The sequence below is a fragment of the Glandiceps talaboti genome, chromosome 17 (assembly GCF_964340395.1).
Source record: "Glandiceps talaboti chromosome 17, keGlaTala1.1, whole genome shotgun sequence".
Classification (NCBI taxonomy): Eukaryota; Metazoa; Hemichordata; class Enteropneusta; family Spengelidae; genus Glandiceps; species Glandiceps talaboti.
Genome location: NC_135565.1, coordinates 20,798,227 through 20,870,315, shown reverse-complemented (window position 1 = coordinate 20,870,315; position 72,089 = coordinate 20,798,227). Strand labels below are relative to the sequence as shown.

Here is a 72,089-nt window from a genome sequence, read left to right as displayed (position 1 = left end):
CAACGTGCCTGGCAACGTATTTACAATAGGTAATAGTACACATGTGTAGCAGGCGAGGAGAAGATACTGGATACAAATAGAATAAATAAATTTGTGTCAAATCTTTTGATCTTGGACACTGACTTTAGACTTAACAGCAAAGACCAAGACTAATGTAGCCACTGAAACTCAACATACATCAATTTTCTTGTTGACACACAAATTATCAAATTACCAAACTGTGGAATTTAATATGTGTAATTAAATAAGCGATACGACAGCCTTTGTTAAAATATATAGCAGCGATGTCTTTTGTCAATTTAATATTAACCTTTAACCAAACTTCAAAATAAAAGGCCAAGGAAAATGTCGCTACATTCTGTGGAAATTGAGATATGGTCGCCACTTGTGAAATGTCCAGATGACCCAGTTTTAGAGCAGGAAGAAACAGGAGTAAAGGGGGAAATCCTGTATTATTCGATAAAAAAAATAAGCTTATGCTATACTTAGCATCACTATAGTTCACATCTGGTTAAGTTTTAAACAAACCCAGTCGGCACTGGACACAGTTTGAATTTAGACTGCAGTGCTAGTGATAAGATGCTCTATTATATATACGAGCTAACCACTGAAAACCAACAATCCAAACTGTCGTTAAGATTTGAAATTAGATCTCAATGTTCGATATCTCTATGAATGTCTGAACAATATATATATATATATATATATATATATATATATATATATATATATATATATATATATATATATATATATATATATATATATATATATATATATATATACACGTATCGAAACTGAAACTAATCCACGTGACTGGATAATATAACAGCAATTTAGAGGGGGCTTGATAAAAAAGAACGTTCATGACGACAACTTCGTGGACAGTCCGATATGCCGGAAATGTCGCTTATACCCTATGTATAATTAGACGTTATTCCCCGATATTTTTTCTTCATTCAGCAAAAGAAAATACGAGCGACCTAAGGGGCCTTTGTCACCACGAGTCGCTAGACGAGTAGTGACAACAATTAGGTCACAGTTATTTTCCGGATGAATGAGAATAACATAACTATACCAGCGCCAACAATATCAAAGAAATCACTATGTTAGATACAAATACTCTTTCGGTTGTAAAAAATATCCCTTATGCATCTTGTATGTTTGAAAACAAATTGCATGATTACGAGTGACCTCTCGATAACATTTTATCACGTACCATTCATTATTATTATTATTATTATTATTATTATTATTATTATTATTATTATTATTATTAAGCTTTATTTCAACATTTTTGGAAGAATGCGTAGATTTATGAGAATGCACCAGCAATTTGTAAATTGTAAGATGCAAACAATTGTGATAATGTAGTTTTTAAAAAGCAGTTAAGATTATGCAAATAGACAGTCGAATCACGAGACATCAGTTTAGAAAGTATTATCAATATCACTATAACAGGTCGTTGAATGATGCGATACCATCATATAAAATGACATGGTAAATGGGAGAAAAATCAACAAAACAAGTTAACATAATCGTTGTAAAGAAATACCATTTATTAATGTGAAAATCTTAAAAGTTTAAAGCTTGTAACATCACAGCTCGATGGACATAAGGGAGCCTTCTGTGTTTACAGGGGGGAGGGCCGGTGGAAATCACACATGATCTGTTAAGTAAAACATTACATGACCCCCCCCCATTCTCCATTTGTAAAAAGTGACCCTTCCATTTGTCCCATTTTGTAAAACATGACCCTCCCCATGACAATTGCATATACTGAACGTTAATCAATACATACACATTAAATGATTTTTAATCTGTATTAGAAAGCAATATTTCTACATATAAAGTGACAAATAGTAAAAGACTGGCTAGTTACCTTTCTCTTATAATCATATACAATCTAGTTAGTATCTAAAACGTGCTTTCCGTGTTGTGCATACTCTGCCTGATCTGGTCACTTGTAAAAATTCCCTGATATCATCATCATCATCATCATCATCATCATCATCATCATCATCATCATCATCATCACGTTCACCTTCAGTACTGACATTATCAGTGTCATTCTAATATGACTCACTGGTACTACTTGAGTCAGTACATGTAGCACTGGCCGTGTTCTCTATGACATTCAAAACTAAATTATCATCATGATCATCATCATCATCATCATCATGATCATCATCATCATCACTGCTATCATCACCATCATATTTTAACAACAACATTCACGTACAGTGTGAGTGATAACATTTTTTCGACGATATCTACCTAGATGCTGGGTTATACTTGTCTCTTCACAATGATTTTGTAAATATTTTAAAGTTGCTCGACATTGTGTGAGAAGAGCCTTTGGCTCAACAATTTATCGAGTTTAAATAAAGTCAAATAATAATAATAATAATAAATTTTTTTTAAACTCAAGCGACGAAATTAGTTCTTGTTGAAAATTCGTTAAAATAGAAAGAACTTATTTCGTCGTTCATGCAATAGAATATGTTGATGGCAAGATATTGTAATTCCTATTAACTAGTTACAACATGATGAAGAATATGAAGCACAAGTAAATAAATGTCTCGCAGACCAGGGCTGTTATTTCTTCCACGACAATGCCTCTTGGCAGTGCGTCTTGGACGGTGCAGTAAAAGAGGTTGTGGATTACGACGATGACAATACTGTGATCGTTGAGTAATCAGAAACTAACACGTGATATAACAAGACTACTAGTCCAGAAGATTAGACTTTTTACGTGACTCAATGCATCAGATATTAATCTAGTTTGGTTTCTCCACGATTTCAGGAACACATTGGTGGGTATAATTGATTCACTGTGACCTATAATTTTTATGTCGCATTTTAAAAATGTTTGTTTTCGTCCTCAAGACTTGTAATCGGCTCTGTGCGCCTCAAAATCCACCGAGATTTCATTGACCACTGGGTTATCACAATCGCCAATCTAAGTATAATTATATTGTTAGCCACGGTCTGTACTAATAATTTCACTGACCACTGGGTTATCACTATCACCACTCTGTAAGTTACTTGTAGGCCAGGTAGCCTATATTATAATACTTGACACCAAAACTTTTTGTCAATACTGTCCGAAATATAATTTTCGAGAAAAGGTTGATGGTATCAGGCTATTTTTAGACCGGTTCTCGGAATTAATGTATCTCGTGATACATTAACAATGAACACCTAGGTAAACAATACCTCAAACTTTGACGAAATTAGTTCGAATTCAGACGCCAACAGATACATATGGGTATGTAAGTGCTACTTGTTAATAATCCAAGTCGTACCATATTTCATATGTTATGATGAAAATAATGGTATCCTCCGAGAAGCGTACCTCGGCAATTTTGATAATACTAATATTTGTTGTAATTGTTGTTTATCCATTGATAGTCGTTACTCTACTTGTGCATTGTCAAACTAAAATCTCAGCTATCGAAAATTCTTTTAGCACGTTCACACTTTCGAGACCATTACTTGCTGACTATAAAGTATCGGGTAATGGATACGTTTCCATTCCGTGTGATAAGAAGAAAAGGGAATATCAAATATGGTGTGAAGAAAATAAGGGTGGAAAACAGAACAAGGCAAGTTATAGATATTGTTCTTTATGTTGGAATATCGATCGTATCGTGTATTTGCAATGTTTACTAGATACTGAACCATAAAGAAATATCGCATATGTTGTTTCACATTGATTTGTGAAGAAGGAAGTCTACAAAAACAAATATACAACCAATCCTCGTCCATATGGGTACTTTAAAATGGGTGTTCAGCTCTGACGCCCACATAAAAATTTTCTTTCCAGATATCAATTCTTGAAAACGACTTCAGAGATGATAGAAAAACGTCTGAACCGACAAATATGAAAACGGAATCCTTTGATTGCATATGTATACACAAGAAATTAAATAATGAAACTTCAGAAGCAATTACTAGCAGTGATGTCAATATTTTTGGTTGTTGCGGTAGCGATAATTCACTCTTAGAAAAGGTAAGCTAAATACAACAATTGTTTTGTATGAAGAGTTGTATTTCTGATATCAGTTGTATGTATGTATGTATGTATGTATGTATGTATGTATGTATGCATGTATGTATGTATGTATGTATGTATGTATGTATGTATGTATGTATGTAATGTAGATGATTCAGCACACTCTACATAGCTGCTTCATGCGATAATATTTGTATTAAGAATTACAGATACGTTCATTTTAGTTGTTCTAATTCCAACTACAATTGTATTCTTAAATCACACAGGTGGTTGGGGAACAGATTAACGAAGAGGTACAAAAACAGCTAAATAACTTGGAAACGGGTAAGTGACAATCATTTCCCAATATTTTTGTCCGGTCAGCTAAGGAAAATCCGAGTGACCTAATGGGGATTGTCAAGACGATTTGTTAGTCGAGTAGTGATAAACCTTTAGGTCACGCGTATGTTCCTGCTGAACGAAGAACAATATCTGGGGGTAATATCAGTATACCTATTGATGAAGCTTAATTTATGAAAAAGAAGAAAAATTATGGCGATTTGGCACGTTTTGACTCATATTTGAGCAACACAGAACAAACTGTTGTCGTGACATTAGAATGACCAGCAAGGAATATAAATATTGTCTACTTAATAAAGACTATATTCTTAAGGCTCAAATTTCTCCCCCTCCTTTCTCTGTCTGTCTGTCTGTCTGTCTGTCTGTCTGTCTGTCTGTCTGTCTGTCTGTCTGTCTGTCTGTCTGTCTGTCTGTCTGTCTGTCTGTCTGTCTGTCTGTGTCTGTCTGTCTGTCTGTCTTAATCTCTCTTTCTCTCTCTCTCTCTCTCAAAGGCAAAGTAAAAAATAATGTTATTGATAATTTTACCAATATTCGTCTTTATAATGTTAATAATTTGTTTAATACTTATTAACTTATATTCAGACCGTGATAAATACATTGTAAACGATGTCAAGGGATTTATCGAAAGAGAAATTACTCGCCAGTTATTAACGACTCAAACCAATATAGCAGAGAGAAACAATTCTCACAATTTGCCAGTTGCAGCGCACTTGACCGGAAGAAGTTCAGGTTTCACCGAAAGTATGTACGAAATAACATTATATACATACATTTACAAAATATGCATTGAGATAATTCGTATTCTTATTTTATTTGTCATATGTTGATTGGTCATGAGAACTATCTCAATGGTTCTTTAGCAGGGTGATTTGTTCTAAGTTTTTTGTATTAATGTCACCTCAGATCAATATCATTATTTATAGTCTTCTGAATTCTCACTGGTTTTATCGTGTATTTCTTTTCATTTTCTTATGGAATAAAAGTTTAAAGTGTTATCAATGGGATGACTATGTTGATGAATAGATTATGGGGTGATAACAATTATTGTGGTGGGAGCGACGGTGGAGGTGCTGGTGACAATTACAATCAGCTAGCAGCTGATACAATCATGGTAGCATACTGGATCCACCGGTGCACTTTGATATATTGTCGCATAGACTTACGCATTGGAATATTTATATTGAGTTACATATATTCTTGAACGTTCTTGAGATATGTAGAAATTAATAGGAAACACTAAAGACCGATAACTTTGGAAAATTTTACAAGGGGACAACGAACAGTTCAAACAACCGAAACTAAATCATATTGAAAATAGGTCACTGTGACGCAGATGCTATTTATAGTCTATGTTATCATTTTAAATAATACTCCCCTAGTGATACATGTCAATACTGTAGTGTAGTGTTTTATATATATTTGTATCTAAAATTGTTTTTGTTGTTTCTACATGCTGTTTTTTGACTCTAGATAATGTATTTTTTTTTACATTATTTCATGTCATATAAACAATACTATACAACGTTCCATATATTTACCAGAAACGTACATAGTAAATGGGTCAGCACCGGTGATGTGTCGCTCTTTATAAGTAGGTACGCAATACAAGTGTAAAGTACAATGTAGTTGTTGCACAGAGTACTAAGGGGCGTTATTTTCGTGATACCAATATTAACCATTACGGCAAATGGGAGGTGCATCACTCACCCAAAATATATCGTTTTCGACAGTTGTCTACATAAATCATTGTCATGTCATTGTTACCCATTATTGCTAAAACAAACCATATTGTAATAGATAAGTGTGTTTGGAAAATGTGTACCCGTTATTGGAAAAAAATACGAACGTTACATTAAAATCATACATGGCAGGCTGCCATTGGTTCAAACTGTTTGTTAAAAAGATAACTTGAGGGAACAAAGGCAATGGTTGATTTATCTTAGCTTATGAAGGGACTTAATAGAAAAGTAAACCTCGCTATTAAATGCTTCTTCGCGCTACCCCGAGCTCTCTGTAAAATAGTTTTTTTTAATCAAAATTGGCAAATATGGCTTATAAGAGGTCTTCTGTACAATGGGGTAGGCATTCTAGAAAGAAAGTGAGGAGTTTTAATGTTTTAATGCATTGTTTGAGCAACGGTTAAATATATTAGGCGCTCCTTTTCTCAGAATGCTTCACCGCAGTGTACAGCAGGCTTTTTCTAGGCGTTTGTATACGACACAGGTTTGGTGAAAAGTACTTTTCCGGGACCCCTAAACATAAGGAAATGCAGATAAGATAAAACCCAGTCTTGTTCCCTCTTTTTGATATAATGAGCATGAGCCTTGTGGGTTATCTACTATATCAAATGTAAGAGGGCCTTCAAATCGGTTCTTGGGCGAACATTGGGAGGGTGCCCATCTTGTCTTTGGGAGTTCTGACTTCAGTTCTGTCAATTTGATCCAGGTTATTTAATTAATGGCAATGCAGTGCCTTCACAAAAATGCACAGTCGTGGTAATTTAAGAAACTACAAAATTAATGCTTTTAAGGTTATCGAACATGGTGGCAACGCATGATCAGTTTTAAAATTATCCAATATGGTGGCAGCGGTGGGATCGCATACGTTACCATTGGTTCTGGGACTTTTCTGTCCCTTTTTTACGCCTGACAACATTTTAACCTATATTTTTAAAAATACTTATATGAATATAGGAGAGCCATGTTTTAGAAAACAATCAGGAGCGAGGGGTACGTATGATTTTCTCCATCCCTCTCCCCTTATAATTGCTACTAATCGCAGAGTGATTGTCAGTAAATTTCTGTGACGCGTACGTGACATTGTTTCAAAATTAAGTCATTTTTATTTATTTATTTATTTATTTATTTATTTATTTATTTATTTATTTATTTATTTATTCATGCTTTTGATTAGACAAACAAATTCCTAAAGAACCAGGTAAAGTAAAAGTCGGACCATGGGAATGGCGGTATGGTACTTCGTATTTAAACTATATTGATATTTCCGAGCACGACCTTATTATTCCTATTACTGGGTTATATTTTGTCTACAGTCAGGTATGTCAACATTATTCCTATATCTTTATTATGCAGAAAAAATTAAACATATCATTAATCTGAATATATTTGTTTGAAGTTTGGATTGTGGCCATATGGATGACAAATGGGCATTTTTGGGATTTTTAATTCTTTGGACAGGTTTGCTACTTGAAAAAAAAATGTGAAAGAACATTGGTCAAGTCCGTGCTTGTAACTCAATATCACAAACAGGTAAACAATGTATAAAAATGTTCTTATTGTAGGTACAGTAACACATAATTTACACATTTTTTATTTTCCGCAATTTCTTGAGTGACAAACAAGGACTTGGTCTATGTCATGTTGTCTCACATATTTTTTTCAAGTACAGAAACAGATAGTTGTCTTCAGAATTTGAAATCCAAAAATACCCATTTGTCATCCATATGGCCACTTCAAGTTAAGTGAGAGTGATTTAGACCAACAACAAACTTGCTCATTACTTTACGATAAACTCTGACACTAATCGAATTATGGGATAATATTTATATCAGTGTTATATATCTATATCTTTGTTATAATAGTAATAACAACAGTGTATCTATAACTGTATGACTGTCAACATTAATTAAAATTCATTGTTGATTAATTAATTAGTTAATTAATTATGATTAGTGTTTTAAATATTCCTAGTGTAAAAACGCACTTTGTACTTTGGAATGGGAATAGCCATGCAACTTACTCTACCGTAATTTGCGACCTTTTAAAATATATGATCAGTTTTTTTACACAAATTATGTGATTTGCTAAACTGCTGTATTACCCATGCCTGAACTTAAATATTTTCATGATATATTCTATTCTTCTCTTTCAGGCATATTTCAAAGACGAAAGCATAGACAATAGTCGAAGGCAGGATATGACGTATTACTTGCATTACACAGTCTTAGGTAAGACTGATTTGCAGATATAATAGAAAATAGCCCTCGCTTTTGTATGACGTGGGGATTACATTGGTAACCGTAGTATGACATGTGATGACAAACAAATTATACCTGTGACATCACTTGCTATTTTACAATATTGTATCGAGTCGTTCTACGATGTAATCCCATGTCAACATTTACGTACGTGTTACTTATGCCATTCAGTCATTAGCTTACATCTAGCTTTTCTGTAGTCTTGAACGACTATTGTTTCAACACCAATTTAGCTATCCTAAATGCCATTATGGGTTGTTGTTTTTTTAATTTCGCTGTCGTCCTCGAAAATTAAAATAATCAAAATGACAGTTAGTATAGCTGCAATAGTGTTGTCGCATTAGTCATTCACGAATGCAGGTAGGTTAGCTTATATTCGTTGTTTGGAACGCATATAATCTGTGAAACTTAGATCCAATGCGGGTTAGAACCAGTCTTTAAGATAGGAGTGTTGTTTTGCTCTTTGCTGAACGCCATGACGCATGTATAGTCCATGCTAGGACGTATTGGCCATTCGTGACCAAACTGACATATTTTATTTTATCCTTTGACATTTGGAGAAACTCGAATAACTAATTATTTCTTTCTTTTCCCCAGAAACGGATGCTTATCAAGATCCTATTACTTTACTGAAAAGCACTTATACAGAGAAAGAGTCGTTAATAGACTCCTATTATTCAGCTTATCATTCTGGAATCTTCAAATTTAGAGAGGGTGATAGAATATACATGAAGGTGTATCTACCGTATGAATCAATGACACTGGATAATCATCAAGAATCAACTTACTTTGGCCTCTTTCTATTGAACTCCAATGTATAACGTTTCAATAGTTTATATTGTACTAAGATAAAAATGAGAGAGAAGTTGTGACTTGTGAGCATTTTGCTCACGGTTTGCCGCACACACGAGCAAAAAGTCATTCGAGGCAAAAATTATCAAACACGCTAGATATTTGGCTCACAGCCCCGAACGTTTGAAATCTCATGAAAATTTACCCGCACACATGAGCTATCTGCTGAGCAAAATGGCACGAATGACTTTTTGCTCAGCACTTTGTTCGTGTGTGCGCCGGGGTTAATGTAACCTGATGATATACTCCAAAGTATTGGCAGCTTTACCACGGATAGAGAAAGGACAAATAATCAATTTTGTACTCGCGATTTTCCGCATTTCTGATATTATTTTCTGTATATTTCAAATAAAGTTTTAAATACTGTTTCATCTCTCGACTGAACAACTACGTACTCATTATTGTATATATCATGTTCACATGAAAATGCTTCTGTTCTGTTCTGTTCTGTTCTATTCTACTCTATTCTGTTCTATTCTATTCTACTCTATTCTATTCTTTTGAATTCTATTCTATTCTATTCTACTCTTCTATTCTTTTGAATTCTATTCTGTTCTATTCTGTTCTGTTCTGTTCTATTCTATTCTATTCTATTCTATTCTATTCTATTCTTTTGAATTCTATTCTATTCTGTTCTATTCTATTCTATACTGTTCTGTTCTGTTCTATTCTGTTCTGTTCTGTTCTGTTCTGTTCTGTTCTGTTCTGTTCTATTCTGTTCTATTCTATTCAATTCTATTCTATTCTATTCTATTCTATTCTATATGCCTTGAGGAATAGAAAGAGACAAATCAGGACGACACATGGAATCTGCCAGTTGCACTATAGCTAAGTTGGCTACTAGACCACTCTGGCTACTATTCAGGGGATGTGGGTTCAAATCCTACAGGTGTTATTTTTCTTTCCTTAATTTAATTTAATAAATTCATTATTTGGGTGAGTTTCATGTATCATATTACTAATAGTAATACTGTCCTATACGGATTGCTAGTTACAAGTAAACATTCATATATTTACACATTACCTGTATTTTTAAAATAAACTTTAAAATTAATATATTTTCCTTGAAAACGAAGCAACATCAAGTACAAGGAACATACATTTTTGCGCATTTTTTATTATTCAAAGTACGTCCACAGTTAGTTGTTAAAATGTAAATGACTTGTTTTGAAAACTTGTATATTGAGCATAATATGCTATGATCATCGGCGTAAATCATATACGGATAGTTATGGATGCCACACACCAATAAATGTTGAAATCAATATAGTAATTTTAATAACTTATAGTTAAGTATAAAATTTCATGATCTAATAAATACAACTTACTGTCACTGAAAGCTATGTTCGCTGTTTTGATTAATAATACGTATACTGTTCAGTGTTGTAGGGAACTCTGGTTAGTCGATCTTATCCAAATGTCAATGGCCTGTTTTATATTTACAACAATAACACTTGTCAGGTTGTACTCACCAACACGAAAACGTGGTTATCGACAGTCAGATGTAGGCCTATACTTTTTACAATCCACAGGCATACAGAACCAGTGATCCTCTATTCCAGCGTTACATCCGTGTGATAAGAATCGGGAATTATTGTTACGGAACAGCGTAATCTTTTGAAATCATACTTGAAGAACACGATATTGTCATGCAACCATGTTCACATCATTCAACAATGAGGGATGTGTCCAGACATGTATAAGCGCATGCGTGACTTCCTCTAGGAAAGCCCTACATGTGACGCAAGAATAAGAAACTGCGCATGTATATTAAAACTGCTACCTTTATCGCCATTTGGACAACACAACACATGTCAGTGTGGCCAGACGAATTTTTTGCGAAGCGTTAAGCAAACACCTGGACGTGATAGTTTGTATGATAAGAGGTATAGACTGCCGATAACGACAAAAACCTGTAATTTCGTACCAGTCTTTCGTTGAATAGTTCATAGTGCAGAGAATGCAGAGATAACCTTTCTGTTTGAATTTCTAGGTCACCTTAAGGTTGCCTTAAACTGTCTCCATTTACATGATGGCTGCTTATTTCTGCACTAAATTCAATACGTCTGACTTTGAGAATTTGTTACTAACAATGCTTGTCCCCTCCCTCGTTCACACATTACTTTTCATCTACTCATACGTTTAAATGAGAAGGATTCATGATGCCTTAAGGCCAATATGTATTCAACAAATGACTGTTAATTTGTGGAAAATGACCACGTTGCAATGGTAATGCTTGGTGAATATGTCATGACAGGTTGATACTTAGTCCTTGTATACATTTTCAATTTATTGACCAGACACTAGAGATTGTGTAGTCTGACACACGAGTATATGCTTGGGGTAAAGGTCGACTGTGGCATATCATCTGTTTATTGAAACTTCTTTAATTCTACTGCTTTTCGAGCCAAGACCGACTCTTCATCAGCCGCTTAATTCATCAAAATAATTAATAAAAAGAACTTTGTTGGTAGCACAGCCCTTGACATAGTGCATATTATAATTTAATAATGGAATATTAATAATACTAATTAATATCAATAATAAAAACCTCGTCGTAATATTATTGACCTGACAACCTACCATGTGCGCAAGCGTAAAATAGCTGCCTCTAGATGATGGAAGGCAACGTGCAAATTGAATGGAAACGTCACGTTGATGAAAACACTTATAATTAAATGTGTACGTACGTATACACGCTGTTGGAAATCATTAACAGAACGTGTGACAGTAGAAATACCCCTTGGCACGTTACATTTCCTACTAATACCATAGCACCCTTTTGTTGCGATGACGTGATGATGTTCATTGTACCATTGCTTCCCCATTTCTCACTTACACAGTCTACACTCGGATTCACAGTCAAACCAGGTCAAATTGATCTGAACGTCACGTGGTATTTTATTCGAATTAGTTATCTTGCACTTATGTCCAACATTACCATTTCTACTGTTTAAGACGGAATGCATCGTTTTGTAGGTCGAATTTCAAATAGGGGTCAATAGGGCACCTTTATGTGATAAGAACATTCCAAAATTTCCAGGGTATACCAGGCCTTCATCACGCGATGAGCAGTCGTAAAACACAGTCAGTTGATCTAGTTCAAATGAAGGCAAATACTAGAATATTGTTCTCGTCACGACAACATGCGTCTACATCACTGGTCCTCCATTACTCAAAATATGAACCAGAATCATCCACGTTGCTTTCTTAAAACCAGTTTATATGCAGGTAAAATGTATTACTTTCCAATATTTAGTGTTGTCAAAACTCGTCTTTGACTAATAGCGACAAGCCCCCTTAAGTCACTCGTATTTTCCCGGGTAAACGAAGACACATGTTGGGAATAAATATTAAATTAAATGTGAATGCAATTCGTAAAATACTTATAGTACAGTAACTGAAATAAAAGTAAAAGTAATGAGAGTAATGAAATAAAGAAAATGAGACATTTGAAGGAGATAACATCTCGAAGACACATTATCAAGATGAATACCACTAATTGATATGAGAAGGCTTTAACTTACAAACACACAAACGTTGTTTTATCAAACTAGTTACAAATTTGCTTGACAACCACATTTTGAAACGCTGTGCCCTTCTCCAAATTGAATGGGATCGTAATTATAACAAGAACTGAAGTACTTCGCTATCTAGTCATTAGAATTTCTGTCAACACACTGTTATCCTCTGCTGTCATCAAATTTCAATCTACAACAAATATAATGATCATCCGATATTTTTATTTGTTAATAAAATGCAATTACTATCTTATCCAATGAACAGTTGGTATGGCATGTCCCATGTAAACTCTTATCATTCATTAATTTATGTCAATACTTCTTTTAAATACCATTTCGAGATATAGTAAACGATACTAATGACAGAAAGTGGGAGACGGCGTTTGAGAAAATAAATATGTAAATATTTTAATTATATTAATTTGTGCTTAGTAACTGGTATTGCTGATTTTGTCTTTTATCCATATACGTAGTAAATGGTACATGGTCAAACTTAGTAATTAAACTATATACATAAATGATAATAATATCGTATATAATCAGTCCAATGATCTGTTTTTGCTCTTTACAAACGCCATCCCTCTGATTACAGGTGATAAATCAATGATTACAAATTAAACATACAGTCGTGACAATGTTGTACCATATTTGATGACAATGCCTTTTTTCCTCGAAGAAACTACTATAATGCTATCTAAAGTCCATTTACCACCCACGCCCTTGTCTTTTTGAACAAAGGGGAAATATTTTACATACCATTCGGCGAATGATAAGTCATGCCGTGATCAATACCAGTACCTATAAATAGTAAGTTATCATGTGTGAGGGCAGGCAAGCCACAGTGCGTGCGGGCTTCGGCCCTCGACGTACAGCAACCCACCGCTTCGTACAGGTACCATTCTCACAAATCAGAGCTCTTATTTCTTCCGCGACGCTGCCTCTTGGTGCGTCTTGGACGGTGCCGTAAAAGAGGATGTGGTTTACGACGATGTACGGGTAAATGTTGCTGGTAAGTTGAAGGTTTTTGTCTTTTTAATGTTTTCATAGAATTACATTTAATGTATATAACTGAACATAGACGAACACGCCCGAGCATAAACGAACACGCCCGAGGAATACTGTTGAGAGACATGTACACGTGCACAGCTCACATATTATGAGCAGAAATTTATTCGATATAAGACTATATGTTCAAGTCGTAGTCAGCGTAATCACCGCTTTCTGCTGCATTCCCTATTACTCTCCCATCATATCTTCTCGATGTAACTATGTTTCTCAGATGTTTCAAAATATTATGTTCATTAACGTTTCTATATATCACAAAGATGAAAGAGTTCTCTGTACTTCGTGTGATAATTAATTCCGTAAATACACTGTTGAGGCATTTCTGAAAGACAATGGTGTTTAATCAAACCATTCTCAAACGTGAACTGAAATACTAATGTTATATGACTGCAGTGATTCATCAATTAAATTCTAGCTGATATATCACGATTATGTGGTCGAACAAAACGTATAATGCCGATATCAAACTTCTCATCACGTGTAGGGTAAAATCAATTATGATCTTACAGGTGATTCAAAATGTCCTATACCACAAATAATATACAGACTAGACTAATAACCTTTGAACTCATCATGCTAGAGTTACATGATTGGCTATCAATCACCAAAAAATACATTGACATGAATGTAGCCAAGAGTATACATGATGTACAATTTTTGGGATTATTTGTCTGCTGTTAGGTTTGAACATTTATTTTACTTTATTACAATTTCTTTCATCTGAGAAAAGGTTAAATATATGTTATCGTTACTCTATATGTATTGGTGCATGGCGCTATCGATATTTGATAGTCACCTATCTAAGGCACTGGTACATACAGTGTTAACAATTTGAACATGTGTGTCGTCCATATGTAGAAAAGAACGGGTGTACATGTTTGACTATCAAATGAAATCTTTCAAACCGTGCCCCTTTTTGTGTTATTGTTTCTCTTCATTTTTGTATATAAAACTATTATTCGTCTGTCACTACTTCCTGTTAGAATTAGTCAATCTTCAACAGCAATTTAATTAAAATCTGATGTATAAATACAGCCCGATTTATTTATTTACCTCAGTCGATTTCCTTCATATACAGTCGTTTATTTTCGAATTGTTTTGTTCCGCGACTGCGTGAGTGATCACCTTCTTTTTTGAATCACGTTCTGCTTAGAAGAAGTGCCATACATTTTATCAAATTTACATCTGATTATAATGAGATTAATTCACTATATAACTTCCTTGTTAAGACGTTCGCTTTAAGCTACAGTAAGCAAAGCTGCCTTGCCTTAGTCTGAGTATCAGTTTCTTACCTCTGTATCTAGCTAGATCGTGGGCATCATGGCACAATAAAGCTAAGATTGTGAATATATAAAATAACAAAATGAAAATAGAATTTAAAAACGAAACAAAGAACCCAGTCTTTTCCTATTGTAGAGCTAGAGGTAGATTTCTGATGTAATAATGCATGTGATGTGTGAGTTCGAGAAATATATCGTGTCAAAATGAACGTTGGTGGCTCACATCTGTAGCAAGCGTGTCGGTGATACATTGTTACAATTAGTTGCTAAGGGCGCGGACGCGCTCACTCATGTCACCTTCTCCGCACACTATAATACAGACAGGGTATGCAATCCAAATGTACATGAAGGTTTGAGTACTCCCAATACGAAATATAATGAAAAATAATAATTTAGGTTACCCTTTGAATTCTTTGTGATGCTGGGTCAAAAATGTCCCCCTGTCTCCCCCTTTCGGTAACGCAGGTCTCCAGACTTTTTGAGAGCGGTTCCATACCCTGTCTTCGTATGAATATGAGCACATGAGTGAGCGCTTCCCGCGTCCTTCCCAGCAATGCAACAAATATTGATCGATCGTCCAGTCTGCCCGCTTGCGCTTCGTTTTGAAAGTCCGCCACCAACGTCGATGTAAGGTAAACCAGGAAGCTGCTGTGTACCGGTGGTAGTGGGACATGGTGTTGTTTTACAGTGAGAAAGACTAGGTTTTCAGGGGTTTCAAGTGTTTGTATTGATATTCTCGTTGAGTCTAAAGATTATTACATCAAGGGAAGGAGGTGAACACTGAAAATACACATCATCAGTAAGCTTTATTGCAAAAATACAGTCACAATCGTCCGCTCACTTCATACCTGTCAGTTTCACGCACATACGTTGTTTACGCGTATTTGTATCACATATACTATTATTATTCGATTATAATTATCCATAATCTTAGCTTTATTGTTCCATGATGCCAATGGTTAGATTATCTTCTACATTTAAGGTGTTTTTTCATAGCGTCTCTCTGTGGCATGCTTCCACTTCTTTATTGAATTGAATTGAATTGAATTGAATTGAATTGAATTGAATTGAATTGTCACTTCTTTAGGAGTGTTACTTGGTTACAACTGAAGCAGGTATTGAAGTATTAAAATGAATTGCCATTAACTTGGACTACTTTACCGTTTCAGTCTGACCACACATATATTCTGTCTATGTCTACTCAAAGTCTACACACTAGTGGACCATGTGTACAATACCAATAACTGGTAAGACTTTGAATGTGTTACAATTAAAGTCTAAAGTACGCTATTTCAAAACAGAAAACATACATCAACATTTATCTAGATTATTCGAAAAAATTAAATTGATATTCCAAGATTATTCATCACTTTATGCAATATCTAATTGATTATTGATTTGCTTGCTTGCTTGCTTGCTTGATTGATTGATTGATTGATTGATTACTGACTGATTGATTTTGCGCATTCAGTTATATATATATATATATATATATATATATATATATATATATATATATATATATATATATATTCAAACATATAAATAGATTTTCGATTGATTGATTGACTCACTCACTCACTCACTCACTCACTCACTCACTCACTCACTCACTCACTCACTCACTCACTCACTCACCCACTCACTCACTCACTCACTCACTCACTGGTTGGTTGGTTGGTTGGTTGGTCGGTCGGTCGGTCGGTCGCTCGATCGATCGACTGACTAACTGACTGACTGACTGACTGACTGACTGACTGACTGACTGACTGACTGATTGATTGATTGATTGATTGAGTGAGTGATTGATTGATTGATTGATTGATTGATTGATTGATTGATTGACTGAATGACTGATTGCTATTATTTTAGTTTGATGATATATTTTAATGATAATTTATGCCAAGTATGAATGTTGTAACTAAGTGAATTGACATTCATACCATTTTATTTTGTTTTATCAAATCTTTAGACTAACGTCAACTTACAAGCCATGGACTGTATAATTATGAACAGCTAACGTCACGTGATGTATTTCATTCTTGTCATGAGGGTTAATATTGGACAACTACAGACATGTAGAGAACGTCACAATTTAGACGTCAATATGGAGAACGTCACAATTTAGACGTCAATATGGAGAACGTCATAATTTATAACAACAGCTGGTAGTGGTCATTGGATGAAGATTCCATGATGATGAACTGGACTTTAGTGGAATTTAGCGGAGTGCTCAAAATTTGTATTTAGGATAGAATTTCACGTCTGTGTCGTCAACTTGATATTATCGTTCAACGTCATCATACTGCTTAGTTACTCGTTGGATAATCATCAGTGTAATTGCAGACACATTAAAATTTTATTGTTCATAGTATAGTTCTAACACGTGACATAATTTTAACGTAGACAAGAATTCGAAGATAGATTTCTAGACTAGACTATGTAGGAAAACATTGGCACTACACAATGAATTATTGTTCACTGACACTAAGGTGATGAGATAGATAATTGTAAAAATCAAATCACAAGTCCTAATACATTTGTAGAAAGAAATGTCGACCTTCAATCAGTTAATGACGTGTATGTATAAACACCCTATATTGGCAGTGAAAGTTTTCCATCAATGTCTCGCAATGCCCTAATTAGAAGGGTATAATCAGTACGTTTTCTAGTGAACGGTACATCCAAAACGTGCCATAATACGCCCAGATTTGGATTTTTTGCTTTACAGGTTATTTCGTCCATTTGAGGCCATAAATATCAGAAATCTCAATTGACAGTTTAATTGTATATTTAATAGAGATGATAACAGAGCTTTTTAATTGGTACATTGATTTGGGACATGGTATGGATTTAATTTAGTCGCAGTGTCAACTCAGGGATAAAATATTTGTGTTTTTTACTTTAGTCCATTCGTGACCTGCAGATTATTAGATTTACTTCCAATATATGGGTTTTGTTTTTGGCTGTCAAATAACCATAAATTCACAAGCACGCCATCATCTTGAAATAACTGCTTTACTGAGTGTTATGTCCAAAAGATCTATAATTTCAATATACGACGGTCATTATAAATCGGTATGGCTTTGATTTGTCATTCGCGCAAGCCAAAGCCCATACTTAGATATGCTGACGTAACGACACACGAAGACTCGTTTTGGATGTATCGTAAAGATGTGTGGTTTACGACAACGTGATCTGTAAGCGATCTCTAAAGCCATTATGTTAATCATATGCTAATCAATTGCCTTTCAAAAATGACTAACTTAACAAACTACCATCTTATTACCTCTGTATGACCTGTTCTGTAATCACTAAATCACGCTCGCCTATTCCACAAGTGCTTTAAATCTTTGACGTTTTCAAGGTTAGCCTGCATGAAAGAAACTCTTCAAGCTGCACTAGCTGTAACTGCAGAAATACTTTTGCGATCAAACAATCTCAAATACATTCGCGGACAATTGTTAAAATACGAATAATTAGACATTGTACATGTCAATTAGAGGTCTATTTTATCTATCAAGAGGAAGTTAATAAAGTGAAATCGTGACTCATTGGGGCGCTGATTTTAGGGTGCGAACCAAAAGGGCAATTTGATTGGATATATTGCACAGTATTATATTCACTGCTACACAAATTATGCTTACCCACAGATGATTCAATTCTGTTCAGGATAAGCCGCTATATCTAACAAAACAGTTTCAAAAAATGTTCCATATGCAGGTAGTGCAGCTTTGTATTAAAACTATTGCATGTTTCACACCCTCTTGAGAGACCACAGTATTGGCTGTAAGTTAGACATAAAGTTAACCATGTTTTAATTCTTCATTGAATGCATGCATATGTACAATGAAGATTTCATGCATTCTATTTCAGTAAGAAATATATAATTCCTATAGGGATTATGTTTGTCTGGAAGTGCAATGTCTCGAGTAGAGTAGAGTAGAGTAGAGTAGAGTAGAGTAGAGTAGAATATGGTAGGGTAGGGTAGGGTAGAGTAGAGTAGAGTAGAGTAGAGTAGAGTAGAGTAGAGTAGAGTAGAGTAGAGTAGAGTAGAGTAGAGTAGAATAGGGTAGGGTAGGGTAGGGTAGAGTAGAGTAGAGTAGAGTAGAATAGGGTAGGGTAGGGTAGAGTAGAATAGAGTAGAGTAGAGTAGGGTAGAGTAGAATAAAGTAGAATAGGATAGTGTAGAGTAGAGTAGTAGTAGAATAGAGTAGAGTAGTGCAGAGATGGTGTACAGTAGAATAAAGTAAGGTAGCATAGAATAGAATACATATAGAATAGAGTTGCATAGAGTAGAGTAGAGTAGAGTAGAGTAGAGTAGAGAAGGGTAGAGTAGAATAAAGTAGAATAGGATAGTGTAGAGTAGAGTAGCAGTAGAATAGAGTAGAGTAGTGTAGAGATGGTGTACAGTAGAATAAAGTAAGGTAGCATAGAATAGAATACATATAGAATAGAGTTGCATAGAGTAGAGTAGTGTGGAGTAGAGTAGAGGAAAGTACAGTACGGTATGGCATGATGCAGTACAGTGTAGTTCAGTGGAATACAGTGTAGTGTAGCATAGTGTGGCATAGTGCAGCATAGCATAGCGCAGCGTAGCATAGCCTGCATAGCATAGCATCGCGTAGCATAGAGCAGCTTAGCGTAGCATTGATTATGGTAGAAAAGTGTAGAGTAGTACATTATATATACTTGGGTAGAGAAGAGTCATGTAAAGAATAGAATAGAATAGAATAGAATAGAATAGAATAGAATAGAATAGAATAGAATAGAATAGAATAGAATAGAATAGAATAGAATAGAATAGAATGAAATCAAACGCAATGAATTACACTACACATGAAGATACCATCTACTACTTTAAAAGGCTAACTTTTTTTTTTTCAAATGATGACACTAGTAATGTGGCATGATTAACACATCTATTAGTCATACTCTAACGATTCATAACATGACATTTTATATCAAATATAGAACATGGAAAACTACACCTATAGATAATTCTAGAAGACCTATTTATTTTGTGTTTCGATATTTCTTGAGAAATGTGATGAGTTAGAATAATAGTAAGACATTTGTGATAGTCAACACCATTCACAATTTATAACAATACAATTTCATTCCTTCATTTCTTGAAGGAGATTTGTATTTCAACCTTTGCCATTTACACATTTTAGGTCTATTTTCATTTAAGCAGATGTCATTAGTAACACCTAATAAATTACACACATTATAACCGGAAAAATATGTTTGTGTATTTCTTCGTCATCATAAGCAACACGCTTTTAATAATTAATTCAATCCATTCTCGCAAGTCAGAGCACACATTTCTGCTTAAGCAACGAGCTCTTGGACGGTGCCGTAAAAGAGACTGTGGTTTACGACGATGCGATGCGGCTTGGACGGTGCCGTAAAAGAGGCTGTAGTTTACGACGATGTTCTCAACCAGGAGTATTTGTTTGTGCACAAAAAAATTAAAAGTTGGGAACATCAGGTTTAATCACTGTGTGCTTGAGTCCATGTTGTAAATATATAGTGATGCTCTCCTTCCATCCCCTATGAGGGCGAGATACAGATCAAAGACTGTGTGCAGTTGAATCAAATTCCAATTTAGCGAAACAGCGCCCCCAAAGGCCAACATTATTGTAAAATCATAGTGACGCGCACTCAGTCACTCTAGCGGCCTGATTAGATCTGAAGTTCCTGCCTTCAAGATCAAAATTATTTTGAGGTCACATATTCAATCACTGATCAAAGAATATTTGAAATACATTTATTGGCCTTACAGTTATTTACTGGTTTACTAGAAATAAATGACGGAAATAACGCAAATTTGAGCAGTTTAAAGTCTACATTAATATTAACAGTTGTCTTGTAATTATTAAAGTGTCAAAAATTGTTTGTCGGAATTACACACACACATAACGTGAATTGGGAAAGTCTTGATATGTCATAATTTATATTACACACAACTAGCTTCAAATTTGGCTACTATTATTACATTTGCTTGACACTAAACGTAAATAATTATATTTTTTTTAAAATACCCAAACAAGCGTTATTAAATATTGTTTCAATAAAGTGTCGAGTTTATCCAATATTGAATAAGAACAGCTTGAGTGTCGGATTTCAAGTTTCTAGTATACATTGAACTGTTGATACCATTACACGTCTGACTCATTAGGTCGTTCGAATTTGTTATTTGCATGACGTCAGAAATGTATTTGTGTCATGATTATGAGTTGTCCGCCAGCCCACCCTATAGTACGACTGATCATGATTTACCCATTTTCCACCAGGAAAACATTCGTGCTTTCCACTATACCAACACTTTTTGAAAGAACATATTTCGTTGACTGCACCTGGAAAGCGTTAGAGATACAAAACTCCCGACTAAGATTATCCCTGTTCGAACTCTTAAATTCTTGAGAATACCTTAGGACACTTGCTACAATACAGACTATTTATAGGTGAGCCCGTATTGCCCAGCAACAGTGCACATTAAGATTAATGGGACTATTTTTGTTTTTTATTAATAAGAGCTGCCGTCATATGATTAAGCAATAACCCCCGCCGAAGGCGGGTATACACGAGATTTTGGTACAATTCGCGACATATAGCACGAGCCGAATGGCGAGTGCTATATGGAGCGAATTGTACCAAAATTCGAGTGTATACCCGCCTTCGGTGGGAGTTATTGCTATTATATTATATCAAAATGTGTGTATATTTCTTCTAAATGTGATTCTGTGGTTATTTATATGCCTGAAAAGGCAAATTCGCACGTACAGAAAAAGATCGTCGGTAATAGATCGTCGGGAACGAGCATATTTTGATGAGTGGATACGTTCATGTCGCCCAAACACACACACTGCATTAGTCCTGCTTGCATACGGAGGAATTCGGGACTCGATTCTGACAATTGTCCCTCCCCCAATGTTTAGAGTCAAGTCATGTAAGCAGGACTAACACTGCATGAACACAAACCATACACTACATTGCTTTGCATTGATTAATTACTTTATTTACATCATATAATGCATAACGAAAACGCGTTGAAAACTAGCAACGAAGAAAACGGGGCAAGGGGTCAAAGAAAGTAACAATTTTGTTTGGATATTTACATAAGAACAATACAATCTTGTACACTGCTAAAAATAGATGTCTCGGCATTGAATCAGTGGAATCGGAGAAAGCTCGAGACAGTAAATCAGAGACGCGACGTTACACAGTCTACTTTAATTTAATGGTTAACAAATTGAACATTGACTGAACCTGAAAATGTACAGTTTTGAAATAATCCTGACGCCCTTGACTGATGGTTAAAAGTTAAATTGGTGTTGCTTGATTCAACGAGAGCAGGACGCTGACGGCTCGTTGCTTGGGAGAACTTGTACCTTATCAGCCATGGCCAGTGATGTTGAAGCCACTGATCGATCGTTACTTTCGATCGCAAGGTCATCAGTGGAATTATTTGGACTACTGTAACCCAAACTATTGGACAGGATACTGACATACCTTTACTCTGAGGAAGTGTTAACTTATTGGTATAAGAACGAACACTAGTTTCATTTTTGTGAGTACTATTCATATGCTAATTTAGGGGCCCATTTTACCACTGCCAGCCGTGGTAAAATGGGATTTTACCACAGTTATTATCCAATCAGAATGGCGCATAGTAGCATGATATAATATAATGACATTTTTGTGATGTATTCTTACACATACCATACGCACTACACGACTCTGCATTACGTGTGGAGTGTATGCCCTTGATCAAATACATTGTATGTCAGTAATACAACAAACAAATGAATCATATTCTCCCTTTTCATTAAAGTAGACACACTGCAAACAACAACACTGCGATTGGCCCCTAACCTCTTGAACTAAATACAAACAGTTCGTTCAATGGCCATGCGTCATTCAGAAATAGAGTAAAAGTGAACACTGAGCCAGTTATACATCTCCAATCATATGGTGTATTTCTGGAGGACTAGTTTCTTTCCAATACCCAGTACTCAGTACACCTACTGTATAATGACTGTGGATGTGTTTTAGTGTCACCGTATCCATGACAACTAATTAATTAATTTGGTTGTCACGTGTTACGCCAGATTTGAGAGAACCACATAACCAGACATACCCATCGACGGCGGCAGTAAATCATCAACGACAAAAAACCGGACATTTCTGTTTCTAATGACCACCAAGGTGAACTGCATTGAAAGGTGAGTTGTTTGTTTTGTTTGTGCATGTTATATTCCCATATGTATCGCACCAGTATACAAATTACCCCATACAAAATAACAATAAATTGATTTAAAAGACTTTGTTAACGTTCATACATGAAACTTGAAAAAAAGTGGCATATTAGAAAAATAAAATTGTAACAATCAGATCAAAGTAAGTTTCATGTCGATTACGTTACAAATATAATCACCACATTGTATTTATCATGATCATTCAATCTTGATCTTGATCATGATCATAAGTATAATCATAATTACCTTTATTCATCCCAAGGCAAATTAAAATGACAGTTCATACAGACAAAAGACAAACTAGAATACACAAATACATTGCACAGTACAATGGTAAAAATAAGTTCACAACAAGATACGGCATAGGATGGCTTTGATTGCTGCTAAGAACAGAGATAGCTTATGGGACAAAGGACGATACAACGGGTTGGATGAGCTACCACAGTGCGGTATCTACCACTCCGGTTGTTGAACCGCATAGAGAGAATGGAAAGGGTCATTAGAATACTATGTACCTAAGCTTTGTCTTAATGTGGGGTTTTTGTAGATATAATGATACTTTCACTTTGTTTACCGATAATTTGGCCATGATGACCATTATGATCTTATTGAGCTTTCCAATCTCATGTTGGGATAAGTTACCTCCCCCAGGGTTCATGTGTGTTTAACCTTTGCATTCATGACGGTTCTAACCGTTAACCTTACCAGTGTTGACAAGATTCACAGACTCGTATGCCCCATTGAAACAAGATGGCATTATAAAAGCTGACCTTGAATGCATAGGGAGCTGTGCTAGATTACAACACCTGTCAGTGATATATGTGGTACATTGTACTGAGAGTGAAGATACTGCCATAAAGCAAATATAAAGCTTAAGCATACCGACATCACAGTGAAATTGAAAATCAACCCAGCTACACTTTCTGACTAGGCTTAGCATTGTTTTGCCATCACTACAGAGACGTAATAATCCGTTACCTTTCTGTCCGTATGTTTAGGTAAATGTGGAATGTCAAGAACACGTGAAATATTGGGATTTTAATAAATATTTGATTGTAAATAGATATTTCAAATACAAATAGACACCATTTCTCTTTAGCTGTCAAATTGTTGACTCAGTGTTTAACATGTGCACACTTAGGACAGACATTATTGTCATTAGGAGCCTGCGCTGCATATTAAAACTGCATATCTGCAACGTTATCCTATTTTGATTTCAAGAGTCTTTTTTCTTCTCGTTTTCTTTTCACTTTTATCTGTTTGTATTCTGTACATTTTCCTTATGATAATAAAAAATAAAAAAAAATAGAAAAAAGGAACAGTACATCATCACTTGTAGATAAACGTAAATGTGTAGCTGTATATGTAGAAGTAGAAGTAATAGTTTATTATAGTGACATGCAGATTTACAATAATTTACAATAAATATACGTATACAGATATACATCTGCCCAGCCCCTTCGGACTTATAAGTCACTTTTTTTCAAAACAAATTAAACAAAAAGAACATCTATAAACTTACATACAATGTCATAGGAGAAAAGTACAAAGAGCGTATCTATGGCGATATTTATCGAAACAAAAAATCTCCTTCTCTCAAAAGCATTATACACATATATAGCTAATTGACATGAACATTACTAATATCAGAAGTTTCAAAGTTGCGTGTCATAAACAATACTTTCAGGGTTTCATAGATGACAATGTAAATTTTTAGTATGGTCGTATTGTCACTTGCTGTTTGTATTTTGTCTGTTGGACGTTTTGTGCCGTTATTGCATGCAATTTGTATGTAGTCTCATTTTCTGTCATTGTATTTTAATTGTTCTTTTTTGTTCTCGGCCCTCATGAAAAAAGGCTGTTACCTATGAGGCTATCGAGTTTAAATAAAGTTTATTATTATTATTATTATTATTATTATTATTATTATTATTATTATTATTATTATTATTATTATTATTATTAACATCGTACATTATATAATAAATAAAATCAAATTGATGTTTGGCTTGGGTCCATGCCCGAAATCAGCGCCCTCAACGGCGATAACGATTTCAACCCGTTTCTGCACTGTTTATGGACAATATCCAATATTGACCTCTAGTTACTCCATGTACACTATCTAATTATTGGTATTTTAACAATTTTCAGTGAATACATTATGGTTAACCTTATAACGAATATCATGGTATTTCTAGTTCAAACATACATTACGAATTAACCAATACGATGTTTTGGTACATTGACATCCATTCAAAGATTGCTACGTCCAATCATTAATCTGAAGCTTAGCTTCCTTACTGCTGTTATAAATGATAAGTTCTGATTGGTCAAGTTGTAGATGAAGATATTTTGGCAATTTGGGGAAGCGTGATATACAGGAAAAGCCCGCCATTTTATGAAATAATTAGAATGTAAGGCTAAACCATAAGTTTCAAGTTATGACGTAGGACCACCTATCGTACTATACCTTTGCTCATATGTTTTGATATCCAATCAGATTGTTTTAACATGTATTTTATTAAGAGACATTGATTTTATTTCGACAAGAATATGTATAATTGATTTTGAAATTCCTTTGAAATTTTATGGCATTGTATAAACGACGAATATATAGATATTAAAGTAATAATTTTCATTTTGTAATAAGCAAAAGTAAAACAGTTTTGAAATTTGTTAATACGCATTTCAACATATCATGTAACACTCTCTATGTGATTTCTTGTTAGATTTAGATCAGACATATTGTCGTATTTCAAACATATGGATCACCATTATTTCAAAATGTTTGTTTTCGTCTTTACATTACCTTAACATTATACTGTGTTTTCAAATAGAGGGCGTTTTTTAGATGGATTTAGTCTAGTAGTAGTACTCAGACAGAACAGTTCATACGTTATCAACTAAAATATGCTGCTCTCGATCGAGATGACACCCGCCAGCTGATGTTAAAATTTCGTGTGATATCAAGATGTGTCGTAACTTGACATTCTGCTAATGACTATTTCAATAAACTTGGTTTCAATTTTGATTTACTGGTATATTAAATCTTGGTGAGCAAAAAACAAATGAAATATTGTTCCAAACTGTGTATTTGTTTATCTTGTATAAGATTGAAGAGACACACGCTGTTGACAGTTTATGTTATCTGTTGACAGTTTTATTTCTTTTACTAGACACTCCAGCCAAACGATAAATTGATTAGATCACATGTTATCAAAAGATGGCACTACAACATTGTAAGCACAGTAAGTCAACCGTGATACAACTTGAATACTCATTAGCAACATACCAAACTGTGTAAGTAAAATAATCACAGAATGCATTGGGGCGGGATAGGTCAATCCGTAAATTCCCTTGGTTTGTTATTTGTAAATATTACAAAAAAATTAACAACCCAAGATTGAGTAGAATTTAGATAGTTTAGTACACCTACTGGTGACGTGATAGTGATATGGAGATGCCAAATAAATAAATTTAGCAAAAGCAATCGGTTCAAGTACGGTAGTGTACCGTCCACCCAATGCATAAGTGGTCGGTCAGGTCGGTCGGTCGGTCACGTGAACAAAGTTCGTATAAGGCGACATTGGTCACAATATGTATCCTTACATTCACATTACATGTTCTGGTTGGCCAGGAGATTGCTACAGTAAGGGGCAAATAGCAATCAATGAGAAAAAAAATAACTTATCGCATATGTTCTGTTGTATTCCAACAATTGTCTGTAGGAACGAGAATCTTACAGAAGGCATTCAGTTTAAAGCTGGTGAAAGTTTAAAGAGATAACCAAAATATATTATGCATATATGTCATTCTGCGTAAGTGACGTATTTCTAATTGCATTAGGTATCTGTGATCTTGTTTACAAATGATACAGTGCTTTTTGGAATGAAGGATGCTAAGCGAATATTACTTTGATTCTTACTGTGACTTTAATTAACATCAATCACAACCATCTAATTACAAACATAATTTACATCTCATACTTGAATATATACAAACGACACCGAAACTTAGAGTCCGGTTTGATACATAATGTACATAATCGTTTTGAGTACGTTTTAAATCAAATTCTAGTGACTTAGGGAGTCTTTTTCCACTGTATTATAGACCATCTTTACGTAGATAATTGTCCGACGAATAAATTTACAAATTGAGATAAATCATAAAGACGAATAAATCAAATGTCTCTAATTGTCTTTTCTCCACTTTTCACAATCAAAATCCGCGAACAACTCTCGCGAGAATTTGCACAACAACTCAGGTCGTGTAATTTAATTCCTACATACATTAAGTAGATGTTGAATTTCTAGCACATTGTATTTTGCGGTTTCTATGGTCTTCTAAATTAATTACATGTGACATAATCAATACTCTATCATATACGTATACAGGTCTCATACCATTTCAACTAAATTACATTTTTTTACAGTACGCTAAGAACATTTGGCAACCTGGAACAGTTAACTGGGAACGAGGAGGCTCCTTCGAGGGGGAGAGGCTCGAAGTTCGACGCTAGCTCGAAGCACATGCTACCAGACACTCAGACAGGTAATTAATGCGACTTATTCTAAAAAATGATCATATTCATGATACTTTGATGTACTTTGGCATAACTTAATTTGGTCTATGAATAATCAGATACGTGAAATATTCGTATCTTCAGTGTTTTCTCACGCGTGACATCGTAATCTGAGTTGACCAAATATCCATGAATTTCAATTTTGATACTGGAATCGAAGTGCATATCTTCCTTTTCTTTTGTGACACTATGACTGAAGTATTATGCATTACTGTAGAAATTAACTAACTGTCCGTTTTGCTAAGTTGTAGCCAACAAGTATAAGTTCAAGTAATGCTGTTGGCTATCAGTTTAGTGTCAGTTTACCCTTTTGTCTAGCTGCGACTCAAACATCATAAACTACTAGTATCACACCACAGCCAGTCCGCGACACCCCCATTTGCATACAATGTATCATCCTCAACTGATATCTCTTCTTTCGTGTCAGTGAAATAAATGTAGGGATTGTTTGATAAACCGGGCCGAAATTTCCATGGATTAAGTGTATTGGGACGCTGCAAAAATCGCAGATGAGTAGAGTGCGTTGTAGTCGTGCGACGAATCTGAAAATTAACAGAGAAAACCATGTTTTCACAGTTAAAGATGACAAAATTCAAGTGTACCAAAAGGAAATGTCGCTGAACTGATCTCCGCACAGCAACATGAGTGGGTTGTATAGTACAAGCAAGCATGTGACATGAAGCGATGCAATGGTGTTAAATTCTTATGTTAAACACAGTCAACTAAATATTTCATGAATTATGTACATTTGTGATTTTTGAAGTACCAGGTAAAGGATAGTTGACGAAAAGGGTTGTTCAAAGTCATTGTTGGTAAACTCAGTACGGGGAAGCTTGTTGGCGTTCGTCTCACTCGGCGCCCCAGTTGGCTTATGGTATTCGGCGAAGCGAAACGAAACGAAACAAGGCTTATAGTATTTAGCGAAACGAAACGAAACGAAACGACACAAGGCTTATAGTATTTAGCGAAGCGAAACGAAACCAAACGAAACGAAACAAGGCAACTGAAAAATTTTTAAAAAATCGCTTTCATTCTTAGGAGGCTTGTAACATATGCTATATCAGCATCCCTCATGATAGTTAGTGGGGAGGGGGTGGGAGGGGGTGAGCTGGTACCTATAGGAACACAGAATTACACTTGGTCCCGTGTTAATAATTGTCGTCTCAACTGTTGTAAATTTATGCCGACTTGCCATGGTTCTAGTGTAGACTCGGCTTGAACATGAACTGTGTGTAGTCTGAGCTAATTCCCAAAGGTTCAAGTAGTGATCCCGGGACAGAAGTTGAGTCGGTACATAAGATGTGAGAGTGATTCGAGTGTAGTTACTTGGTATGTCAGCTGAGTGCAAAGATCGAAAAGTAGCACTTCTTCAGGCCGACTGATGAACTATCATAAACACTCCTGACCAGAGGTTGTTTTCATTAATTGTGTAATGACTGCTCCTGAAAAGCCCCTTGTATTCTCTTTGGCTGAATGAAGAATTCGACAATCTTGGGAATTGCCACCTATGCCTGAGTTCACTGTATTTTGAGACCCACATTTAGTAATTAGAGTCACCTAAGGGTAGCAATATTAGAATAAAATTGGGCATACCTATTAATTTGTGTTGTTTTGTAATATAAGAGGCTAAAATACTAAACACCTATCACATCAGACATTGTAGCTAAGCTGAAATGTAAGTCACCAGGCAGACATCTTATAAATAAATATTTCTAGTTAAGGGAGCTTTCAATATTTACAGGGGTAGGGTCGGAGGAGTCGGGGGGGGGCACATTTTACAAACCTGTGCTTGGGGGAGGGTCATATTTTGCATTACAATATTTGGGGGAGGGTCACATTTTACAATCCGTAGTTTTGTGACCAAATTGAAGATTCAATTATTTTATATTTGTTTTGTGTGTTTTGAGATGTAAAAGTGAGATGAGCACTCAACATTTATTTGTATGGGTACTTTACATGCCAAAATGCAAAAATAAAAATACATTTATTGTAAGAAAATTGTTACATAAAACCATGCATTTTGTTGAGTGTATCATCTCACTTTATCACTCACACTGTCCGTGAATGTTGTTGTTAAAATATGATGGTGGTGGTGGTGGTGGTGGTGGTGGTGATGATGATGATGATGATGATGATGATGATGATGATGATGATGATGATGATGATGATGATGATGATGATGATTTAGTTTTGAATGTCATAGATAACACAGACAGTGATACATGTACTGACTCAAGTAGTGACAGTGAGTCAGATTAGAGTGACACTGATAATGGCAATACTGAAGGTGAAGGTGAGAATGATGACAGTGATATCAGGAAACCTTTACAAGTGAACAGATCAGACAGTATGCACAACATGGAAAGCACGTTTAGATACTAACTAGATTGTGTATGATTAATAAGAGAAAGGTAACTAGCCAGGTATTTTTACTGTTTGTCACTTTATATGTAGAAATATTGCTTTCTAATACGGTCAAAATCATTTACTTTGTATGTACACATACAATGAGAATGTTGATTAATGTTCAGTATATGCAATGGTCATGGAGAGGGTCATGTTTTACAAAATGGGACAAAGGGGAGGGGTTCACTTTTTACAAATGGAGAATGGGGGGGGGGGGTTCATGTTTTTTATGAACAGACCATGTGTAATTTCCTCCGGCCCTCCCCCCTTGTAAATACTGATAGCTCCCTAATCATAGTTGTAGTTGTTGTTCTAAATAACCCTTCATTATCTATTTTTAACTTTCTATTTTCACTTGTGGCCCATTGTCTTAACTTACATGTACACACAGTTATACACGTGAGCACATGTGTCTATAGGTGGATGCATGGTTACTATCATACATATCCACCATGCACACATGTGTACATAGGTGGATGCATGGTTACTATGTATACAAATCCACCATGCACACATGTGTCCATTGGATGATGCATGATTACGATGCATACAGATCCACCATGTACACATGTGTCCATAGGCGGATGCATGGTTACTATGCATACAGATCCACCATGCACACATGTGTACATAGGTGGATGCATGGTTACTATGTATACAGATCCACCATGCACACACGTGTCCATAGGTGGATGCATGGTTACTATGCATACAGATCCACCATGCACACATATGTCCATAGGTGGATGCATGGTTACGATGCATACAGATCCACCATGCACACACGTGTCCATAGGTGGATGCATGATTACGATGCATACAGATCCACCATGTACACATGTGTCCATAAGTGGATGCATGGTTACTATGCATACAGATCCACCATGCACACGTGTCCATAGGTGGATGCATGGTTACTATGCATACAGATCCACCATGCACACATGTGTCCATAGGTGGATGCATGATTACGATGCATACAGATCCACCATGTACACATGTGTCCATAGGTGGATGCATGGTTATGATGCATACAGATCCACCATGCACACATGTGTCCATAGGTGGATGCATGGTTACGATGCATACAGATCCACCATGCACACATGTGTCCATAGGTGGATCCAAGTGACAAGCGATTTATGTACGTTTTCGAAATTTCACTCACAAAATCGAATTTCAACATGGCGGAAGTAATTAACGGCTCTCATAACATGGTCTACGATATAAATTATGTTACTATCTTTGGATATTTCGATTAAATTTGACTCGAAATATATCGTTGAATACAAGTATTTAGCTATGGGAACACATTGTACTTGTGCAAAACCATCAAATATTCCCTCAAATTCTGTGTCTATTTATTTATGGACTATTTTTATACATTCACATTCACATTCAACATGACTGATTTCAAAACTTTACTGAACAAAACATAATTTTCAGTGAACCATTATTGGGAAATTATTCAAAGGAAAATGATCGCATTGCAGGTATGTGATTTGGGTCAATAATGTCATTTTTTATCAGAAAACTTAAACTCAAAAACTATGGGGCAGATTGGCCTGAAATTTTGTGGGAATTCGAATGTTCTTAGAGGTGTGTTAATTAAGATATGATCATGACGTGATGATTCCATCTGTAATATGCAAATTAGGGCTACAAATGTGTAGCCCATAGCACCAGCCAAATGATTGCGTATATTGCAAAGATAATAACAGGGTTAGAGAGGCAACTGGATAATCATTCAGCAAGTGAACAGCTATACCTAGCATGGATTAGCATGTGGGTAATTTTTTTTATAAAACTGTACAGTTGTGCTACAACACCATTGGCACTCTTTTTTGTTATAACTGTTTAATGACTATTTGATAACAAAATGAAATTATCATTATTCGTTATTATTTATTTGAACTCATCAGGCCAACTCTAGTATTGAGAGTGTTGCTAGTGAGAGTGATGGTAAATAGTTCGTATTTTATTTCGCTGTGTATGACCGACGCCTTGCTTTTAAAGTGGGTCTATTATTATTTCTTTGAGACTTTGGACCGAATTACATTTTGGCGTAATCGCGAACACTGATTTTGGAATGCCGCAGTCAAATAAACATTTTTATCCATTATAACTTTGAAGAGTGTAACAAAATGAATTACGTCCAAAGTGAAATAATCGTTTCTGTTTTCGAAATGAGTGGACAGTCTTAATGTATACGTACCATGAAGGATGGAAGGACTTTGTCAATCAATCGTCCAGGCACCAACTCGCTTACTAATAGACAACACGACATATCAAAGTTTATCAACTATTTCCATCAGCATGTCTTTACATGTCTATTTCAGGTCTTGAAAGAAGTCTGAGAATTAATATCTACGTTTGTTATCTACACCAAATGAACAGATTGACATGGATGTCGACCACTCAACATCTTTAATAAAAAAGAAACGTACAAAAAGGTTATTTGTCAAAGTTTTCATATTGTTTATAATCGTTATATTTGTTGTTGCTTATGGGATTATATCAACGTTTCTCCCATGTATAAACAGGTACGTAAATTAGTTACCTTGGTTGTATATGATTATGTAAGAGTGAGCTTAAGAAAAAAATTAAACCAGATTTACTTGTTTATTAAGATGTATGATGACCTTGTACAGTGGCAGGTAAGGTCATCATTCTGTCTGTCTGTCTGTCTGTCTGTCTGTCTGTCTGTCTGTCTGTCTGTCTGTCTGTCTGCCTGTCTGTCTGTCTGTCTGTCCGTCCGTCCGTCCGACTTTGTCTGTGAACACAATTTTACTACTCAGTAATTTATATGTAGTACTGAAATGATAGAATTTTCAATCATGTAAGGATTAACATTCTTTTCACATTAAATGGGACTTCTATACGTCAGGAAGTAAAAACGTAAACTTTTGGCAGTGTATGAGTTTATGTTAGGCACATGCGCAATTGCCTACTAAACGATATGTAATGTATTACTAGTGTTCTTAGTTCAAGTTCTTTTCGTGAACAAGAAAGTATTGTTGAAAGGGGCTTAGTAGACATGTAAATGTAGTAGACATGTATATGCAGGAGTAGAACTCAAATATCAATTACTTCCAATTTAAGCTACCTTTAAACAAAACAGTGATAAGGAGAAAAAATAAATAACTGTGTTTCCAATAACATGACTCCAGAAAATAGGAAAGGATGTCGGGAATTTGTTTTATTTTATCTTTTTAATAGTTTTTATTTTTTAGAAAATATTGCTTCGACCCAACAACAAACAAAATGTCGATAAGCATACCGCTTGTGTGATAGTTTAATGAAATATGTACTGGCATCACTGGGGTTAGAAAAGCGACGTAATGATGGTCAAGAAGACAAAGAATTTATTTTATTTTTATTTTAAATGTTTATAAAATGTTTAGGATCAGAGGCTTAAACTAGGGTCGGTCAGGTTATCGGAAACACACATTTTTTTTATTTGAAATAGTATTTTTATTTCGAACTCCAATACACTTGCAAAGTTGCTATGGTTACTACTGATCGTTTTTGTGAATGTTGCAATGGACGACGAAACAACTATTAGAATAATAGTCTAGATTTTATCAATATACGAAAGTATGTTTGGTTAATTCTACATTCGAAAATAGGCATTTATTTTGATAAATCTGTAATAAAATTCAAAATTGATAGTCGTGTATGTAAATAATATTTGATGGCTTCTAGCTATAAATAAATAAATAATGAAGAAAATAAAGAGATTTATATAGCGCCTAGTAGAGCGGACAGTGTTAGGTAGTTGGTTTTACAGAAGTGTGGTAGCGTAGCTGAAAGATCGATCTCACTACGATTTGAGTCTTGTTCTGGGAACCTTGAGTAAAACAAATGTCTCGTCTCTTCCAGGAATAATCCATCCATCCATTTCCAAAACAAGACCAAACCAGAACATAGGATTGTTTTCATAAAAATTCACAAAACCGGAAGTACAACGATGGTATCTATTCTGGAAAGATTTGCATATACGAGGGATATGTCAGTTGCCCTTCCAGGATCCAACCATGTATTTCCAACTCGAGACTTGTTTAAGAGAACGTTTGTTAAGAAATCACCAGTGCCAATGTATGGCCGGAAATATTATGATATGTTGACCAATCACGCGCGGTATTATCGACCGGAAATGGATGCTGTTGTACCAAATGCAACTTACCTCACCATTATACGTCATCCTGTCAATCAACTGGAATCAGCTTTTGGGTTTTTTGAATGGGATGAATCAGTGATTAGTTTTAATAAAAAAAACGATGAAAAGTTTTCATTATTCATGCAAAATCCTCAAAAGTACGTTGATAAAAAAATTTACTACTGGTGGCAAATTCATAATGGACAGCTCTTTGATCTAGGAATGAGTACACATGATACGACGGATGATGCAAAAGTACAGACAAAAATCCATGCTTTGTCTGCTGAATTCGACTTAGTAGCTATCAGTGAATATTTCGATGAATCATTACTCGTGCTTAGAAAAATGATGGGCTGGACACAGGAGGACATTCTATACATATCGAATAATATCCGAAATGACAAGAAACGTTCGGTAATCACCGACGACGTTCGAAAAAAGATTCTTGCATGGAACAAAGCTGACGTTGATTTGTATGAACATTTTAACAAAGCTCTCTGGCAGAAAATCTCTGCGTATGGCCCTTCCTTTGAGCGAGATTTACAAGATTTCAGGACTGAGAGGAAACGTGTAATGAATGCATGTATAACCCCTACATCTACTATAAATACGGACCGTCGAGAAACAAGGTATAAATTAAAATCAAACGCCTCAGATTTATGTATCCATCTTTGGCGAGGTGATGTTACATATACTAAGTTTTTGCGCAATAAGCAAGAGGAAGGTAGAATCTTTTGTTAATCCTCAATTATAATTCGAACACAGCAAAACTAGTGACGTAGACACGCGTTTTCATGACGTAGAACGACCAGCGTATATATTCTACATTTCTTGTTCAACTTGGCTCGTGCATGGTATAATCCCCATGTAGTATGCCTTTAACAAGTTTATTATAGACACCATATAAAATAATAACATAACATAATATAACATTCCACACATAAAGTAATTATTATTCCTGTGTATGATAGCTAATAGCATGAGGTGTTTCCTTTTAATCATTGGTGACGCTTTCATCAGCACAAAACTTGATGAGTTTCTAAGAGTCTTAACCATCTCATTATAGAAATAGTCTTATCTGATTCACATTAGAGTGCACCTCCCGGTAACATTTGCACAGTTTATGGAAGAGCAAATTTCGTTTTTCAATTATTGTTTTAATTTTCGTACTGAGTACTACTAAGAACTATTTTTGAGATTTTTTTTATTCAGTAACTTCTGTATCAACTCTACTTATGATAATCACCGAAATGTGAATGTTTGCCAAACATTTGCATAAGGTCAGCTTGACCAGGCAATAAATATTTTATAGCACATCACGTTATTATCAGGCACATACATTTTCCATATTCAAAACAAATCATTGATAGGAATTCGGTGCTACAATAATAGTGCCCTAGGAAGAATATAAAACTAATAATGCCTACTCTATGCAAAGTCAGGTCACTATGGGTCACTAGTTCATACCACGTGACATGATCTACGCCAATCACTGACGATTGTATCACAATGATGTGTTACAATTTACTATAGTATCCCACAACAAGATATACAGTATGAAACTGCTGGATGGAGTCAGGGATTTAGCACAGAGATTGAAAGGATTCAATATGTGTTGGGATATAATATAATAGATTATTATATATAAAATAAGATAACATTAATTACATTACATTTGATTTTCTATTTTTATAGAGTGGTCATTTAGAAAAGGTTTTTCACAATTACCATCATTTACTGGGATTACCGATGTTTGTAAATTTGGACTTTATATATATAATAAACAGTAGTGAAGTGTTTGTGGCCAAGACGTTTCGCTCAGACTTTGTAGAGCTACCTCAGTAGACCCAATCCATCATACTCATGATGTGTGTGTGTGTGTGTGTGTGTATGTATGTATGTATGTATGTATGTATGTATGTATGTGTATGTGTGTATATGTGTGTGTATGTATGTATGTATGTATGTATGTATGTATGTATGTATGTATGTATGTGTATATGTGTGTATGTGTATGTGTATGTATGTGTGTGTGTGTGCCCTGCTTTCAGTCAATTCTATTTTCCCCTCTTTATTTCAAAGTATATTTGTTTCTGTTTTTCAAATATTTTAGTTACTCTTTTATAAATCAGCAAATCATAGTGCAGTGATTCATTGACTGTCTCATCCTCCATCAATTTGTGTCTAAGTTCATCAACCAGCGATGAAGGTTTTGTTTCAGTCTGGTTTCCTTTATGGTACATCTTATGATTGTAGTTCTTATTCATACTTCCACAGTATTTGCTGAAAGGTATGCCATACGTTTGTTGTAATAGCTTTAATGATAATTCATATTGCTCCACAATGCCTATAACAGCAAACCAGTTTTCTAAATTATTGAGTATATACTCCAACATTAACTCTCGTTCTGCTTGAGTTGTCATATTGTTCAGTGCTAACTTCTCACGAAACCAGCAAGACGCATTTATTTTATTCCAGTTATTCCATCGACGATCGTGTGATTCAGAAGCTAAGGTTATGTAGGGATCATAGATTTTCTTGCAAAATTCTGGTTTGAATAACACTTGTCGGAAAAAGAAACTCCCCTGGTGTCTTGCCCATTCGTTAATCGTAACCTCGTTCGCATTCAATACTGAACATAGCTGGTCTAATCTTGCAAGTTTGCAGTATTCGAATGACGATATGACTCTCTCATACGGATTACGTAATATTGTGAAATAAGAACACAGTCTATCCGATTTTAAGTTATCGCATACTCCGAAGGAATAGCCACCCATGAAAATGCTGGTATTTTGAAAAAGGGCTTCCCGATGGGTCACGAACATCTGGAAATCAACGCGAGTTTTACTGCTCATAACGGGTCCAATTCGTAAACCTTTTTGAATAGCTAAAGTAACCAGGCATGTCTTCATGGTTGTACCAGCAGCTTTGTTATGATGTAGAAATACCATTCTGCTATGTTTGTAATTTTCACGATCCGTCCTATTGTCTGTTTTTGTATAATAATTCCTCATGTACTTACGTCGGACTATCCACGGAAATTTCTCTGTTATGTGTGAAATAGTTTTATCTTGTTCACGTACTTGTTTCGTGTCACCGTCGTTCAATTTACTTGTATTCGTGTTAGGACCAATGTTGAACGATCCGATCGGATATTTTACCTCCCCGTTCTTTATACTGAACCCAGTCTCAACGCGGTAAATATGTTCATAATGGCTGTAAGAAAAACAAGTAGACACATATATATCAATGACACAACGATATCAACGACAGTGACGTCATACGGGCGAGGGGTTAGGAAATATACCAATACGGGACATTCACATCAAAACAAAACAGTAAGTGGTGTTATTCACATAATTGATATAAATTAAAGGCAATAGCTTAGATACATACAACGTTTAAAATATACCTTTGACCAAAGACATCTGTCAGTACAAAATCGCTTGAATTTGGTAAGTATTATTTAAAGGTACATATAGACTACAACATGAAAAAGGAAACGAATATCTGTGACTATGAGGGCGCTAGTAAACGTCTACTACCCGAGAGCTGTTATGTAGCATAACAAGATGAGGGGTAATAGGTCCTACTCCTAGTACTAGTGCCCAAATAAGGCCACGCAATGCCCAAATAATTAAGGCCAAGCAATATTAAAATGTTATAACATATCATATTCTCATGTACATATTCTATCCATAGTCAAAGCCCCCGATAAGACAGGCGTGCTACATGAATATTTCCCTTGGGAAAAATAGAACGCGACTATTACCTGTATATGCAAATTGATGTATTGGTGGGTCAATGGTACATACCACGTGATACGATCTAAGCCAATCAACGAAGGCTATATTATGAACGTGATGTGTCAAAATGTGTACTATCATTACCAGGACATTTTGTAAACAGCATATCACTATATAGCAAAGAATGGTCGACATTTGGTTGAAATCATACCAACAAAGTAAATCGGCTACGTTTGTTTTTTATTTTGTGTGCGCTGTAAAAACATTTATACAAGATTCGTCAGTCACATTAGCTCTAATTGAGTGTTGTTTTCCCCAATGGTTGTATGGATTGGTTAGTTTTTAGTCTGAATAACTGGTTAGATTTGTTGCATATAGAAAGGTCATATATATAAATATGCTTTCACTCTTTTTTTACTGTACTTCATTATACAAATGGTGTACTTTTACGACGCACATGCCATAGCCATGGGCCAACCATTTATGATCTGTACAAAGAGAGGTGAAACCTAAAATGGTTTTTGCGTTAACAGATGTCTCTTTTCTGTACCACCTGTGCACCAGTGTTGAAAGTAATCAACCATATTTATATATTAAGCACATACTATTGTATATGTAATGAAAGACATGTCTTGATTTTGACAAATTTATCGTACAGTTCGATATAAAGGTCATTATATTTTGTACATATGGTTAGTTTTGTATAAAATGTGGCTACAATTCAATCACAGATTTCTATGAGCACCAACATAGTTCAGATGTACGTGTCCCATACTCTGCATTACCCCTGAACTGTGTGAGTGAAGATATGAATCGTAACGATACTGTATAGGAACAAGACTATCCCTGAGCAGATTTTTTTTTGAAAACAAATTAGGCCAAATAAACAAATAGAGTGTTGACCGACCCTAGTTTAAATCGCCGACAGTAAACATTGTTTTACCTTTTTAAAAATCACTTCTAGAGAGAAACGATGTCATTTCAGTCTATAACAGCACAGTCTGCATATTGTGTTTGTCTACTTCTGAATCACATAATTGTCTTCATTTACTTCTTTTACACCTCATCAACTGTTACGGAAATATTGTGACCAACGAGTATCGTGTTTGGGGCAAAGTAATTAAACAAAATGAAATATAAAATAAAATACAATTCCAACCTAACTACCCTATCACGTTATCGGAAACAAAACATTTAAAAAAATCTTTTGCCTTGGCTACAGTTGAATACTGTAAAGTATATGTTAACGTAGGAAAAGGTTTGCCTTTGTTAACGCCATAAAGATAGGAAGTTACTAGTCACATCATGGTAGATGACAACTACTAGGCTCTCTTTTACTTCCGTGCCATCTCTTTCTGAGATGTCCCAGAATCCTATACTTAGAAATAAGGAAATAAAAACGTACCGAATATTGACGATGGGAACAATGAATATAATAGCAAGAACGGAGACTGCTACAAAGATAAATATGACACTACAAAATAGACGACGCAATTCTCGGAGATGTAACAACGCCATATCCCTGACAAAATGGCTCAAATATCGACACTGAGGGAGTAGTCATTGAATTCATGGGGGGGGGATTGTGGGTCAGGTTTTATAAATCTGTTCTAGGGGGAGAGCCATGTTTAAGAAAAATGGAATTAGGGGAGGGACACAATATTTACTTTGACTTATTGCATCTCCTAATAGTATGATATTTATATTATATTGTGAATTTGGCACCACACCACAACACAACAGCTGTCATCACCCACTGCTAACGTCATACCATAAAGAACGCATCATGTTGATAACCACAATCAAGAGTTTAATAGCTGTTGTATTAGGAGGTGGGTGGTTTTCACGGGTAACTGGGAGAACAGTGTGGCAAGATATTGGGGTTTATGTGTCGGAGTGGGGATACATACATACATACGTACGTACGTACGTACGTACGTACGTACATACATACATGCATGCATGCATGCATGCATGCATACATACATACATACATACATACATACATACATACATACATACATACATACATACATACATACATACATACATAAATTACATACATACATACATACATACATACATACATACATACATACATACATACATACATACATACATACATACATACACACATGTATGTATATATTATATATATTATATATATATATATATATATATATATATATATATATATATATATAAACCATTCACACTATTTTTCAATGTTAATAGTGTTTTTGAGACATTTTATTCGCATAATTGTAAAAACACTGAAACATATTATGTTCAATGTTCTATCGACATTTATACATTTAAATGGTAAATTTCACTTTTTACATTAATTATATTATCACGGTCTGTATGCTTATTCAAATGTAAGCATAATAACCAAATTAATAAGTCTCGGGATCACTACCAGAATTGATACTAATAACGATACCATTAAAAATAGCAATATGACTTCAAAATGGAATATAAAGGAGCATCTTTTGATCACAACACATATACAAGCTATTATTAAACATACAGCCCATTTCACGATACTGTTCACTGGCGCTGTTTTATACAACCACACAGAAACCAATAAGAAACTGCAAATGTTACACTTGATGATCGCAAGCATGTATAACACGTTGTAGTTGGGTATAAAGTCTTTATTCTCACACACAAGTACGTCAAATAATATTACACTTCAAAAGTTCGAACGGGCGCCTCCGCCAACGTAATACACCAAAACAACAGTTCGTTCACGTTTGTCTACGGGGGGGTTTCCCAGTCTGCGCATGCCTGTTCAGTCAGGCCTAACGCCCCCAACGTCTTACAGTGATTAACCTTTTGTTTGCTACACTTGAATGACTACAGTTTCTTGCAATTTCTTTTGTCTCAATGAAATGAACTAACAAGTCACCATGCAGACATCACATGCAGACATCGAAATATTGGATCCAGTGTATCTGCGTCGACTTGCAGTACGTTTGATTGTTTGTTTAGTTAGACAAAATGTAGCAAGAACTTCAAGTGTAGACTGTAAAGTTTCTTATTGGTTTCTCTCTGCTTGTATCAACGACTTTTTGTCATCCGAGTAGTCATCATAACAAATTATTGAACAGCTAGAAAAACATTCCAGTTTCATTCAAAAACTGCCACTTGATCACGTGACTGAAAAAGTGCATGGCATCATGAATAATAATGAGCTCATTATAATACTATAAGCTAGATTTATATAATTCATCATCCTGAGTCAGTAAACAATAACATAAAAAGGGTAGTAGTCATCATGAAAATTAAACGAACAAATTAAATCACAGGTTTCTCGAATTATTTGAAAACTATTTAGTTCTCAAAATTCAATCTTAATTGAAAAGATTATCTTTTGTATAAAAATTGAACACATTTACTGTAAATTGTGAATATCTAATTAATGAGTAATTTCAAATATGTAAATATGTTAATAAATATGTAAATATCTAATTATTTTCATGTAAATGCACTCAATCACTGATAATAATAAGTCTTTTCAATGTATAAAGATGTAAACATGTATCTGTATATGTTTCGTTAGGTATTAGACTGCGCATGCGTTATATAATATGGTATCTATCTCTTTTTAATATAGAGTCTTACATAAATTCACTTTCTATAATAACTTTATACTATGGCTCTATATATACAAAATCATACAAGACTGACAAGAAGGGCTAACAAACATATATAAACTGCAGGCTTTGTCCGAAAAAAAATCTTCTATGATAGTTGCCTGAATAACTTTAAAAAAAAGATAAACAATACAAAAAATTGTATAAGGAGCAATAGAAATAGAAAAACTTGTTTTCTTTCATTGTCACTGGTCATGGTTCGCTTGAAGAGGCTGTCTAGGTGGTGTTCTTACGTCTGTCGATAAATACAGAGAGAATAAAAACAGACAAACTTAATCATGAAACACTATAATAGTAATAACTGACGTTAAGTGAGCAACTCTACTATTGGCACACAAAGCACTAACAGTCACACCCAAATACTAATAGATGGATTTGTATCATTTCTGAAGTTCTAGGAATTGTTTTGGTCTTTGACAAAATAACTATTTGTACCCGTATCATACGGAAGCGGGTCGGTTATATCGAGTAAAACTAAACTTAAAGTTACTAAACGTACTTTCGATTCAGCCGGGGTGGGGGTGGAGGTGGGGTGGGCAAAATGACCTCGGGGAAAAAGGACGGGGCAACGGGCCGGGGGGAAACAGATTTAGAACCGTCTCATATGCTATATTGAGATTTATATTACTATATGCTATATTGGGGCGTAATTGTTACTGTGTATTTAAAAGGTACTCGATGTATTCTACTTACTGAAGTATACTTAGCCATCACTTGCAATTAACTGAACTTATTAAGATAACTTACAAACAATCCGATGACGTAATATATCATACGTATACAAATTGTCGTTGAATTATCTACTATACAATCAACACCTCTAGCAATGTCAGAATGTCATAGTAGACATGTACTGACATTAACATTACTAGAATTATGACGTCATCGAGATTTAACTCAGTTTAACGAATTATAGAATTTTAAAATTCCCTACCATCTAACCATCTCCGTAACTTTGGACTCTTGTAACAACATATTGCCAGAAGTAATACCATAGCGTCGATCAGTAGTATTATTGACAAATCCCAAATAATCTTCGATGAACTTGAAATTGTACTATCGTTCATTATGAATTCATGATCACCTTGCTCTTCAAAATCTGTTGAAAATAAAACTTTACTATAATTATAGTCAGTCACAATCTCTAGGAATGTTATAAAATTTTAATTCTGTTTCATTTTTATGAAAGGAAAATAGCAAATGAAAATACAATAATATGACGGAACTCGAATATCAAAGTGATTAAAAGCTGAAATCGAGCGGGGCCAATGGTTGACCGCCATAATAGAATAGCGCCCTCTCCGTTCACGTGGTCATATGGACAACTCAGATACCATAAAGGGTTATTAATACTATATACTATCAACGTTGTGGTTCTTTACCTGATGTCTGCTTCTGGCAATAATGTAGTTCATTCATTAAGTATTCGCAAATCCATACGATAACCTTAAAAAAGACAATTGTTGTTTGTTAGTTCTAGTAAGTTCAACGCCATTTAAAGGTCATTATATCTTGATGTTTGAAAAAGACAATTCTCTGTCTTCTTGACCTTCATGTATATCTGTTTTCTTTCCCCAGAGATGTCTGTCCATATTTCATCAAACTATCACAGAAGGGGTATCAAAGCAATATTTTTCAAAAATGAAAACAATTAAAAAAATGAAATAAAATACAATATAATTCCAACCTACCTTATGGCAAGCCGTTCAGGCCAAAAGTATTATTTTATTTTAGCTATAGTATTTTATATTTTTCGTAGTTGCAAACTAATTTTAACCGTTTAGGTGTTGTTTTTCGGTGGAATCCACACTTTTATTCCATGTTAACATTATTTAATTCAAAGAAGTTTTCATTTATTTGAGATTATTGTTTTATTTTTCGTTTCAAAATAAACAGCGATGTAGCCAGTATATTCTTACTTGGATCGGTATGTGCCTCATTCAAAATTAAAATAAGCAATCGGTTACTAGTCATGCGTGCGCACTGGAGTAACGTCATGTCCTATATTTAGTACAATGTTGCTATGACTACGATGAACACTTCGAAAAGAAACCGACTGTATAGTATGCAGTGGTTCTTGTTAATTTTAACTATACTGAACAGATACATACCTTTTTTATTGCGTCGTCTTCGGTAGTGGACCAAAGAGGGATATCTTCATTATGTGGAATATGACTTGAGAATGGCAGCTGCCGCGGTCCGTCGTCGTTGTCGTTCACATTTTGTTGTCCAGCAATTGACGACGGTTGTATGCCATTGTCGCAGGTACATGTACGTCCAGGTCGTCTTCCACTTTGTACGCATGCGTTCTTGTCCATTTGCGATATTGGTATGTCGATTTCGGGAGATCCACAGCTGTGCGTGTTAACGTATTGAAGGTGTATGGACATTTCTAAATGTTCACTCTGGAATCTTACATCTATGAAGCTATCAAATGGGACATAATTTAAAAAAAGGAATATTGGTAGAAGTATGACAAAAACGGTAAAAATCAGTTTTAGAAAACTAAACGAACTTCTCCCTCGTTCTTCCATATTTGTAAACTATTTGGTATGACCCCTTCCTTTGAAATCCTTTATAATTTCCTTATGTCCGCTCGTTTATCAGGCTTGCAATTAGAATATCTGGTTATGAAAACTCTCCGGACAGTCTAGTTTGTCATGCAGAACAATGCACCAACCGGTGTCGAAACCCTGGACAGAAAAACCGAGCGAAGGGCGTCAATACACTTATATAATATTGTTATACTATAGTGTCGTGTGCAAATTTCAATGGAAATCCCCTTTCTTCGTTTACTTGCATTACGTATTCCAACGATGTAAGCAGGCCGATAACAATGTAGTCCAATTTTTTTTCTGATCAACAACTTTCTAAATTTCGCTTCTGTTAATTTCCCCTGGATGTTACTTCTTTGGTTATTATGATAACTGGAGTATTGTAATCAGTACTATAAACTTAGTTTGACATTAATAGTGTAATAATCAAATATCGTGATTGCATTTGTAATTATTGAATAAAAACAGATAGTTTAACTTCAGTGATATTTCAACACACGTAAAGACTTTTCTGTTATAATCTTAGATACCCGTTTTTAGATGACGATGTCTGAATATCGAATGAGCCTGAATACAGTTCGCCTCACCTGACTGAACTATTTTAAGAAGAAAAGAGAAAGCGAAAGAGAATAGCCAAATTGCAGTTAGGGAGACTTTAATATTTTCATGTATTAAAGTTTCCAATAATCAGTTTCCAATGATATAAATTAATCAACAGGTTGTCGGCTGTCAACTATTATAACACTAGCAATGTTTTTCGTAAAGTCTTTGCGTTAGTCACAGTGATTTAGACATGTGTGAGTTCTGTCATTTATCGGGGGAGGGGGGTCAGTTTGGTCATTGCAACGTAGGCTATCGTTCAACCAAGTTTATTCAATCTGAGTCTTCGTGTTGTCATTGGTTGATTTAGCATAACGATAAGTTAGAGGATTGGCAGCGTGCCACTTAGGTTAAACCATAGACCTTCCACCAACATAGAGGGTCTATGGTTAAACTCAGACACCTAGATTGTATCAATCTTCTTGTCTCTGACTTATACTTTGTAAAGCTAGTGACCATACTTTGACGATAGTCATAGGTGACTATTTCGGTGAGATGAAAGCACATTTATCTGCCCATCCCACTCCCCCCACACACCCAGCACACACACACACACACACACACACACACACACACACACACACACACACACACACACACACAGTGTGGATTAATAAACACTCATTGTAGTATTATGCATTCGTCTATCTGTCTCCATATCTGTCGTCTAATTGAATTGGTTGACTGGTATGCTAATTAGTGCAAAATAACACCCGAGGGACATATCCATGATACCTATGTCAACTTGAACGCCAAGTAGTTCTCCTGAGAACTTAGGGCGCCCTCAGAGTCAAGAATCCAACCTCGATGCCACGGATAATCATGCAGTGACGTAACTAAAATCAATACCTAGAATCGAACGCAGTAAAAAGTTTAATGAATAAGTTCTTGTTCCATGAGCAAATTTTTATCAACGATACCCATAATAAGGTTTAGATACTGTGTTAACGAGTAAAGGTAGGATAAACAGAACCTCACGTTCATGGACGGAGGATCATTCAAAGAAATATTTTCAGATCTCCGAGTAATCGTTGCACCATGAACTGCTAAGGAACACACAGGTGTAGTTTAGAAAATTGTAATTGGTCAATAGTTAGGGTCACATGATATATGTTCCAAACATGATGATCATGAAACGACCATTTTAAAAAAGAAAATCAGATTCTTCTGATTGCAGACTTTTTACAAACTGTCTCTCTCTCTCTCCATCCCTCCCTCCGTCTGTCTGTCTGTCTGTCTGTCTGTCTGTCTGTCTGTCTGTCTGTCTGTCTGTCTGTCTGTCTGTCTGTCTGTCTGTCTTGTCTATCTGCCTGTCTGCCTGCCTGCCTGCCTGCCTGCCTGCCTGCCTGCCTGCGCGCACGTGCGCGCGCACGCACGTACTTATGTATGTATGTATGGCGATGTCTCATCTCTCTCATTTACTTATTATCAGTAAATTAAAAATTACGTCCCAATCATAAATAAAAACAAACATTTGATGCATTGTATAAAATATACCATTATCCTCGGCTAATTTATTTACAAAACTATTTACATCACATCTCAAATTAGTCCTCTCATTTTAGTTGTCACCCCCCCCCATATTTTTTCATTTAGGCCTACAGTATCGGCAAAATTAATGTTCTGGTTATTTAATGTTTGTCTTAAAATGAAATCTGTAAAACATGAATACACACGTACGATATTCAATTTGAATAGTATATATATACAAAGTAGCATGATATTGTATTTTGATCTGTATTTACAATATCTAAATATATGATATTTTTGGTGAATGAGTTTACTATTTGAAATAAAAATTATTTAAAACAAAATAAAAAAATATATACAATGATTTATAAAAATCAACAAAACATATAATAGATATATACATAATTTAAAGTTTAATTTGTATGGAATGACGTGATGTTATGATAAATGATAGTCACGTGATTTAAGATATGTTAGAAAAATAATAAAACTTTAATCTCAGAATATATACTTTATCAAATTTAGTCCAAATTGCAAGAACATCTGGTGAATGGTTATCATGTAATATATACAGCCTGCTGCATAAACATTTGTTTGTTTGTTTGTTTGTTTGTTTGTTTGTTTGCCTGTTTCTTTGTTTGTTTTGTTGTTGGTGTGGATATTTTTGTGAGGTGATATTTTGACGATTGTCACAATTGTTCTATGGCCAAAAATATTCTTTAGTATAAAATACTTATATTGTGGTTATCATAAACTCGTTAAAGTTGGCTAAAGATTTTTCCCATTTTACAAAATAATGACAGTGAAAATACTCTGAGTACATCCATGTAAAAGTTAACATATTCAAAATTATTCATAATTATATGAAATATTAATAAAGATATTTTTAAAGGCCAATGGAAACGGGATTATGAATTGTAAATGTTTTCAACTAAAAACTTTTAGTTTTCGCTCTGTTATTGATCGAGGTCAGTAGTTCTAGAGTAATAACGAAACTTGAATGATGTACTGAGTAAGTATGCACTATAAACGTAGATAAGTGGTTGGGGACTCTTTGCATCCATATTGTCTTTCTTTATGTTATTGTGTCTTCTTTTTTCTCTTTGTCTTTCGTTTACGTCTGACTCAGTATTGTTTTGTTAGTGTATACAGTCCTTTATTTGAGTTTTGTGTTTCTCTTCGTTGTTTTAGTTTTTCGGTGTGTTATATTTTTCTCTGTGGTTGGGAGTAAGTTGATAAATTTCCCATTTGTAGATTTTGGAACCGTTATAGATGTCGCACAAAGACAATTTGATTAAAAAAATATTGCCCAGTCACTTGATTTTCAGCGTCTAATGGGCCTTGGAGAGTCAGTAAAATTGTAGTATTATTCAGCATTCACAAAGATAGCAGTGCCTAGTTTACATTGAGAAAAAAGTTGTGACATTTTGTGATTTTTTACCCGTGGAAAATTCGAAAACATGGTTAACTGGAAAATTTGATACTATAAGAGAGTCGTATATCGTAGGTTAATATTGTGCGTAAAACAAGGTAAAAACGGGGGAGGGTGGGGGTTGGGGGTTAACGAAAAGGGACATTATAACCCAAAATATAATATGGAAATATAAGTATTTGAAAAGAAACATTAAAAAAACGCATTTTACGAAAATCAAATCTTCTTCAAAAGTTAGACCTTAAAATTGCGTTTCTGTTTAAAATGGAAAATTAATATTATAAGTACCATATGTATGAACAAGGAGGTTATAAGACGAACATAACGTTACAGTACTGTAAATTCGTAAGTAGAGTGTAGTATCAAACTTTTGTATGGGAATTGAATATAGTTAGAAAATATATTGACATTTACTGATAAATGGAATCGAGAAAGGAAATGTATAACGACCCACAGGCCACAGCGTCTTTTACTATCTCGCCTCTGTTTCTCATTCCCCTGAATGAGTCCCCTAGAAGTCGCTCTTCTTCCGGTAGGAAAAAAGACGAAACCAAAGTTTAAAAACAAATTATTTAACTGTGTGAATGTTGGCGATCTTTCTAACAAACTGCGGTGTGTTCAAATATCCCCAATTTGGCCAAGCCATACGAGATCATTATATGCACCTTGACGCGAACAAAACACTCGCACTCTGTTGCTAAAAAGTGATTGTCTAAAATGTCTGCAAGCTATCAAAATAGTCATGTATTTCGATTGCTTACAAATGGACGGAGAACCAGACATTTTTTTTTCATTTCTGTGTATCGGCAGTAACAAGTCGGTCAATAAAGTTTTATTGCTTTTAGCAGCATTGAAGTCGAGTCGTAAATACCACTAGTACTGTCACAGTTGTTATGTCTGAGTTGAACTCTGTGTTGAACGTACCCGGGTACATGCGCACTCTTGGTAATTGCGTGTGTACACTTTGTGCAAATAGTTTTTAAGTGCTGTGTACTTTATCATAACACAGACAAGTCTGTGGTTATAGCTCTTTATTTGTTTCGCACATCTTGCATTCTAGTCTTCACTAACGAGGTACATTCCCATGAATGTTGACTCTTGATGGCAATCTAATTCAACATTTCTACTTGGTAGATACACCTTCATGTAGATCTTGTCACCTTCTCTCAATCTGAATAGCCCAGCATGGTAACTACTGTAATAGTAATCAGAGTTTGCCTGGCCTTCCTGTGTTCGTCCACTTTTCATCAGGTTGATTGGGTCTGCTGCGTAAGAACTACTGTCTGTAAACATCAAAGAAAATGTTGAGTTAGAAAACAAACTCATTCAACAGAACTTGGGGGGTCATTCAAGTGTCACGATTCATTGTACGTATTGCCTGTACATGTTGTGTTTGTAATCTATACAAAATATTTCTTGATGTGTAACAGATTTTTTCCATTGCCTGGAGATTTGGTATTCAAACTCAAAAAATACGTATGTTAATAAAAGGAACACCTAGTCTACCAAACAGAGTTTCTTTTCATTTTGAGTGCATTTGCTCATGAAAAGGCCTGGCTTATCGCCCAAATGCAACCTTTGTAAGTTGAGGCGTATGAACTAATTTGCATATAGTTTCGATACGTCATCACACTACCAAACGACAAACAACTTTTGTCCAGAGTTTATCATCATTTAACCGCCAAATGGCGAGTGTAATGTAAAAGCGGGATGTGTATCAATTTTCCTTAAAACATATCAGTTATCATTTCCTAAGAATTTGCACTGCCCTGTCTTCATTTTAGTGAGTAATGGATTGGCTTTTTCTGTAATCTCGATATAGTCCAGACAGGCGTACAATGTGCACAATCCTGTGATACAGAGAACGGGTTTTACCGGGGAAGTATAAATGTTTATACGTCCCTGGTTTTATTCTAGTGACTTTGTTCGTTCAGACTGCGACACTTCCATCCAAGTAGACAAACTCTGTTCTGTTTACCATTTTTTAGTACCTCCCCTTAACACAGGCTCTTTCAGGCGAATCACATCATATTTCATGTCGTTAACGATCACCTGATATTTATTTTACAATGACCTGCCGATCTACTACACTGCTTTTTGGAATTTTTCCAGACTTGTGCAAGAGTCGGCAAGTGCTGTAGGCTACTCTAAGTATTTGTATGATACACATCTGCTACATTCAAGTAAATGTTATGCCACTAATGAGACACAAGGATTGTACCATGGAGTACTCGGTAAATTCTTATAGATCTCCAACACACTCATTTAGATTTTTAAGATATCATTAATTGATTCCAACGCTTTATGACACGACCTGCTTTTCTAGGTACCTAGCGCCTGTTGGCGTAAACAAGTATTGGAAGTACCCTTCATTCAAGGACACCGTGTCCCTAGCCTGAGGTAACCTTATTATTACAAGCACGACATTAAGGGGCCGGTCATATGTAATTGACTGGGGGGGGGTATTTTCAAAGGAGGAGTGGGGTCATTTTTAAAGACATCATTTGAAGCGGGGGCGTCATTTTGGAAAACACAACTTGAAGTGGGGGTCACGTCGGAAAACAACAAGATAAGTGTGACAGCGTTATTTGGTATTAATACACTGCACAGAGCGTTGCATTTGATTTCACACATTTTTGTTACATCATGTTATACTGCAGTGTATAATACCACAAACAGGTGTATATATACTATAGATAGCATTATCAGAAATTAGTTTATGTTCCTTGCTGTCAACAGTTGCTAAATTGTAAAGACTAAGTTTGATAGAAAGCGGTGTATTGACTACATATGAGTCTCCATCGATGTATGCTGTGTACTGATATACACTAACTTAGGGAAATTACATGTTCCACAGATTCCAGATAAACATATACGTAATGAAAACAAACATCATACCAAAAGTTATCAATTATATCTCTATGGTTTGATAGTAACGTCATTATAGTATGTATACTTTAAATAAAACAAGTTATATGTCAAAAATGCATGAGGCCGAAGGGAGGGGGTGGGGGTCATTTTGGAAAAATGAGGTCTTTACTGGGGTGGGGCGTTCGTTTTGGCTTTGGGCATCGCAGCTGGGGGGTCAGTTTGAGAAAACCTATGTTCAACTCCAACCCCCCCCCCATTTCAGTTACAATTGGCCGGCCCCTAAATATGACAGATCTAGATCTAGAATACGTATAGGTTCCACATCAGGGAACCCTTTTACGATATATATGCAAGCGAGTACAGTTCCCTGCAGAGAATCTAGTATATCACTACTGCTTTGTTGACACTGTTTGTGTTTCCAGCCTGAATTCAAGAATATGCCCGTAGATGCTATTCCCAATTTTTAAACGACCCCCATCGACCCCCCCCCCCCCCAAAAAAAAATCATGTGCGTACAAGCACGTATTTAATATACATGTACCACTAATTCATACCTGTTCAAAAATTATCTTTGGAATAAAAAGGGTGGCATTGCGAAATATAGTGTTATACTTCAATTACGTGATAAAAGTCCCCTACGAGAATGTTGTTCATTTTAACCCACTAAGTATGATCGAGTATGAGTCGTAAATTTTCGGTTTGCTTTATTAGGTTTGTAACTGATCAACGATCATAGATGATGTCTGTTTAGGTGATTTCCACACAAAAGTTGCACAACTAGCACCCTGCATTGCTAAATATCTTGTTGTGTTGGCTATTGATACCAAGTATTAAAATTCAAATATAACTCTGTAAACAGTGGCATTTAAACTTTGGTGTACATTGGTCAATTCTATTGGCTTTGAAGTTCTACCTGACTACCTGTATGCAAATTTGACATACAGGTACTTCATCTCCGGTTGCACGTAAAACACCTTTGAGGGTCTGTGCTATCTATTCAGGTACCCCTTGTCACTAGGTTACCAGACCCCTTCAAATAAATGGGGAGTTAAACAAACGAATTCTTTGATGTATAGCCAGGATTAAAAGATAACAACATAGAACCTGCTATATATTTGGGGCAGCCCAGATAGCATATGTTTTGGAGTTTAACCAAGTTTTTAAAAGTTTTAATCTCTAACCCTGCTTAGAAGTCATCCTCCGTTGACCACCATTGTACGGACCAATGGAAATTCCCCTATTGCTACAAGGCTATGCCAAATCTCCAACACACTGACGTGCTAACAATGCACGTTTGCACCACTGTTGTATGATGTCAAAATACTGGATGGGTCCCCAAGTAACAATGTTGATACTGTCAGTAATCAGACTAATCAATGGTGGACTTCTTACTCGGTTACAGTTTGATGAGATATGTGTATCGTCATTGATAAGCTGGTTCCGCTTCGTTGCGGCTTTAATCCGTGAAGACATCTCTCATCAACACTCTAACCCTATACAGAGTGTGATTCTTGTTTTCTTTTTTAGAATTTTGAATTTTACCCAATAGGCTATAATACCCACCGAGAACTGTATAATGCAGGTATTCATTGATGTTCATCCGACTTCTTTGGTTTTCATCTCTTTCATCCCGAAAGTATGCCTACAAAGCAAACAATACATTACTGTCAAATGGTGACTGAGACTGAGACAGTGATGAGTATTAAACATATCGACGTGGTGACTTAGAAGAAAAAAAGGTTGGTGCGTTGACAGAAAAACGACTTACATGTAGCCATTCACAAGTTTGTACTTTACATACTGGCAGTTGTTGTAGTCGGTCTAGAATCAACAAACAGACTAAATTCACCAAACACGTCATTAATATTATTTTGAGGAGCGATAGCATTTATTTACTTTATTTACCTGTGAATAGATGTAGTAGATACCCGACAATGGAACAATCATGCCATGTCTATCAACATCAATATGGTGTTTAAATGCTTGACCATACACAGACTCCCATGTACCAACCTTGACCTTGCCTCGCTCCCCATGTATGCCTTTGTCTGTTGGACAATAATTATATGATTATTTCCGGACTGTACTTATTTTGCTCTAGGCTTAGTTTAGATGTGTAAAGTTGTTTCTCTACGACGTGTAAAGTTGACGGTGTCTCAACATAGCGCAGCTGTACACACAATCACACCATACGCCAACCACATGCGAGATCATTTTTAATATTAGAGATAGTTTGCACTACCCTTAATGTGTTACTGCACTTCTCGTCTTTTTTTCATGCTGGTATATTGTTAATTGTGAATGCGAGTATTCGTTGAAGTGGGTTCTGCAATATTTTTCGGCATCGTGAGTTTTGTTTGTTTTAACCTATTCACATACACACCATTGCGTTGTTCTTTCGTCAACAGATTCTTGCGAGCTTGAAAGTAGGTTTCGTGGTAACAGTTGTATTAACCGCATGACGCACTTTCTGAGGTACCTATCCATGGGTTCTGAGTCACAGTAGGGGATTACCTTTATCGCTTGCCTCACTCGATTCATAGCAACACATCTTTGAGATATTTTCCATTTAATAAAATTATATTGCGGTCAAAGAAAGTGACCGTATTAACGGTCTAGAAAACTTAAATATATCAAATTTCTGACGTGATATTTTTACTTTCGGTTTGATATTAACAGTGGTCAGATAATAATCATCAGTAAACGAATTCCTGCAGCAGCAGCAGCTGTTGTTGTTGTTGTTGTTGTTGTTGTTGTTGTTGTTGTTGTTGTTGTTATTATAAATCAAGATTGTTTGACCTTATTCCCTCGGAACTATGAGATCATGTTCTATTATGGCAGCAAATTGGTTTCACAAAGCTGTACATATAGTAACGAGATTGTCAAACATGTGCGGGGTATCTAAATATTTATTACCACTCTTACCGAAGTAATACAATAGGAACTGAAAGAAAAGCTATACCAACATAAAAAGATAATGTCGGTAAACTAAGAAAGGAAAGCTTTTTGTTATCAATGAAATAACAAAAATGATGTCAACCATGGTAGTCCCCCTTTCTCAATTTCAGTAGAGGAAAAACATTACGTCATTTTTATTGAAACACTCGAAACTCGTGCAGTGCGTCAAGTGATGACGGAACCAAATATTGGTAAATTGACGATTAGGGAAGTTTACGAATAGCACAACACACGTGACACGATTGCCTTCTGCTTTTGTTTCGTATTGATTCACGGCTGAGATGTGTGTGTTTACAATGCATGTATGTGTATAAACACTAGGTAGAGAAAAACGTCTACATTGATTCGGAGATAAGTTACCAACTTACTTGCTGTGAACCCAGCTGGACCTCCAGTAAGGTGTATCGCTACGGAGAAACCTGGATTATTTGTCGCTACAGTCCTCCGGGACGACTCTAGTAACTCTGTTGAATTTCTAAAGAGTAAACGCTGAATATACCTTTTAACTTGACCAAGCGTTAATTCTGTGTTGAGAAGATATTTATAAAAAATAAAATTATTAATGCAATGATGATACAATTATTATCACTTCTCGCTATTTTATGATTTTAAGAAACCTGTATATAAATGATTTTAGTATATCATAAATTGCTTAATGGTACGTATATACACACTTTGAAGGTACATGGTTTATACTTTTGAAAATATATACATTGAAGATTGATACAAAGTAGCGAACAAATACAGCATTGTGGTGTATAAATACATTGTATTTTCAAGGTACATGATATATTCATATTCATAAGTTCATTGAAGATTTATATTGAGCAGTGAACGACTACATCATTATGGTGTATCAATATTTTCAAGGTACATGATATATACATATTCATAAGGTCATTGGAGATTGGTACAGAGTAGTGAACGACTACAGGATTGTGTTTTCACAAACAGGAAGAAAATAAGACGATGTAGTAAATAGAGAAGCAGAAGTCAGTCAGACTACTTGATTAGCCACTTCACAAGTTCACCTAATTTGGCGTTCAACATGATTTATGCCACTGATCATACGTTTAGTCCCTTGTCGTAATATGGATACGGAAAAGTTTGAATATACTGAGTGGTTCTCCGGTACCTGATTTATCTTGCCGTGTACTGGAAAATAGTTGTTGTACTTCGTCTTTGATGATCTATAAGTTAATGAAAGCGAAAGTTATACAAATTGTCGTCAGGTTTAAAATAATAATAAAGTTTGTCGAAACTGGTCGTAAAAATACTAATACCTGTAAAAATGAAAGAAGTATCAACGCTTCGATTTCAGGTTCTCGGAAAACCGGGAATATAAGTTCTGGTCCAACGTCGCCAATCGTTCTTATCACCCGAGTTTACACATAAGTGTTAGAGAAAGTGTATTTGTATCTGCTAATATTATAGTGTTGGCATGGAAGCCATATATATTACACTGCAATGATAGGTTATAGAAAGTGACAAAAGACACGATATTAATTCTTGCCATTCTCACTAACCAAAGCTGATAGTTCATCGATAATGCGAAGACGGGTGCATGTTGAACGGTACCGTAAACTGTAATATAAAGACGGTGTGGTGTACGACGACGTATTCTTACATGGTCACGGTTCCTAAGTCATTTACAGTTTATCGAAACTTTCAATAATTCATTTTTTTTTTTACAAACATCATAATTGTTTTATTTATTTTTGCTTGATGTCTTCTCTTTCATCGTTTTTCTTGTGCAGAATGGGTGGGTTGAATGCTACACTAATGATTACCACGAAACTGAGGTGATTAAGTTTGTTTCTTAGAAGAAACTGGCGTAAAGCGTAATTCTTCAAAGAAAAATAACGGGGAACGTACAACACATGCCAGTCAGAAAACGAAAGAAAGTAGTCATGAAAAGATAAGCACCTTCATAATTACAAAGTAATGTCTGAGACTTAACAACTGTGGGCCTACAACACGAACCGTCTGATTGTATACCATGTAAAGCATACATTTCGTATTGAGAGACGGTCAACAAAGCTAGACCTGGACATAGTCGCCATGGCAAGTCAGACGAGAGCTGTTCTCTTTCTGTTTGAATTCTACGAACTCAGACTTGTTTACAACTGTTGTACAGAGTTCGTGCCAGCGTGTCGTTTCACCTGATTGTTTAGTTCAATAGATTGAAGGCCTAGCTGTCTAAAAATAACTTTGAGTGAAGCGTTCGATAAGTGTGTACACAGTCTATGCTGACAACTGTGTCTGGTGAATAACCATTGGACAGGTACGTAAACAAGGTACAGTATCTTCTACAGAACAAAACACCCCTGGACACAACATACCAAACTGTGTTATTGGGACCTCGGGTCGAAGTTCACATCTGATTTAGTTAGATGCACAATGCAATCATTTATATCGACAGTACTATACTAGTATAAAGCAGAATCAGAGACACTTACCGTTCTTAAACTGTCTTCGTCTGCAGAACAGCACCTAAGGATGCCATCACCACTAGCAACCCGATTCGAATTTTGCAGTCTTAGGGCTCTCTGGTAGTCAAATAAACTTTGATCTTCTCCTCCAGATCGTTCGCATGTACATCCGGGTCGTTCACCACTTTGAGCGTTGTTGTGCAGCGGTGGTTCGGTAGGATCGAGCGCGTTTCTGGTCTCCAAATGCTGTATCGTAAACTCTATTTGAGAGAGTTCATTTTGAAAGCTTATGATTGTAAAACCGATGATTATTGGGTATATTACTAGAATAAGTAACGTGTGGAGAATAAGTATAGATATCACGATAACACTTGGGAATTTATTTTGTTTTTCCATTTTACGTTTGCATGCTATGAAATCGAACGGGTTTCTTTTTCACTTTTAACATAACAAGTTTGAAATTTTCCGCCATGCAAACTATTTCCACCCACGCTATAGGCGAACCAAGCACCAACCGGACCACCAGGTCTTCAGCAGTCAACAAAATCTCGAAAAGGGGAACGTTGTGATGTTAGCAACGACTATTTATATTATTCTCAGACCCAGTACTAGTGTGCCGTGTGCAAAATCGATCGTCGGTGGTAATCCCCAGTCATCCAAATATGTTTTATGATTATCGGGGTCGGATAATTTGGGCCACATGCTGAAAACTTATTCTGATTGTATTTTATTTATTCACATCAAAGCGAGTGACAACTCTTATGATTGAATGCCAAGAGTACACAAATATTTGTTGTGCAATTTCCACAATTCCTGTACAACTTGTCACTATTTCGTTCAAAATATCTCTCAAATTGCTAATAAGGTAATCCCAGTGGCATTGTTTGAGTTTGAGATTGAAACGAATAGAAAATTGCAATGCTTTGCTTTGATTTACTAAAACTCAGTACCGTTATTCTTCCGACACATGAAAACATCGCAATTTGTAATGTAAGATTTGTGATAAATGAACAATCGAGTCACATACGCATATTAAACCACCTTACTTGTATTCACAAGCTGGTAACAATAACCCCGTATATAGTAAAGAACCGACACGCAGCACTGATTAACAATAGATTAGCAATTGCCGCGCATTTTCTCAATCGCAAATGGCGCGTACACTCACTGTAGCTCTAACTATTGTTCTTGTTTATCAACGAGTCCAGAAATTGGACCAATTTTTTTTTCGGTTGCAAAAGTGAGTCAATCATCAACGGATCCTGTTTTAATATACAAACAGTGCTGAAAGACAGTGTTGATTTTTTTGGGACGCGACTTCATGATAAACAAGCTTTTTTTTAATAATATAATAGACATTTGCCGATTTGTTTTTATTTTTTCTTCCATGGGCAGTTTCATAGCCCGTTTTTCACACTCACAAACATTCAAACTTGAAAATCAATGACTTCATGTTTATATATAGGAAACTACCTAAACCACTAGGTGTAGTTGGAATATATATCCAATACAGAGTACAAGTCGACCTAGTTTTGGGACTGTCAATAAGTTCATGGTGATTGTGTCAACGATCAAAAGGCAGCCCATCGCAGTTAACAATAACATCAAATGGTCCACCCTATTCTAACTATAAAACTTACTAGGAGTCGCATGCTGTTGGCTATATAACGTAAATACTGCCTGTTTCAAGATTGCAAAAACGTGCATAACACGAGGTTGACAAACTGTAGACATGGTTTTTGACATGTCTTCAACGATGTCGAAATTTTTTTCAAGTTTCAAGAAGTTGTGCAACGGATGAAGCATGTACCTCCCGCTGTTTCGTCACTAATAAGGTAGGTTCGTGAATATATAATGACGATCGCGACAACCCCCCCCCCCCCTCCATAAAACTCTAAAGTAGTTCGTCACATGTTTACTGTCTACTAGCTCATAAACAAATCAATGTAAAAGATTGACAATGTATAGTCACACAATGGAAGGTCTCATTCTGTTGTGTAATTGTACGTCATACCTCAGACCACTATAGGAACGAAAAAATGCAAGTGTTTGAAATTGGACGAATGTTTTTACGTATAACGAAAACACAATTCCTATTTGTTTAACAGAGTAATAATCTTTTGTTATTAAATCTAAACATGTAGGAAACTAAAATCAGGAATTAGTCGAAAGCTATAAATTTCTTCTTTAAGTAAATATAATACTCTAAGTTTAGATTTCGGGTCACAATGTATTTTTAGAAAAGGAAATCCAGTGACTAATAATATCCCAGCTGTACACTTTACAACAAAGCGATACACACTGAGTCATTTCAATGTATAAACCACAATAACTATGACTACGTCAGGAATACCCCCTCAGCCACAGGGGCGTGTAATATTTCATAGATTGTTGTTTTCCAGGTCTACAGACTAAATATAACAACCTTTTGATTATATATTCCTACCTGTAAGGGGAAGAGTTTAATATTTCTTCGTAGTATAGAGATTGATACATTTGTAGCAGAAAGATTCGTACGATATTTTCCTAAGAAAACGGCATTCTAAGCAATAAGAAAACAACAATCTATGAAATATTACACGCCCCTGTGTCCTCATCACCGTCATCAATCATGACACGTTCACGTCGACAAATGCTGTCCGACCCCTGGTGTTTGACCGTCTGAGATGAACATTACCAACAACATGCATACTGTATAAGCGATGCCTTATAGCATCTCGAAAGGGGTAGAGATACAGTGTTTTGGCAATGTGTTATCATAGACTCTACACGGTCAAACTATAGGGTCTATGGTATGGTTGACCTGAGCTGATTGCTTTTCAAAACAATCAGAACTGAATGGTAAAAGACATTGTGTAAGTTAGCCTGTCGACTCACGACAATATTGATATTATCGGGTCAATATCTACAAAGTCTACTGTTTGCAAAGTCTACAATACATGTATTTAATAGATATTCGATGAAAACAATAGAACATTCATCAGCTATTGTCAGAAACTTTGAACCAATCAGAAGCTTGACATGGTAGCTTCGTTGTATTTGTAAACTCTATTGTTTCAATGTAGTGGTAAGAAACAATATCATGACCTAGTTAAATTTATCGGCCATATTTATTATTTTATTTTGATAACAAATGAGTTCGAGCCGTTTTGATCGTCAACAAATCAAGATATACTACCAGGGAGAGGCGTGGTTTAGTTCCTATACAGTAACGTTATAATTTACACCCCACTCACAGTCTATTTATGATAATCACTTAAATATAATAGATATATAAAGCTTCACATCTTGACGTTAGAGGGCGTCATATACATGCAAATTCATATGGATTAGAGCATAAATCATTTGTTGGTGATAATTCTTATCTTATCATCGCCGGACAGAGAACTATATTCTGTAATTGTATTCTCCTGGGTAGGCTTCATTGACCAACTCAGTGTTAACCTTGTTGAGGCAGCAAGTAGACTGTGAGGCAGAGGTGGGTAACGATGGATAAACGAGAGAGAGAGAGAGAGAGAGAGAGAGAGAGAGAGAGAGAGAGAGAGAGAGAGAGAGAGAGAGAGAGAGAGAGAGAGAGAGAGAGACAGAGAGAGACAGAGACAGAGAGAGAGAGACAGAGACAGACAGAGACAGACAGACAGACAGACAGACAGACAGACAGACAGACAGACAGACAGACAGACAGACAGACAGTGTGTGTGTGTGTTCACGTACATACAAGATGTCAGATGTTATTGGATATTTACATTTCAAGAATAATTGCCATGATACAAATATACAACATGTGTTGATATATTACGGTGAAACATTCCTTAGATGATCTTAGATGTCCCAATAAACATACTGGATGTCGGTCGGTTCATTAGGGCTGTCCTGCTTCCGAGTGACCTGCTTAGATAGCTCGACGTCTATTAGTTTGGTCTGTTAATGTTCCTGCTATGAACAACACGGTAGCAGTAAAGCTTTGAATTTATCAGATCTTGACCTGTTTATTTTATACGTACATAAGTCTGCTGTATATCCGGGGCTGTATGTAAATTACTACTGGTGAAGAATCATTTAGCAGAATACTCCAACTAACTTGCTAAAACTGCCGACCAGAATAATTCTTCCATTACTCTTGTTTAAGTTTTTGAGCTTAAATATTCATTTACTTTTATCTGACGTGACTGAAAATGTATTTGACATCTTTGCTAATGTAATGATGATTTGCATGTATATGACTTCCATGTTTACTGGATTTTCGCACTATACCTAGGAAAGTTTGAAGGACAATACTCATGCGCCTTATTGTGAACTTGAACTTCTTGCCATAGTGACTGTGACGTAAGAGAGGGTGATAAAGACAACACGTACACAGGTAGACACAATCGTATACACACAAAATCGCACTATACCTAGGAAAGTTTGAAGGACAATACTCATGCGCCTTATTGTGAACTTGAACTTCTTGCCATAGTGACTGTGACGTAAGAGAGGGTGATAAAGACAACACGTACACAGGTAGACACAATCGTATACACACAAAATACACGTTTATTTCTGTTTATATTAAAAAAATACATTAAAGGGGTACAGTCTGTATCTTTGTAGAGTTTGACTTTTTATGATTTAAATATCCCAATGTTATTTCGGCAACTATGACACGTTGACACGTATCCATAATAAAGAGAACTCTAGTAACAGTTATGCTGGTACAGTATGACATAATTTATTAGTTACCAATTAATTCGAAATGCATCAGCCTCGCTTATGACCACACCTCTTTGTACATGAATGTACACTTAACCATGGGCTCCTTAATGTGTCAATTTATGATTTGTTTCAAAATACACAATGGTGAGTACTATGTGTGAACACATTGTACATTGACTAGAGTCGCAATGTTGTCTCGGTTACACTTTACAGACTGTTTTTATACTTTTATAATTTAGTTACTGTATTTAGAACAATAGATTTATCTGTTTATATTTTCACCTGCGATTGGGTACTGGCATGACGGAATGTCGACTTATGGTACTTCAATAATTACAAGGAGGGAGGGTCGGTGGAAAACAGCCAGGCTCGTTACGTAAAATGTGACCCTCCCCGATTTCATATTTCTGAAAGGTGTCCCTTCTATTAGAGTGGCCTCTGAGTTGAGTTGACTTGACTTGTCCAGTGTGAATGTCTATGCATGAAAGTAAAATGTGACCCTTCTCTAATTCCATTTTCCCCCTCTCGAGACCAAAGTTGTCAAATGTGACACCCCGTCCACCACCCCACTTGTAATTACTGAAGGCTCCGTAATGGAAATGAAAAGTGTGCGTAACACCTCATATACACTTAAGTTTACTGTAGAACAGACTGTAACAAATGACAGTCACTAGCATTGTTCTGATTATTTGGCATTTTCCATTGTCATAATATTAAGAACGATTTCCCATATCAGTCATCGACATCACTAACTAGATACATGCCCATAAACGTGGACTCTTGATGAGCATCAAGTTTGACATCTTCACTTGGTAAATACACTTTCATGTAGATTTTATCACCTTCTCTCAACTCAAATAAACCAGAGTGAAAACTGGTGTAGTAGTAATTGGAGTATTCTTGTCCTTCCTGTGTTCGTCCACTTTTCATCAATGTGATGGGGTCTGGAGCATACGCCGTGCTTTCTGTATTAAAGAAATATATTCCACAACGTAAGTTAAAGTCGTTCGGTTTTGTGGCATGCTTTATCGAAATAGCTAGGTTACCCGGATCTTCACCGAGTCGAGGACGGGGTAGACTGACAGATCAGCCGTTGTGGGCGCTGACTAATCTCCCTTACCCAAAACGACTAATGACTCCTTTTCGGTGACAGTTTTTTGTAGGGCCAATCAAATCACCCAGTATAAGGCAGGCATATATGCCCCGACCGATGACGTCATTACAGTCAAAGGACGAGGTGGGGGTGGGGGAGGGGATATTCTGATATTAGTCATTTTACAAGTTACAAAATTCATTTTGATGTAGACAGTTGAAATTACTCAGTCTCAAAATAGAGTACAGGAGTTTCTAATACGTCATCAACTGAGATAAAATATTAAGACTAAGATGTATAAAAAAAAGGTTTGTAATGTAAGTACGTCTGCTCAACATGCGTTATGTATGTGTCACGAATTTTGGCATGTGTCTGTGTGTGTGTACGCCTTTGTGTGTGTTCTGTGTGTATTTGTGCGCGCGTGTTCTGTGCTTGTGTGCACCTATGTATGTGTATGTGAGTGTGTGTGCGTCCGCGCGTGCGTGCGTGCGTGTTTGTCTGTATGCATGTATATGTGCACGTGTGTGTGTGTGTGTGTGTGTGTGTGTGTGTGTGTGTTTTTGTGTGTGTGTGCATGTGTGTGTGTGTGCATGCGAGCCTGTGTGTCGTGATTATATCATTTTGACAAGCCAGACACAGATTTATTCAACTTACCAAGTACTGTATAGTGGAGATATTCTCGTAATTGTAATTCAGCGTTTTCACTTTCGTCTCGAAAATAAGCCTGAAATGATCAGATGTTGAAATAAAAAAAGGATTAGTAATCAACAGAATACCTATACATAGAAAGTCATCGATATGTTTTTATAGACATCCATATCATTCATATGCTTCATTTTTATCATATTGAATGTTCTAATCAAATCATACATCAATGATTAAATGACTATGGCCACACACGTGTCACTGTGATCCCTACGTCCATAACAGCTAAGAAGTTCGGTTGCCCTTCTACACTCGTTCTACAGAGGGTAGTAGTAGTAGTAGTAGTAGTAGTAGTAGTAGTAGTAGTAGTAGTAGTAGTAGTAGTAGTAGTAGTAGTAGTAGTAGTAGTAGTGTAGTGGTGTTGGTGGTGGTGTTGGTAGTGATATTGGTGGTGTTGGTGGTGGTGTTGGTGGTGGTGATGATGGTGGTGGTAGTGGCGGCGGCGGTACTACTGCTGTTGTACTTGTTCTCTTTTTTTCTAGATTATTTTTGTCATTTAGTAATTCTAAACAGGCGCAGAATCATCATTGGTAGAGAAATCAGTCACAGACAATACTGGCTATGTATTAAATCCTGACGCTACAGTAGTTACACACAATCATATTTAATTTCGGTTTTCAACCTAAAATACCTACCTGTGAATAAATATGGTACATTCCTGACTTTGGAACTATCATATGATAATTATCAACATTGATATGTCGTCTAAATGCTTTCCCCGCTGTGGATTCCCATGGACCAACTTTGAATTTACCTCTTTCCCTTCGGATGGCTTTATCTATAGGCATTCAATATATGTGTTTAAAACACGATTAGACCAGCAATACTATGACGAAGCCACGAAGAAATCGAACAAACAAAAAACAATTATTAGCAACAAGCCAACTTCAGGTTACGACAATATGGCGTGTAAACTGTACAACGGATATTTTTTGTTTTAATTATGCAGACTGTACTTGGAAAGTGTCAATTAATATTATTTTATGTTTAAAATTCATAGATGGGTCATATAGAGAATAGTCACTGATTGGAAGCACTTTCAAAACAAATAAAATTATTTGTAACTACATCACAAATGTGATATTTGCCGATATATTACCGATTTGTATAATAACATTCGTGGTAACAATTTTGGAGGTAAACTAAAAAAAATAGGAAAAAAAATAAAAAAAATAGGAAAATCCTACTTTGCTGCATCTGATACTGAATAATAACCAAAACATAATTTCCATGACATTAGTTGCTATGTCTATAAGTTTTTGTCTACTTGAAATCGATTTTCCAATCATAAAAAAACTTACTTGAAGTAAAGCCTTCTGGTTTACCAGTCAAATGAATCATCGCAGGGATAACTGGACGGGTTGCCGGTGTGTTTGTATCGTCTCTGTCAATCAAATCTGCCACCAATCGTTCAATTTCCCCCAGAGTCAGTCCACTTGTATCTGAGTGACAAATAATTTCAGTCAGTGTTATATATATATATATATATATATATATATATATATATATATATATATATATATATATATATATATAAGAGTGTCTGATGATCGCACCATGCGTGAAACTCCGAGTTACAACCAAGAAAGAGTTCCAGTACTACCAAAACTATTACGCTCTGCCACTGCGGTATAGAGCACTGTCTTAGCAGATTGATACTCACCGAGTTATATATATATATATATATATATATATATATATATATATATATATATATATATATATATATATATATATATATGAAGTCAGTGGCTTGTAGAGACGAAAAACCCGACTTGATTTTCTTCTACCCTCAACATATATATATATATATATATATATATATATATATATATATATATATATATATATATATGTGTGTGTGTGTGTGTGTGTGTGTGTGTTTGTGTGTCTGTGTCTGTGTGTACGCGTGTGTATGTATGTGGCTGTGTGTTTGTGTGTCTGTGTGCGCGTGTCTGTGTGTACGCGTGTGTGTATGTGTGTGTGTGTGTGTGTGTGTGTGTGTGTGTGTGTGTGTGTGTGTGTAATACGGTATGAAGTACGTTGGCCGTGTACAAAGCGGCAATGGAAATGTATTGACCAAATAAATGAGTGACGAAATATTTGAATACACTTATAATGACTCAGAATCAAACGTTGAAACGTATAATATGCCATTCAAGATGAATAAATAATATTTCTCGGAGTCAATAAACAGAAATAAGTGTGAAAATGGTATTTTCTAGAAAACAGGGGAAAAACTAAACTGTTCTTCTCAGAACTTTGGCTTCAAGAATATGGAGAATCGTCAAGTTTTGGTTAAAAGTTCGAAATAACAAAATGCTATAAAACAAAGAAATGTAAAATATCACATTGGTTTCCGTAATCGATCCGTCGATATAGTCACGTGTCATGATTTTACACTCTCTGAATTCAAGCTTACCAATGATAAATTTCGATTATTTCTTAAATTCTGCGAGATAATAACATTTTGTTAATTATCCTTAAATGTCTGTATGTGGCATTGCGTGCACAATATGTAGCATAATATAACACATATTCTCTCATTCTTTAAAATTGTAACCTCCCCCCCCCCACCAATCCTCCATCGTAATACTACGCATTTGTTTATAATGTCGCACTGGACTTGTTTCGTGACTGTTTAGTATTCCCATGACCAATTATTCTATTTATAGAACAAATAAATTACTGTCACACTTAAAATGCAACATTAGTCATAGTAACAGTAAACCAAATTTCACTGGCCTGTCATTCAAGTTTTTTGGAGGGGGAGGGGGGGTTGTCTCCTTTTGTCTTAAGTTTGCCCTTAAAAATAAAACCTACATGCATCTTAGAAAAATGCTATACCAACTAGTAATTTATATTGTAGACTGGTTCTCATGCAAACGTTTTATTAAAAGTATGGATCCCCTTTATAGTGACAGAAACAAGGAAATGGTGATAACCAATATGAGAACAAAGGTATTTTTTGAATGGGCACGAATCATTGATAGCTGTGTCAAAGGTTAAATGGAGAGGTCAAATGTTACATGCATTGGTATGATATGAAGATATAAATCATAGTACAATGTGGAGCGATACAGAATTCAGAATTTGGAGCATAAAATGCAGTCAGAAGACCTGCCAAGATAAATGCAAACAAAAAATTACCTGCTCCTCCGTTCTGTCTTTGGCGATGTCTTTCTTTCCTTACAATTTCTTTGATGATCTATGAGAAAAAAGAAGCAAAGTATTTTAAAATGTCGTAGAACGCGTTCCATTTTGTTTACTGTATGTGTATATATGTAACGGTGCATGGACTCTCTGGAGGTAATACTCCACTTATACATCCCATAATACAATCCCATAATAAAGTAAACCGGTTCCATGTTACAACTTTTCTCGGTGAATAGTCAATTTTCATGTTCAAAGATGCATTGCGCGAAAGGACGTCGCTTATGTTGTTACATTTAGTCTTGTTTTGTCTTTATTACGTTTGAAATAACATTTTCATCAGGAAATGACAGAAAGACCTTGTTGACCTCTTTAATTATGAGTGATTTTATAATACGAAGACTGAACTTGAACGCCATCAATGACAGAGAAGAATTTTATTGGTAAACCCAGGGTATGGTAAGATGACAACCACCCCCCTGAGTAGAATGTGCCTACGACTACCGTCCCCACTTGTGCGCGCGTAGAAAATACATGAAGATGTATGGAGAGACGCGCAATGCATCTTGTAACCGACAACAGGTTGGCGGTTGTTCAACGAATTCCGCGGTTGGGTTGCTATATTACAATAAATATCAAGACATTCTTAGTTCTAGTGTTCGTTGACAATAAGCAAGAAGGAAGTTCGAAAGTAAAAACGTTTTGTTATTGGCCAGTGCCACAGGTGTCTAATATAGCACAATAAGTTTGAGCCGGAAAAATACAAAACTCTATAGGGACATTGTTTGTTTCTGTCTGCGCCTCGTTAAGTTTTCTCAATGTGTGTTATGCTATTGATAACAGTGGTTTGATTAGCGGCTTTTCATTATACTTTCACATACATTTGTATATAGACACAGAAGACTTGCTCACGTCGACGGGCCTTTTTCATTTTTTACTTGAATAAAAATAACTTTTTAAAACATCACTGTGTTCTCGTATGTGAAATGATAACGTGAGTGAGTGAGTGAGTGAGTGAGTGAGTGAGTGAGTGAGTGAGTGAGTGAGTGAGTGAGTGAGTGAGTGAGTAGGCGATTGATTGCAAAACTGTTCTGTAACGAAAACACATTTTCCTTACATAAACTAAATTACAAATTCAAAACTTTTAAAGAATTATAAAACTCAAAAACAAAAATCCCCAAAGGGACTGATGCCAGTCTAGCTGCATATGCAGGCTATACGTCTTTCCTCGAGATGAGTTCTTCAAAGTTTAAAAACCAAATTACACTATTTCTATGTCATCCTAGTTTCTGACCTGTATCAATCATAATAAATACTAAATTTGGTGTTTATAAACATCATACAGTCACTGAAATTCATAGCTCAAGTAATAACACTATGTGGGCATTCTGTTTGCCGTAAGCCAAAATGCCCAATTTGGTAAGATAGTCATGGCTATACATGGAAAATTCTACATTCACTCTCTGATCTCATAAAATTGTAAGATATTTTTTCCACTGGTATTTTCGGTGACTATTGGTATATCGTAAAAACAATGTTTAGTTACAAGATAGTCATAGATTATTATACCATGCAGAGCCAAATTGAACAAAAATATGGAATATATACTCTGGTCATTCTCTATATCACGACAGCGCGTCTACGTCACGACAACGCGTGTCTACGTCACGGGTTCTGCTGTGTGTCGAAATATGAGTCAAAAAATCAAAATTACCATTACTTTTCCCCGATGTGATATTTCGTTGTTATTACTAGCACTGATATTATAATTATTTTATGCTCCAAAATGATTCTTCATTCAGCCGGAAAATACTCGGTCGTGGCCTAGGGTTGTCACTTTGAGTCGCTAGACGAGTAGTGACAATCCTTAGGTCATGAATATTTTCCCTGGCTGAATGAAGAAAAATATTGGGGAATAATAACTAAATATTAAATGACTGATAGGAGAGTACTGCAACTTTGTTGTCGGCAAGGATTTTGCATGACTTTTTTTTACAAGATCAAACATGTTTTAAACGTCCAAGAATCCATACATAATTATCATTATGTACAGTGTGCATATTTTTTATATATTTTATTTCAATTCATGGCATGTATCCCCAGTAAACTAATGCAAGATTAGTTTTATGTAAGTATTTACTGACGGGTGCACTCAATTTCAACACGTGTAACTAGCCGTTAGCGACCTGTGCTATGTATGCGGAATTCAACAAATGTTATCAAAGCCAAGTGCCGTTAAGTTGATTGAAAGTTGACTTTCTTAAAATTGAAAATGTGAAGAGCATAACCAGTAATTTTATACCTGTTTGAGACGTTCTTCATTTTCAAAACAACAATCAATATATGTATCTTCTGTAGTTGTTCCAGGGTTGACCTCACCATTCACACCAGATCGTGTAACGCCATTTGCACAGACACAGCCATTTACGCCAGAAGGACTTTGTATTGATCCATTGTGGGTCTTGAGACGTTCCAACTTTGTTTCCAGTTTTGAAATGTCATTTTGAAACTGTACAGAAATGATTGCAATTATACCCGGGTAGATAATTAATACTAGAACAATCTGTACTATCAAAAGAGTTATGATTACAGCAGCCGAAACACGTGAACACTTTCCTTCACCTTGCATATTTACAATATCCGATTAGAAATTAAATCAGAAACAACAAGATAATAGAAAATGATCAAATATATAATGCAGAGGAAGACGTTTGAAAGTCAAATGAATCCCTGTATATAGCACGGCTGCTGTCCCATTTCTCATCTGATCTGTATTTGTACATATTACACACTAAAAGTTTTCTGACTATATGGGGGATGGGGGGATAGAGGGGAATCCTGCGAAATATTTCACTGTTGTAATTTCGGAGAAACGGGTGAAAGGTCAAACTAAATAAAGATATACCATTAGCCTGGTCATTCATATTCAAATAAAGTAAGACGGAACTTACGATAAACAACTTTTATGTCTTCTCTGGAAAATCTACTTCACCGGATCACATCATGTACAGAGAGGAACACTTCATTAATAACGTCTACCAGTCACTTTGTACGTCTCTGTGTATATTTCATCTCATGTGAAATTGTGGTGTTGATATTTGACTTACTTATCTTGACAAAAATCACATGTAACAAACACGGAAGTAATTCAAAGCCGGAAATACCGTGTGATTGTATGTATTTATAGTAAATGCTGATATAAGTGTTATCCGGGTTCACAACGGTTCATTCTTCAGAACGGACCTGATAAAGGTCTATAGTACGAGTACGGTAGAGCTGTGTCATCTCGACAAAGTAGGCCAGTGCAAAGAAAGATGCCTTTAAAAGTAGAATTGAAAATAAGATATCATGACAAGAGAACTCTTGAAGTCATATACAATTCTTTAAACCCTAAATCTAGCCCCATCCGCGTCCGTGGAACATTTCAAGTTGACGCTACACGTTCGAGTCCTTGTAAAAGACTGACTGCAGCAATTAAATCAGTCAATACCATTCATAGTAGGAGCACAGATAATAAACATGAAGACGTTTCCCATGTTATCGACCCCATAATCAGAGAATGTTCAGACCAGTGAAAATTCGACCCATGTTTACGTATTTTCCGTGAAAAAGTGACCCATTTGGTCTGGGCTGCTCATAGCCGTATACATTTGTAAGCGTTTATACGACCGGGAGTACCCCTCCACCACCACCCTCCCCGTGTGTTACACATGTCAGAGTTGCATGTAACACCATGGGGCAGACTTAGTTATTTATGTTTGCGAGAACAACCAACCAACCAAACAAAGAACCAAACAAAGAACCAACCAACCAACCAACCAACCAACCAACCAACCAACCAACCATCCATCCATCCATCCATCCATCCACCAACCAACCAACCAACCAACCAACCAACCAACCAACCAAACAAACGAACGAACAAACAAACAAACAAACAAACAAACAACCAACCAACCATCCAAACAAACAAACAAACAAATACAAATTACCAAACAAACAATAACAACACAATATATATTGACAAACATTAACGACAGAGTAATTACAAATCAATATCAACAATGTTGCTATGCAACAAGAATAACAATGTTTTCCCATAACTCTGTACATATCTCCCTATATATATATATATATATATATATATATATATATATATATATATATATATATATATATATATATATATATATATATATATATATATATATATATATATAACACAGTATCAAGCAATTTGTTAGTCGTCTGATGATCGTAGCAGGGTGTATCTTCGTTGATACTGTGTTATTTACACCTCTCTACATACATATATGTATTGAACACTGTTCACATTCACTGGAGAAATAAGAAAGAACACACACACAGATGTCACAGGTTTATCTTGAACTGGTCTAATTTCTCTCTAAACAAAAAAAATACAACACTTTGTACACTGAAATTTCTTGTACAAAAACATATGCTTACTATATAAATATAAAAACTTAGCGTACATTTGACAATTACATGTATTACTAATGACTGGTTGTGGCAAATAAAACTGCTAACATTGATAACGATGTAAAGTCTCTTCTGTCGCGTATCAAAGTGCAGACTTGGTACGCACCGCAACACACACAAATTGTAGACGATGCTGGCGACAGTTCACTGATGAAATGTGCAGTTCCATACAATGTATCACTCACAGTCCCGGCAAAACATTCAGTTTCCAAGCAAAAATAGAGTTTAGAACTTCCCCATACAGGAATCCAACAGCATACTACAGCAACGTTGTAGGTTTATCACAGATCAAATTCTGAAGGGCATCTCCCAGAACGGTCAAACATTGTCCCTTTTCTACCAGTGTCAAAACAACTCGGATGCCACACACGATCGGATGATTATAATTGTCACCAGGTGTCCTTCACAGTATATGCTAATTCAATCAAGTTGTGTACCCATTTTCCAGCCATCTGTAAACATATTATGCTCATTAGATATATGTTGTCAACAACTCTGACCGGTTAATAGTAAAACGAACTATATAATTGTCCTCTTTTAGCCATTGCTACTTCGTATAAACTGTCAGATACGTCCTGTCGCTACGCCCTCACCGGCATCCTCTCTCTGAGAGGGGTTGACCGGTGTGTGAGGGTGCCACATCACGGCGTACGGTGTGAAGTGGCAGATTTCTGTTCACATCAACATACCTGAGAGAGAGAGAGAGAGAGAGAGAGAGAGAGAGAGAGAGAGATCGTAGAAAACGACTACAAGTATAGTTACTAGAATACTTAGTTGAATGATTGAGTAGCAAAATAAATATATATTTGAATGGACTCCTCCTTAAATAACATAATAATTCTTATTAATGAAAACTTTCGACTCACAAAGTCAAAACAAATTCTTGAAAGTGAATCATAAATTTTCCCTAACATCTTGTAAGTATTGTCAGGGGAAAAAAATAATTACTAAGTATGAACCCAGAGTCCTTGAACATCCATTCCCACAATATATACATTGTAAATCGTTGTGCAATTTTATCTACACATCACATGATGAAATCATGAAATTCACAGCCTCCATGCTTCACTGAGAAGTTTCTCAGTGGTATTAAAATACAAATATTGAATATATAGAAAATGTCCAGAAATGAAATGAAATGAAATATCTAGACTTGACATGGCTTGACTTGACTTGACTTGACTTGACTTGACATGACACTTGTGACTTGACTTGACTTGACTTGACATGACACTTGTGACTTGACTTGACTTGACTTGACATGACACTTGTGACTTGACTTGACTTGACTTGACATGACACTTGTGACTTGACTTGACTTGACTTGACATGACAGTTGTGACTTGACTTGACTTGACTTGACTTGACATGACTTGTGACTTGACTTGACTTGACTTGACATGACACTTGTGACTTGACTTGACTTGACTTGACATGACACTTGTGACTTGACTTGATTTGACATGACACTTGTGACTTGACTTGACATGACACTTGTGACTTGACTTGACTTGACTTGACTTGACATGACACTTGTGACTTGACTTGACTTGACATGACTTGTGACTTGACTTGACTTGACTTGACATGACACTTGTGACTTGACTTGACTTGACATGACACTTGTGACTTGACTTGACTTGACTTGACTTGACATGACACTTGTGACTTGACTTGACATGACACTTGTGACTTGACTTGACTTGACTTGACATGACACTTGTGACTTGACTTGAC

The 72,089-nt window shown here is 35.6% G+C and overlaps 3 protein-coding genes and 1 long non-coding RNA gene across 7 annotated transcripts; 1 reads left to right on the top strand and 3 right to left on the bottom strand.

Moving 5' to 3' along the window:
• The first annotated feature begins 23,022 nt into the window (after positions 1 to 23,022).
• LOC144448470 (galactosylceramide sulfotransferase-like) lies at positions 23,023 to 36,216 on the top strand. 4 transcript variants are annotated; one of them, XM_078138731.1, is made up of 4 exons: positions 23,023 to 23,303; positions 27,769 to 27,887; positions 32,664 to 32,867; positions 34,207 to 36,216. In XM_078138731.1, exons 3-4 carry the CDS (start codon positions 32,728 to 32,730, stop codon positions 35,222 to 35,224), a joined length of 1,158 nt encoding a protein of 385 aa, XP_077994857.1. In that variant the 5' UTR covers positions 23,023 to 23,303; positions 27,769 to 27,887; positions 32,664 to 32,727; the 3' UTR covers positions 35,225 to 36,216. The 4 variants fall into 4 exon arrangements, with proteins under 4 accessions (XP_077994857.1, XP_077994856.1, XP_077994858.1 ...); XM_078138730.1 differs by lacking the exon at positions 23,023 to 23,303 and adding an exon at positions 26,533 to 26,636; XM_078138732.1 differs by lacking the exons at positions 23,023 to 23,303; positions 32,664 to 32,867 and adding an exon at positions 26,533 to 26,636.
• A 4,430-nt stretch (positions 36,217 to 40,646) lies between these two features.
• Positions 40,647 to 44,197, bottom strand: LOC144448522 (uncharacterized). Its single transcript, XR_013482103.1, has 4 exons — positions 44,000 to 44,197; positions 43,271 to 43,334; positions 42,823 to 42,987; positions 40,647 to 42,123 (listed from the first exon to the last, which is right to left on the bottom strand). It is a non-coding gene; the product is annotated as an uncharacterized LOC144448522 (long non-coding RNA).
• A 2,348-nt stretch (positions 44,198 to 46,545) lies between these two features.
• LOC144448245 (tumor necrosis factor ligand superfamily member 10-like) lies at positions 46,546 to 56,749 on the bottom strand. Its single transcript, XM_078138415.1, has 6 exons — positions 56,234 to 56,749; positions 54,910 to 54,964; positions 54,143 to 54,298; positions 52,722 to 52,864; positions 52,380 to 52,458; positions 46,546 to 49,228 (listed from the first exon to the last, which is right to left on the bottom strand). Exons 1-6 carry the CDS (start codon positions 56,600 to 56,602, stop codon positions 49,002 to 49,004), a joined length of 1,029 nt encoding a protein of 342 aa, XP_077994541.1. The 5' UTR covers positions 56,603 to 56,749; the 3' UTR covers positions 46,546 to 49,001.
• Positions 56,750 to 61,633: 4,884 nt separating this feature from the next.
• Positions 61,634 to 64,040, bottom strand: LOC144448597 (tumor necrosis factor ligand superfamily member 10-like). The gene is made up of 4 exons (XM_078138872.1): positions 64,001 to 64,040; positions 63,335 to 63,477; positions 62,649 to 62,718; positions 61,634 to 61,866 (listed from the first exon to the last, which is right to left on the bottom strand). The coding sequence occupies exons 1-4, from the start codon at positions 64,038 to 64,040 to the stop codon at positions 61,634 to 61,636; spliced, it is 486 nt and encodes a 161-aa protein (XP_077994998.1).
• Between the last annotated feature and the right edge of the window lie 8,049 nt (positions 64,041 to 72,089).

Excerpts from the sequence above, each read along its gene's own strand:
- LOC144448245 (XM_078138415.1), bottom strand. The coding sequence starts at position 56,602 with ATGGAAAAACAAAATAAATTCCCAAGTGTTATCGTGATATCTATACTT. Across the intron at positions 54,299-54,909 it reads TACACGGCAAGATAAATCAG|AATTAACGCTTGGTCAAGTT; the intron begins GTACCGGAGAAC and ends TTCTCAACACAG. Across the intron at positions 49,229-52,379 it reads CCTGCATTATACAGTTCTCG|ACAGTAGTTCTTACGCAGCA; the intron begins GTGGGTATTATA and ends TGATGTTTACAG.
- LOC144448597 (XM_078138872.1), bottom strand. The coding sequence starts at position 64,040 with ATGATTCATTTGACTGGTAAACCAGAAGGCTTTACTTCAA. Across the intron at positions 63,478-64,000 it reads ACCAGAAGGCTTTACTTCAA|ATAAAGCCATCCGAAGGGAA; the intron begins GTAAGTTTTTTT and ends GAATGCCTATAG. Across the intron at positions 61,867-62,648 it reads TCTCCACTATACAGTACTTG|AAAGCACGGCGTATGCTCCA; the intron begins GTAAGTTGAATA and ends TCTTTAATACAG.
- LOC144448470 (XM_078138731.1), top strand. The coding sequence starts at position 32,728 with ATGGATGTCGACCACTCAACATCTTTAATAAAAAAGAAACGTACAAAA. Across the intron at positions 32,868-34,206 it reads TTTCTCCCATGTATAAACAG|GAATAATCCATCCATCCATT; the intron begins GTACGTAAATTA and ends CGTCTCTTCCAG.